Raw genomic sequence first — 72,089 nt, forward strand, 5'->3', positions numbered from 1 at the left:
CAAATCATCACTTTACGCTTCTCTTTCTCAGTGGATAAACTGAATCAAAGCTGCTGTTATCTGCAGTTATACATTTTACAGAGACCAGTAGCCTATTCATTAGATTTTAACTGAACTTTTTTGGCACTTTTATCAGAAGGAAAGCATAATAGAAGTGTATAAAATAATAGTAAAGACTCTAATCTCAGGCATTTAAACTTAGTAAAAGCTTTTATTTCAATTTAATTTCTAAAATATGATTCGATTTGTATTATGAACCATTTTAACGCAGTCTTTTCCAACTATTTAACACAGAAATAGCTAAAATCCACACTATTATCAATTGGCAAATGGTTAGGACTTATATAAAAAATTATTACCACAAACCCCTACCCCCCAAAAAAAATATCTCACTCCAAGCTGAACTCAGAAGTTGGCAGCTCTGCAGACTTTTAAAAGCCTTAAGATCAGCACCAGTGTATGGGGATATCCCGTTTACCACATAGTGGTACAAATCATGCGGGCTGAAGTCGGGCAGACTCGGCGTTTAATCAGGTCCGTGAAAATTGAAGGAGGAAGAAGGTAAGGGTCGGTATCCAGTCCCGCTATCTCTAACTTCTCTAAATAGCGCTTTTTGTGAGGACCTACCAAATGCCCTACCTCGACCGATAACGGCACAACAACTTCCTTAATATAAGAAGCCATGTATTTTAGTGTAATATATATTTAAACTGTTTAAAACTAATCAAAAATCCCACTCGTCTATTACTAATCAACCTAGTGCGTCAGTGATTTTGCCGTCCAGCATGGCGTTGTCACGTGGTCTAGGTCACGTGTTTGCAAAGGGTCTATAATAAATATTATTGTATACTATAGTGTTCTGTAGAATTACACATAATAAATATGTAAACCCTAGTAAATACTGTAGTATACTACATAGTATTTAGCCTACTATAGTGCATCTCAGAAACTCAGTATCAGGAAATGTTACTACGGTTTACTATAGTAAATATTATTGTATACTATAGTGTTTTGTAGATTTACCCATAATAAATACATAAAACATAGTAAATACTGTAGTATACTACATAGTATTTACTATAGTACAGCCTCAAAAAACACTATAGTATTAGGAAAATTTACTAGTGTTTACTATAGTATTAACTATAGTACAGCTTAAAAACTCTATAGCGTCAGGTAATGTCACCATTGTTTACTATAGTAAATATTATTGTATAATGTAGTGTTCTGTAGAATTACCCATAATAAATACATAAACCATAGTAAATACTGTAGTATACTACATAGTATTTAGCCTACTATAGTGCATCTCAGAAACTCAGTATCAGGAAATGTTACTACGGTTTACTATAGTAAATATTATTGTATACTATAGTGTTTTGTAGATTTACCCATAATAAATACATAAAACATAGTAAATACTGTAGTATACTACATAGTATTTACTATAGTACAGCCTCAAAAAACACTATAGTATTAGGAAAATTTACTAGTGTTTACTATAGTATTAACTATAGTACAGCTTAAAAACTCTATAGCGTCAGGTAATGTCACCATTGTTTACTATAGTAAATATTATTGTATAATGTAGTGTTCTGTAGAATTACCCATAATAAATACATAAACCATAGTAAATACTGTAGTATACTACATAGTATTTAGCCTACTATAGTGCATCTCAGAAACTCAGTATCAGGAAATTTTACTACTGTTTACTATAGTAAATATTATTGTACACTATAGTGTTTTGTAGATTTACCCAAAATAAATGTGTAAACTATAGTAAATACTGTAGTATAATACATAGTATTTACTATAGTACAGCACCAAAAAACACTATAGTATTAGGAAAATTTACCATTGTTTACTATAGTATTTATTACCATAGTACAGCTTAAAAACTCTATAGCATCAGGTAATGTCACCATTGTTTACTATAGTAAATATTATTGTATAATGTAGTGTTCTGTAGAATTACCCATAATAAATACATAAACCATAGTAAATACTGTAGTATACTACATAGTATTTAGCCTACTATAGTGCATCTCAGAAACTCAGTATCAGGAAATTTTACTACTGTTTACTATAGTAAATATTATTGTACACTATAGTGTTTTGTAGATTTACCCAAAATAAATGTGTAAACTATAGTAAATACTGTAGTATAATACATAGTATTTACTATAGTACAGCACCAAAAAACACTATAGTATTAGGAAAATTTACCATTGTTTACTATAGTATTTATTACCATAGTATAGCTTAAAAACTCTATAGCATCAGGGAATTTCACCAGTGTTTACTATAGTAAATATTATTGTATATTACAGCACTGTAGTAAATACTGTAGTGTACTACACAGTATTTACTAGTGCATCTCAGAAACTCTATGGTATCTGAGAATTTTACTACCATTTACTATAGTATTTACTATAGTACAGCCTCAAAACACTATAGTATTAGGAAATGTTACCATTGTTTACTATAGTAAATACTTTTCTGTATTGTTACCTATATTAAATACATAAACTGTAGTAAATCCTGTAGTTTACTATAGTACGGCTCAATATCAGTGAATTTTACTACCATTACTACAGTAAATACTAAAGCATAGTGTAGTATTTGTTCATGGGAAATTAACCATGTCTTTATTTTAGTAAAAGTGTAGTAAGTTACCATGTTTTTTGTTAGGATCGATTATCATTTGTATTGCTACAGTTTAACAACAAATTTCATGGTAAGCTATAGCAAATCCATGGTTAAATTTTTAGTTAATTTGCTAGTTAAAATATGGTTAAATTTAGGATTGTAGGATTGGATCATAACAATGGTAAAAATATACTGTAGTAAAGATTAGTATGACTTTAATGAGTTTAGGAATGCCAGTGACAAATGCAATGCTGATATAATACAATACTATTAAATGAGAATAAAATTGAAATTATTGCATATTTTTGCAAGAGCAACATTTTTATTATGTATTAATTCTAATGTGTTGATCTGATAAAAGCATTGCAGCGTAAACATGCCACATCTAAATGTGGGTTAACCAGCCATCTGCCAAACCTGTTATAAATCCTAATCTGACTATAATTATCTGGGTATAATTGCGTTGCCAGCCCACATTATCTATGACAAGCGTAAGTGTGTCCTGGGAATTCATGCATTTGTTATTGTTTACCATAAGTCATTCCTGCTACCTGTTGACAGAATACATAACAAAACATACTGTCTTATTTACACTCTCAATGAAAAATGCTTATTTATTATCATTTTATTTATATCTAATACATGTAGTATAATGTATGCATGAGATTCTAACCCAAAACTACACAAAAAAAAATGATCCTGTAGTAGTATCATTATATGAAAATGCAGATGAAGAGCCCTTCACTTTTTTTAAAGCGTAAGGGGGAGCAGATGGGGCAGGGTGGGATTTTCCACTTTTAAAAAATTTCTTTGTCATGCATTAGAAACATACCATCATACTGTACAAATGCATATTTATATTCAAATGCAACTTTTAATATTAGGCTTTAATTTAAAAAAATATATAAAAATGATGAATCTTACAATTAAAACAATGCATTTAAATTGTGTGGCATTGCTCCAAATCATCTTAAATTAGAATAACTGCTTGCTTTTTCCAAGCCACTGATGCATAAACTCAATTTCATTGTTTATTTTTAGTCAGTCTAGAGGTGATTTTCTGCTCACACCTAGATCCTGTGAGAACTGAATAAACATCCCGGACATGAGGTAACCATGGCGACGGGAACAGCAACCTGCCGCATTTTCCGAGGCGGATTAATGGTCATTGTGGGTGTTGCGGATTCTCCTGACCCGCCGAGCGAGTCGCCCACATATTTCCTTAATCAAAAACTTCATCTCAGTATCTCTCATATTCATTCAAAGTCTGCATCTATTGTCACAGAGTTCACAGATACAAAAGCTTGAGTAGATTTACATTTTTGGGGGGGGGGGGGGATATTGTGCGTGCATCAGGCAGCAGCATGTATAAAAGCTGATGTATATTATATAGGACACAGTACATCAGTATATTCTTCTGTAATAGTCTGAGGGATTTCTGTTTGTTGACTGAGATTCAGAAGACTCTCGAGGCCATGAACACACTGAGTCATTGCAATTCAACTGCAAACTCTTCAGATGAAATGAATTTGCTCAGTTTGGATTTTACAAATTTATCAAAAAAGATATTCTTGCTATTGCTTTGTCATGCACAGCTGTGTCTATGTCTGCATGTGGGTTTAAGGTTTAGTTTGATCACTTAAGACAAAATGTTCTAATATTCTGATTATGTTTAATAAAGATATGCTTGGATTGACTCATTAACCCAACAGTCTTTATATAACCCAAAAGATTTATGTAACAACACATTGAGTTTTTAAATGTTGGAGGCTATTATAATAAATATAACACCTTCTAATAAAAACAATATAATAACAATAAATCTCATAAGAGATAAACAAATTCTGAACATGAATAATAATAATAAAACTTAATAAAAATACAGAGTGCTTTGTATAGGTTCAACATTTTTTTGAATTAAAATTAAACTGGTTTACAGAGACACCACGTGGTAAAAATATGAATTGCAAGATACCATTATTGACTTTTGGGAATTTTATTCAATCCGAAATTGTATTAAAAAGGGCTCTTTGTATTGAAACACTTTATTTTGTATTTATTTATAACATTTTCTGTCTGCTTGGAGACTCTTTGAAAGAAAATAATAGCAACCCTTATTAGGCAGTTCATGAGAACATCTAAAAATGGTCTACTAGAGAAACATCAACCTGTTTAAAGCTGAAGAACACACTACTAACAAAACAGGGTCATACTGCTGCTTATACCACGAGTCTGTTGAATGCTGTATTCTGATTGGTTTAGAAATGTTTCATAGGTGTTGATTATTTTTCTGTAAACCGCACACCTAACTTGTTAAATGTTTAAAAAAATAGGCACCAGAGCAATGTTTGTGGTAACTGTGGTATAAGAGGAATAATTGACTTGAATTATTTGAATAATGCACACTCGCTCTGCTTTGCGTAGTGCCACATTATTTTCAAAATAATTCAACAGATTATTCCTTACATATTACAGTCATAAACAAAGCAAGAAGTTATAAAGCATTTGTGTGAGTGACTGAGTGTATAAACAGGATTTTGAAGACTAACAATGTGGTCAATGCAAACCTGACTACTTCCTCATGATGTGGTGTATAATACAAAAAGCTTTGGGTTAAAGTTTCTCTATATATGTGTGAAGAAATCTAGACTGCATCATGTTTATGGTCACACGCTTTAGAAGAAACATCATGAGGGTACAGCTCTGTAAGTCTTTCTGTTTTATTTCATATATTTGATCATTTTTTTGTAATCTAAATGTGATGATTAAATAGATTTATTATGGAAAATAAGTATTATTATATCTGTTTTTATTTAGATCTTGTCATATGGGCTCAAACTGTAGATGCTTTGATGGATAAACTAACAGATCTGGGACAGAATGTGACTATAAACTGTGATCTAGATGTGAATGAGGTTTATTGGATTTTACTAAAACTACCAGATCATCCAGTTATCATACTGCGCACCACCACACATAAACCTTTTCACCACAATATAAAATATAAACAAAAATATTTTATTCAATCTAAACATCAACTGTTTATAAATAATGTCACTCGTGATGAGTTAGGAGTTTATTACTGTATGAACACAGACACAGACACAACAAACAAAACATTCAGCAATGTCACCAGATTAAACATCACTGGTAAGTCATTCAATCATGGTAATCATATACATTTTACTTATACAACTAAAACATCAACTTAACCGTTCAGTAATTGAACGGTGTTTGTTATAAAATTACAGATCCAATTCCAGAAAGCCAAAATAAAACTGAAGTGATGCATGTTGGGCCGACTCTGACACAATGGAAGATTATTGTCATCGTATTTGCTGTATTTAATGCTGTTATGCTCATCATGGTTATAGGTGAGTGATTTATACTTTATAAAAGCTTGATATAAAATGAACATTTGTCATTATTTATTCACCCTAATGTTATTCCACATCTGCTTTAAATTTTTTAAACGTACACATTATTGAAGAGTTTTTTCACACTGCACTTTAATATTCATTAGTAATATTCTTGACCAAGCTTTTATTATCCAGTGTTTGTGTCCTGAATTAAAAAATGTCATGTCACATGCGGTTACTTATGCCATTGATGCACATTTGGACTTGAATGACAGAATGTTCATTTTCTGGGTAAAATTTACTTTTAAAATTAAATCTGAATTCATAATTTTATTTAAAGGACTTGCAGTCGCTCTTATTCATGAAAGAACTAGAAAAAGCACAAAACAGTGTGAAGATATTAACCCACAGGAGCTCATGGATTTTGAAAAAGACTCAACCCAAATACAGGTAAATGAATTATTATTTATTAGAATAATTGATGAACGGTTGTTGAATGATTTAAAAATAATGCACAACCAAGGTGGTAATGCAGCACTACAGTACGCGAAGCGGGTGTGCATTATATTCAAATAATTTAAAGGACCGGAGTCAATTATTCCTCTTATACCACATTTACCACAAATATTGCTCTGGTGCCTATTTATAAGACATTTGACAAGTTAAGTATGCAGTTTACAGATACATTTGTATTTAAAAACATTTCTCAACCAATCAGAATAAAGCAACACATTTATGTGTGTTTTAAATGCTAATATTAATTTCTCTATTGTTTTTCAGTATGTTTTGGTGGACGTTCCCAAACTACACAGTAGGTTTTAGTCTGTCCATGTTAACGGGACCTACAACTGCCCAAATGATGAACATAACTGATCCTGCTTGATTTATTTGATAAAGTATATTAATTATTTATTGCATAACTTTATCTAGATCTCAGCAGAGTCAGTTTATAACTCAATGACTACAGTTGTGTATAAGATGCAACATACTTTGTAAAATCTCAAATTTTCATTTAACATCCAGTTATAAAATAAACAATGACATTGTCAATCATGAGTGTTGTATTGATGTGCATAAATGCATTTTGATTTAATTTAGATATTAGATTATATTAAAAAAATTCATATTTTTTAAACTCATTAATGCTAAAATAATTTGTTTACATTATATGACAACAATGCATGCATTTACAAATTAAAGACTAACAATGTGGTCAGTGGAAACTTCATGTGTGGTGTGTGAAAAAAACTGTTGTAAGCTTCAAAGTGTTAGTTTCATATCTCAGAAGTGTGAGAACACCTAGACTGCATCGTGTTTAGCTATTAAATATATAAATATAAATAAATATGTAAACGACACTGGTCCAGAAACATTCCTCTTTTAGCTTTTTAACACTGAACAAAATATTAATATTAATTAATATTAGAACAAAATACAACCAACAAAAACTGTAAAACTGAATCAAAATGTAAAATAAGTGTGAACTAAAAAACAACAGGAAGTGCTTCTGAACCAGTGCTGTTTACATCTTGCAAAATGGTCTATAACACCTGCTAATAAAAATGTTATAATGACAATAAATCTCATGAGAGATAAACTAATTCTCAACATAAATAATAACAACAACAATTAAGGTTATGTTTACAGATGAGTGGTTTGTATAGGTTCAACTTTTTTTTTTTTGAATGAGGTTTAAACTGGTTTACAGTGACACCAAGTGGTAGAAATGTTAAGGTCAAGATTGACACTACTATTTTAACCACTATTTACTTTTGGGAATGTTATTCAAATAGAAATTATTTTTAAATACTATGTATTAAAAGGACAAACACTTTATTTTCTATTTGTTTATGGCATTCTCTTAAAGACTCGTATGAAGATGCTCGGTTTGAAAATAAATGTAGATTAAGATAAGCAGTCAAACAAACCAAACATCCTAAATGTAAACATCATAACGGAAACGGGGGGGGGGGGGGTCACCTACAATAAAAAGGTCACCTGCTAAAAAACAAACATGCTTGGGTCTCTGTGATACCAAGAAGCCCTCAATATGGGATCATTCAGTGCATAAAAGTGGATTTAAATCCCACCCCCAAAATTCTACATTTGCTGTGAGCTTCATGAAGTTTTAAACCGTTTTATTCATTGACATGCCATAATACACTGAATAGGATATTCTGGATTTTTGGTGAATAGCCACCATGTTCAAACAAGGCTGGTTTAGACTGGAATATTGGGAAGTAAGATGGTAGGTCCCTTAAGGGGGCCGAAAGGACATCTGGAAGATATATAGAGCACCTTAAAGATGGGAAAAAAAGAAATCATGTCTTCTGAAATTAATATACTTTTTATGCAGGATAATACACAAAAAATAGCAACACTGACTATTTTAATATGGGCATGAAATAAGAAAAAAATTAAGGTACAGTATGAATACTATCCTCTGACCTCTCTATGGAGCATCATTATATGAAAGATCTGTAAGGTGGACAGCACTATAATTCATATTCAAACATCAACTCTGGGATGCATTACTAGCATCTTCAAGTGAAATAAACTATAGACTTACAAGTTTAATGAACGGGAGAGTTAAAGTTATGTCAAAAATATGCTCATATATTACTATGTAACTTGTGTTAAACACATTATTTGATTTACAATGTGTTTTTAATTATCTGTCCATGCAGCACATTTGACACATATCTGTTTTGTGGAACATTTTAACACACTGAATTTTGCAAAAAAAAGGGCATTTTGCATAATAATTTGGAAAAGCATAATTTGCATATTTTTCAAAGTATTAAAGTATCTTTTGACATTTTAAATATATCAAATTATGTATTTAAATAGAATAACATGCACACTGTCATATAACTATTCTATTCAGATTAAAATACAATTTATAAACATTCAGAAAATCAAGATTAAGAACATTTTGCATGCTGGTGACTTGATTGTAGAGAAAATTCTGCACATAAGGTGTCTGCTGACATATTTTATCATCTGTACTGATTTTAACATTAAAAAAGTCTCATATATCTGGCACAGGGGTGGGTGCAATCCACTGCATCCAATGAAAATAGGTAAAGCTGTAACACAAATTAACTTGTGAATTGAAACCGCCTTTCAACCTCATCAGCATTTCTTATCTCAACAACTGCATTAATAAATGTATTCATCAAACCCCTGACAGCAGTCTTCATAATAACACTAAAATAACAGTATGCATACTTAGATAAATTAAAGTATATCTAGTATTTTTATGCAGGACCATGAAGTGACTAAAACACATTAATATCTAGTAGGATTGACAGAGGAACCAGCCAATTAATCTGCAATGGTATAGTCTGCTATACGGTGGTGTTTAGCATCATTTTTATGCAGTATGGAGCTGGACAATCCCTTTCCCCCACTACATAGGGCACTGGCCAACCAGAGAAGGACATTTAGTCAGAGACTGATCACTGCTTACTGAGTGTTTTAGAAGTGAACCTGTGACTATTAGGCTGTATAACTCCTCTTTGTAAGTGCTGGGACAATTCACTTTTGAAGTAAATTACCCTTTTTTATATGGGTATAGTTTTTTTTTTCTTATCTAGTTTTTAAATCATTGATGGGCATATAATTATGTTTTTATTTCTTTTTTCTTTCATTTCTTTCTTTTTTATAATTGTAACACAAAAGCAATTTCCCCCTGGGATTAATAAAGTTCTTTGAATTGAATAGTATTAATCGTATAGCCTGGTTAGCTGCAAAGAGTAAATCTCCATAGTAACTTCATCTAGATTAATTTAGCCTCCCTTCATGCAACCGAGTCAGGGCTAAGCTAAATTCAGCTAGGCTAACTGGAAAATCTCAGCTTAATCCCTTATCTTGCTTTTATGCAATAGCGGTCAGGTCTTGTTTTTGCTCCTTGGTTGCTTTTGTCTTCTGATTTCTCTACTTCATGGTTGTTTTGGTCTTCTGATTTCTCTACTTCATGGTTGTTTTGGTCTTCTGATTTCTCTGCACGAAGGGAAGTTGAGAAATAAAGCATGATTGGCTCGTGATGAAGAAGACAATTTCACATTATAAGTTAACAGCCCATAAATAACTCCTGTTAGCAACCAAATCTTTCAAACATGGTGAGGAGCATCACATTTCCTGCTGATGTCAGACGTATTCAGACCAATCACAATGTACAGATTAGCTGGCCAATCAGGGACATAGAGCTTTACAAATCCGTGCGTTTCAGGAAGAGAGTGCAATCTGGAGCTACAAAAATGTATGGTATGTGGAAAATAATGTGTTTTTAAACCATAAACCACGCCAACACATTGTATTATACAAAATAACATTGTTTTTAGCAATGAAATAGTTGCTCTTTAAATCACTATAAGGCTAGAAAAAATATTCCCTGACCGACTGTAACAGAACGTTTCTCATTGTTTACATTACTAAAAGTGCTGTGCAGTGATATACAGAATTGGAATAAATAAATAAAGCATGCTAATGACCAATCAGAATCAAGGTTTAAAAGTAACCGGTTTATAACCCACTCAGACAAGCAGTGATGATATATTGTATAAAAAGTTAATAAAAATGAATGACATTTTGTGGAATTAAGGTATTCGAACTATATATTAAAATGAATGCATTGATTTTTACACACCTTTGACAAGAAGTTTGACCCTCCGCATCATTACCTCTTTACTGATTAAACAGGAGTACTCTCCTGCATCAGTCTCTTGAAGATTGTTCAGCCGGATGGAGAAGTTTCCTTTCAAATAATTTTCAGGAAAACTTTTAACTCTGTTCTTGTACTGTAACTCTTGATCCTCGTCTGACCCTTTACCTTTAATTATATCATACACAACCATGCTTTCATTATGTCGCCAGTATACAGTTATGTCTTCAGTTGTACCCTGATCTGCCTTTCCAGAACATGGCAGGACAACAGAACCACTGACAACACCCTCGACTGTGACCTCCAGAGACGCTGAAAACAGACAAGTACACATACATGAGAAAACAAACAGATTTTTATGCAATAAGCATAGGAATAAGAAGATTAAACACTTACCTTCATGTATAAACAAGCAAACAAGAAATATCCTGTAAACAATAAATATACCTGTTAGTTTTCACAATACAAATCATCACAGTTTGCTCTCATATTTAATTCAGAGATATATGATTCAAGGTAAAAACAACACTATGTACATCTTTAGGGACCTCTTTTAAAACGAGGATGATAAAGAACAGATACATTTACTTTAAAGGTTTCATTTTTTACAAAGTTGTGCGTTTCAAATTTAATTTCAGTTAACATTTTATTAAAGCATTTTGAGTTACAATTCAGTATTGAAAAAGCCACAGACAAAAAAGCAAATGAAAAACAATGATAAATGCAATTGATAGAATCCAAATAACCATACAATCATGCATAAACAGCATAGCGACTTAAACAGACTTAGACTTAGAGATTTTAGTGCTCATAGCTCTGTTGGACATTATTTTAACTCAGTTTCATGGTCCCAGACAAAATGCATATTTGAGCTGACTGAAAACAACTTGCATATAAGACATTGTTTCCTCTAAAGATGCACGAGTAATGTTTTTTTTCTTAGGCACATTTTCTAAAAACTACTGAAATGTCCTAATTTTACTATGACTTCATCCTGTCTTAACCTATGCTTTATATATTATATGTATATGTGTGTGTGTGTGTGTGTGTGTGTGTGTGTATATATGTATATCGTTATAGGACTAATGCATATGGTAAAATAGAGTAACCATGTTTTTAAACAATCTCATAACTATGGGTGCTTCTAAATATGTTTCCTCGTCTCCTTTTTCCTACGTCCTACGACCCGGAAACTGATCTAGCTCCTCCATCATGTAGGGCAGTGTTCTTCACTCCCAGCCCTTCACGCCCTGCAGAGTTTAGCTCCAACCTTAATCAAACATACCTGCAAGCTAATCAATGGCTGCGTCCGAAAACTCTAAATTGCTGCCTTCTGAGGCAGCTTTCCAAGGCAGGAAGGCATCAAGGCATGTCCGAATTCAATGTTTGGTTTACTTCCTGCCTCCTGAGATACCTATGCGTGGACGTACATTAAGAATGTGATTGGTGAGCCCGGTCGAGTTCGAAAAAATAAATGGCGGCCAAGGACGCGACTGGACCACCAATTTAGTGTAAATAAAGGTAGATTTTCACTTTTTACACCTTTTAATTGCATTTCCAGCGAGAAATTAGTATTGTAGTTTTTAAAATATGTGATTAGTTATCACAAAGGCGCTCTCTGTTTAAATTTCAAACACGCTGCCTTTAAAGTGTGTCCGAAAGTCTTTCTCTGAGCTGCCTTCATGCCTCCGAAGTCATTTCCTCATGAGGCAGCGAGGCAACGAGTCACTGCCTTGAGTTTTCGGACGCAGCGAATGTCTTCATGATCACTAGTGCAGTGGTTCTCAAACTTTATCAGCGTGCGGCCCCCCTTGTGTACGGCACATTCCTTCGCGGCCCCTCCAAAGAAATTTTATGGCAAAAAACTGTTCTAAAACTCAATTTTAATTAAACAAAACATATTGAATTATACAAAGTAGTGCTGTTGGTTAGTATACTTATTTTTTTTTAAGGTTTAATTGCACAGAATTCATGATAAATTAATTTATTTTATAAAATGTCATAAAACTGGGGCCCCCCTGGCACCATCTCGCGGCCCCCCTGGGGGCCTCGGCCCCCAGTTTGAGAACCACTGCACTAGAAAATCACAGGTAGGTGTGTTTGATTAAGGTTGGAACTAAACTCTGCAGGGCACCGGCTCTCTAGGATTGGGAGTGAAGAACACTGATGTAGGGCATCTCAATTCATTAATTTCACCACAAGGATGCAAGGAACGAGGAGTTAGGAGGCTTTCTGGGGAGTCATGAGCGAGGATACACAACATCGTCACGTCATTAAACACTCATAAAGCTAGTAATCATTAAATTATTGTAAATGTAGACTCATTTCAGACAGTATATGTAATATGTAACTAGTATAAACCACCGATCTATATAAATTATCAGTGGTATAGACATATAACGTTATATATATATTAATTTTACAGCACTTTTAAGAATTTTTTTTTAATGTAGTAAGAATATGAACTCTGACTCAAGTATGTATTTAACTTTATTTTATTAAATATTTCGGGTTTTAAATGCACTTAATTATTTGATAACAGATAAACGTTATAAAGGAAAGAGGATATCATTTCACTTCGTCTCCTCAGTCCTCGCGTCTTTCCTCGCTTGCACCCTAGGAGGATGGCGAGGAAAGGAAGCAAGGAACGGAAACGAGGATGCACAAATAAGAATTGAGAAGCACTATGACATTACGTTAGATCTGGAAAGTTCCGCATACTTTAATTTAACGTTACTTCCGCCCGCGACATGTAACGTTAACATTATAAGGTTTTTGCAGAGGTGGAAAGTAACGAATTACATTTACTCACGTTACTGTAATTGAGTAGTTTTTTTGTGTATTTTTACTTTTTTGAGTAGTTTTTAAAATCTGTACTTTTATTTAAGTATGTTTTATTTAAAGTATTGTACTTCGCTACATTTAAATCATATAATAATAATAATAATAATACCTTACATTTATATAGCGCTTTTCTAAGTACTCAAAGCGCTTTACATATGAACGGGGGAATCTCCTCAACCACCACCAATGTGCAGCATCCACCTGGATGATGCGACGGCAGCCATATTGCGCCAGACCGCTCACCACACACCAGCTTATTAGTGGAGAGGAGACCGAGTGATATAGCCAATTAGTATGAGGGATGATTAGTAGGCCAATGGGCAAGTTTGGCCAGGATGCCGGGGCACACCCCTACTCTTTTCGAAGGACATCCTGGGATTTTTAATGACCACAGAGAGTCAGGACCTCGGTTTAACGTCTCATCCGAAGGACGGTGCTTTTTTGACAGTATAGTGTCCCCATCACTATACTGGGGTGTTAGGACCCACACTGACCACAGGGTGAGCACCCCCTACTGGTCTCACTAACACCACTACCAGCAGCAACCTGGTTTTCCCAGGTGGTCTCCCATCCAAGTACTGACCAGGCTCAGCCCTGCTTAGCTTCAGTGGGCAACTGAGTAAAAAATATTTTAAAAAGCAAAGTGATAAAGACGCGAAACGGATGTAAATGGGCGGGGCCCGGGGAACGCGCAAAAAGAAGCAGTGAGACAATGCAGTCACGCCATCTGCGCTTCTGAAAAGCACGGTCACGCCATCTCCGCTTTAAATTGCGTTGCGCCTCTACATGGCGTTTTACGGTAACAAACGTCTGCGACTTCGTGCGGCGCTGTAAAAACATATAGGGGAGTGGATTTTAACATGTGCTCCTTTTGCGAGGATGAGAAACAGAAAAGCATCTCAAGGGATGCATTTTATTGTTCTTGGAAAATTCGAGTAAATTATTTAAAACACTATGTACATATTTCACAAGGATCTTTGGCAATACTTTTAATCGAGTTTAATATTAGCATATGAAAAAAATGAAGAAATTCTAAATGTTTTCTGCAAACTCCACCAAATTCTTATTCATCACCTCCCAGAGTACCATTGTGGTGATTTTCATGTTGTTTAACAGTTTTATTATTTAATAATTGCATCCCAAAACCATGACCTATGCTATATTATAACTGCTATTCAGACAAGTTTTAAAAATTCATAAAAACCTAAAATCAAACTGTTTTCGGCAAACTCCACCACATTCTTGTTTTACATATAGCAGAGTACCACTGTGATGATTTTCAGGTTGTTTAACTGTTTTATTATTTAATAATTGCATCCCAAAACCATGACCTGCTATATTATAACTGCAATTCAGACAAGATTTAAAAAACTTGTCTGAATAGCAGTTATAATATAGCATAGGTCATGGTTTTGGGATGCAATAATTAAATAAGAAAACAGTTAAACAATGTGAAAATCACCACAGTGGTACTCTGGGAATGGTAGAACAAGAACCTGGTGGAGTTTGCAGAAAACAGTTTGATTTTAGGCTTTTTTGATTTTTTTTAATTGGTCTGAATAGCAGTTATAATACAGCATTGGTCATGGTTTGGAATGCAATTATTAAATAACAAAAGAGTCAAACAACCTGAAAATCATCACAGTGGTACTCGGCTAGATGTAGAACAAGAATGTGGTGGAATTTGCAGAAAACGGTTTGATTTTAGGTTTTTATAAATTTTTAAAACTTGTCTGAATAGCAGTTATAATAGATCATGGTTTTGGGATGCAATTATTAAATAATACAACAGTTAAACAATGTGAAAATCACCACAATGGTACTCTGGTTAAAGTATAACAATAATCTGGTGGAGTTTGCAGAAAACAGTTTGATTTTAGGTTTTTATGAATTTTAAAACTTGTCTGAATAGCACTAATAATAAAGCATTTGTCATGGATTGGCATGCAATTATTAAATAATAAAACTGTTAAACAACATGAAAACACCACAATGGTACTCTGGCAGGTGATGAATAAGAATTTGGTGGAGTTTGCAGAAAACATTTAGAATTTCTTCATTTTTTTGTCTGCGTGAGGTTCATATGCTAATATTAAACTCGATTAAAAGTATTGCCAAAGATCCTTGTGAAATATGTACATAGTGTTTTAAATAATTTACTCGAATTTTCCAAGAACAATAAAATGCATCCCTTGAGATGCTTTTCTGTTTCTCATCCTCGCAAAAGGAGCACATGTTAAAATCCAGTCCCCTATATGTTTTTACAGCGCCGCACGAAGTCGCAGACGTTTGTTACCGTAAAACGCCATGTAGAGGCGCAACGCAATTTAAAGCGGAGATGGCGTGACCGTGCTTTTCAGAAGCGCAGATGGCGTGACTGCAGTATGGAGACGGACGAGACAGGCGCGCGCTAATGCAGACCTGCCTCAGTTCAAATCTTATGAAAGAAACCCCTGGTCATATTTAAGCGACCACTTTCCACTGACGCGAAGCAAGTGTTTCATTTCTATGAAAGGTAGGATTCATGCTCTTAAGTACGAAATTGCACGACGCGTTTTTAATACCATGCGCATTATCTTCCGAGGTCTAGCAGCTTCGCGTCAAGTCAAACACAACTTTAAAACGTCCTCGAATGCGCAGGTCATTAGACATTGCAGAGAGAGACAGAGAGAGAGAGAGAGAGAGAGAGAGAGAGAGAGAGAGAGAGAGAGAGAGAGAGAGAGAGAGAGAGAGAGAGAGAGAGAGAGAGAGAGAGAGAGAGAGAGAGAGAAGAATAAATTTCATCAGGTAGTAGGGAAGTAAGAAGACAATAAACGTGTCAAATGTATATAGACATGGCACTCATCTCATTATATGCTCATTTAAACTAGATATATAGTTTAATAAAATAATGTATGTTACCAGCAATACATCAATTACAACCTTATTATAGTGATTGTATTTACAAGCTGCTGACCACCTTCAAAAGTGCATAACTCACATGTAAAAATCATTAAACAATTCCATAAATGTTTTTTTACTTTAAAAAAGCTTTTTATTTTATTAACTTTTTGTTATTGCACTTTAATTGTAAAGATGTTCCTACAATTAAAAACAACTAGTTTGAGATGTATATTCCCTTGTCGTTTTTGAACTATACTAGAATCCTCCACCTCTCCCCGCTGTAAAAAAGTAACTTTTACTCTGAGTAAAGTTAAAATGACTTAATTTTTACTTTTACTTGAGTAGATTTTTAGACAAGTAACTTTACCTTTACTTAAGTAAAATATAATTAAAGTAACTTTACTTTTACTTGAGTACAATATTTTAGTACTTTTTCCACCTCTGGGTTTTTGCCAAATATGGTAGAAAAACACATACCTGACGATCATGACTGCAGAGATGAAATCTTTAATTATATTGGTTTAGTGACGGGTTGATATTTTGTTTGGAAATTACACGCAAAAGTGCGCGTCTAGGCTAGACCGGATTAGTTAGAAGGCTGACTGCCAATAACGTCACCGGGTCGCGACGAAGGCTGTCCCACCCACATATCTATGGTCCCACCCACCCTGTGGCTGCGTCCCTTTCGTTTACTGAATACCCACACTTGCGGGGTGCTTCTCAATTCTTATTTGTGCATCCTCGTTTGTTTCCTTTCCCTGCATCTTAGCTCCACCCTCCTAGGATGCAAATGAGGAAAGACGCAAGGACGGAGGAGACGAAGAATTAAGTGAAATGATATCCTCTTTCCTTAGTCTCTTTATAAGTTTATTATCTGTGATCAATTAATCAAGTGCATTAAAACCCCAAATATTTAATAAAATAAAGTTAAATACATACTTGAGTTATAGTATATAAACGCATGACGTATTTCCTGTATTTTCCCAAGTGTTCTAGTGGAAGATCCCAAGCGTGCAAGTAGAATTATTTAACTGATGGGACAGACTTAGTGTAAAAATGTCAATCCAGGTAGTGGCAGCAATTTGCACCAATATTTGTTTTCATTTAAAATGGACTGGACTGCATTTTTATATAGCGCTTTTAGCAGACCTATGGCCATCCAAAGCGCTTTACAAGTTTGCCTCACATTCACCCATTCACGCACACATTCATACACCTACGGCGATGTCAGCCATGCAAGGCGCCATCCAGCTCGTCGGGAGCAACTGGGGTTAGGTGTCTTGCTCAAGGACACCTCGACACTTGGTCCGGTGGAGCCGGGGATTGAACCACCAACCTTCCGGTTTGTAGACAACCTACATGAACCACTGAGCCACTGTCGCCCCTTACTACTAAAATAATTCTCTAAATAAAATGAACACAAAAATATTTGAAATTATGCCAATGAAATGTGCAACACTTTCCGCTTTACTACCACAATATGTAATATCCATTTATTAACTTACAATTAAAGCTTCTGCATCATCATTGACGCAGTATGAGGTTGTGAATCAGTATAGACCATTTTGCAAGATGTAAACAACACTGATCCAGAAACACTTCCTTATTCAGTTTGTAACAGTTTATTTATTTCACACATATCTTAAAGATGTTAATTTTTTACAGGTGCAAATTTATTCTGCTTCTGAAAGTTGAACAAAAGTGTTGCTATTAGTCTTATTCAGTGGTGGCCGGTGACTTCTTTTTCGAGAGCACACACGATGTGAAGCTCGTCACATCATGTATGTAGCCTGTCATGTGTGTGGTTTGTCATTTCAAAATATGTGTTTGATGCATCAAGTGAACCTATGTGCATCATGCGTCCTTTCAAAATAAGTGCCTGAAGCAGATGCATCTAAAGGGTTTCTAAAAAAAAGACGCTTGAGTTTATTGTAGAGTGAGTGTCTTGCAAGGATTTTGTAAAACGTGAGTGTCTCTTTTATTATAAATCCTTTTGACACTTGTGCAGCAGGCACTTATTTTGACAAAACATGTGATGCACATGGTTCACATTACGCGCCAAATACATATTTTGAAAACATGAGCAACACACGACACTCCGAACACTTATTTTGAATTTGTGCCCCACGGAAGAGCTGTCACCAGCCGCCACTGATCTTATTTAAAAAAAAGTTCAGCAAATGTTAATTTCAGAGTATTTATGTGTTAGAGAAAAACTTTAAAAAGTTAAATGTAAATTACAAGTAATTTATTTTATAGCTTTGCTTCGTGCCACATTACTACATTGGGTGTGCATTATTTTCAAATAATTCAACAGCCTGTCATCAATTGTTACATATTACAGTCATGCCACACTTTAAACAACACAACAAGTTATGAAGCATTTGTGTGAGTGACTGAGTGTATAAACAGGATTTTGAAGACTAGCAATGTGGTCGATGCAAACCCGACTACTTCCTCATGATGTGGTGTGTAATACAAAAAGCTTTGGGTTAAAGTTTCTCTATATCTCATATGTGTGAGGAAATCTAGACTGCATCATGTTTATGGTCACACACTATAGAGGAAACATCATGAGGTTACAGCTCTGTAAGTATTTCTGTTTTATTTCATATATTTGATCATGTTTTGTAATCTAAATGTGATGATTAAATAGATTTATTATGGGAAATAAGTATTATTATATCTGTTTTTTAGTTTAATCTCTTAGATCTTCTCATATGGGCTCAAACTGTAAATGCTTTGATGGATAAAGTAATATATTTAGGACAGAATGTGACTATAAACTGTGATCTAGATGCGAATGAGGTTTATTGGATTTTACTAAAACTACCAGATCCACCAGTTATCATATTGCGCACCACCACACATAAACCTTTTTAACTACAATAAAACATATAAACAAAAATATTTTATTCAATCTAAACATCAACTGTTTATAAATAATGTCACTCTTGATGAGTTAGGAGTTTATTACTGTATGAACACAAACACAACAAGCAAAACATTCAGCAATGTCACCAGATTACACATCAATGGTAAGTGTATAAATCATGGTAATCATATACATTTTAACATAATTACAACTAAAAATTCAACTAAACCGTTCAGTAATTGAACAGTGTTTGTTATTAAATTACACATCCAGGAAACCAAAATAAAACTGAAGTGATGCATGTTGGGCCGACTCTGACAAGATGGCAGATTATTGTCATCATATCTGCTGTATTTAATGCTGTTATGCTCATGGTGGTTATAGGTGAGTGATTTATACTTTATAAGAAAAAAACAGTTTGATCTCAAAGGATATCTTGATATTAAATGAACATTTGTCATTATTTATTCACACTAATGTTATTCAACATCTGCTTTTTTAACCTACACATTACTGAAGATTTTTTTCACACTGCACTTTAATGTATAAAGACCAAATCTGTCAAGCTCTACCAAGAGAATAAAAACATGAAAAACAACAATCATCATTATTCATTAGTAATATTCCTGACCAAGCTTTCATTATCCAGTGTTTGTGTCCTGAATTAAAAATGTCATGTCACATGCGGTTACTTCAGACTAATGCTTTTGATATGACACAATGGACTTGAATGACAGAATGTTAATTTTTTGGGTAGAATTTACTTTTAAAATTAAATCTGAATTTACAATTTTATTTAAATGACTTGTGGTGGCTCTTATTCATGAAAGAACCAGAAAAAGTTCAAAACAGTGTCAAGATATTGACCCACAGGAGCTCATGGATTTTGAAGACTTAACCCAAGTACAGGTATGACATTAAACAAATTATTATTTATTATGTAAGGAATAATTGATGACGGCTGTATAACACAATATAACTCAACACCTAAAGGATTATTTAAATTAAACTCATGTGATGTAAAGGAGTCAGACTGACAGGGTTTATTTTGTGATAATGACTAAAAGACGGTACATTATAATGCTAACTTATGTCTGGCTATAGCAAATAAATAAATGGACATTTATGAAGGTTAAAATTATGTTACAGAATTAAATGCTAATATTGATTTCTCTGTTGTTTTTCAGTATGTTCTGGTGGACATTCCCACACTATACAGTAGGTATTAATCTGTCAATGTCAACGTCACCTATACAACTGCCCAAATGATGAACATAACTGATCCTGCTTCATTTCTTATATGTGATAAAGTATATTCATTATGTATTGCATAACTTTATCTAGATAATCTTTAATCTTAACAATCTCAGTTTATAATGACTACAGTTGTGTATAAGATGCAACATACTTTGTAAAATCTCTTATTTTCATTTAACATCCAGTTATAAAATAAACAATGACATTGTCAAATGTGAGTGTTGTATTGACGTGCATAAATGCATTTTGATTATAATGTTCATAAGTTAACATAATGTATTAACTAACATGAACAAACCATGAGCAATACATTTGTTACAGTATTTATTCATCTTTGTTAATGTTATTTTAATCACTATCACTTTCGGGAATGTTATTCAATCAGAAATTATTATTATTAAATACATTGTATTAAAAAGGACAGCTCTTTGTATTCAAACACTTTATTTTGTATTTGTTTATGGCATTTTCTATCAGCTTGAAGACTCGTATAAAGATGCTCAGTCTGCTGTTATAGTGTATAGGCCTAAATAAATAACCACAAAATCCCAAACATTCAAAAATAAAGTCTCTGTTGTATACAATATATAAAATATTTAGTCAGACAACATTTAAATGCAGGTGGGCATTTCTTTTCTTGAAACACAGGCAACAACATAAACACTACGGGGCGGTTTCCCGAGCAGGGATTAGACTAGTCCTAGATTTAAACACTTTTAAGAGCTCTCCAAACTGAAAACAACTTGCACTTACAGATCTTAAAATACATCAGTGCCCTTTGTTTGACCTCAAAAGGCACACAGGTGATGTTTTTAGTAAGGCATGTTTGTTAAAACTAGTTATATTTTCTAATTAAACTAAGGCCTAGTCCTGGATTAAGCTAATCCTGGTCCGGGAAACCGCCCCTACAAGTTGCATTACAGCTACTAATTTGTGTTGGGTACTTCATTTACACAGCGTTCCCACACCTTAGTTAACTTCAAATTCAAGGACCTTTCAAGGACTTTCTAGCTCCAATACCCTCAAATTTAAGGACTACATGTGGGGACACATTTCAAGTGAGAGCAAGGTTACATCGTGTTACCTTTTAAGATATATTGTTAAAGTTCCCTTTCGAGGGAACTCGCGCTGCGTCACTGCGCTGACACTTTTGGGACGCCTCCAGGGGTAAGTGCATCTGAATGTGTATATCAAATTCAACCAATGATGAGGCTTAACGACAAAGACAGGGTGACACGGGAGCCAGGGAGTATATCGCTATCTGAAATATTGCCAAAGACAGCGTTACAGGGACACAGGAAGTATGGCAAGAGAGACGCAGCGTCTCGTTCCCTTCTCAGGGAACAACAGTTACATACGTAACCCGAGACCTAAACACAACTATGCCAAAAAGCATTTTGGTTTGAATCAACATTCGCATACAGAAGATATAAACATTTAAAGCGAACAGTTTAGCGCGTGTGCTAAAAGACTAGAAATGTTATATTATCCTACAATACACAGGGAACAATATGGATTTTTTTCCAGAAAACTTCTTGCATAAAATAGACTCAAGCACTTTCAATGACCTGTATCTATGTATGTATATTCTCAAAAACTTCCCAGGGCCTTGAATTTTCCCCCTCCAGATTCACAAACTTTCAAGGATTTCAAGGACCCGTGGGAATTATTATATCCTCAAATCTAAAATGGAGCCTCAATGTCAGCCAGATTGTTAAAAAAGCACATCAGCGACTTTACTTTTTGAGACAGCTTAGGAAATTTAAAGTGTCCAAGGCTGGTATGCTATACTTCTATAGGGCTGTAATAGAGAGCACTCTCACCTTCTCCATTACTGTATGGTGGGGAAGTTGTTCGGCTGACGATAAGTCTGCACTGAATAGGGTAGTTAGTGTTGCATCAAGAATAATTGGGCTGGAGCTCCCTAAGATCTGTGACATTTATAACACCCGTTTGATTAAAACTGGTATGAAAATACTTAAAGATTCATCACACCCTGCTAACTCACTTTTTATTCCTTTACCATCAGGTAGAAGGTTAAAAAGTATAAGAACTAGAACCACTCGTTTTGCCAACAGTACTTACCCACAGGCTGTGAGGGCCCTCAACTCACAACAGCACTAACCTTATTTATTCAGACATAGCTTTGTTCTTAAATTTGTTTTATTACTATTTATTGGTACGAATTTAAGTACTTGTTTTCTTTTTTAAATTGTATGTTTTTTATTGTATATGTTATGTTATACTGTCTTGTGTGAGCCAATTCACCAAAATGAATTCCAGGCGATGTAGGTCGCTCTGGCAAAAATAAAGAAACTTGAACTTGAACTTGAACCCTGTTTACAATTGTCATTTTACTGTATGTCTTTTATGTAGATTTTACCAATGTCACACAGTCTTTTAATCTTAATTTGTCTGAAAATAAATAAAAATAAACAGTCAGACAAACCAAACAATTGTAAACATCATAACAGAAACAGCAGTCTTAATAATACGTATAAATATTTGTACTAATACAGAGTATATATAAACAAAATACTGCCTAAACACACCTATTGACCTTCATGAACATATAACACAAATAATATGTAACAGGCAAACAGTGATAAAAATACTGATTACATGGTTTGCAAAATTTTAAAGATCCCTGGTAGACACTCTTCAGTTTTTGGTAGCCCGAATTCATTGCAAGTAGCTTAAATCATTGCAAGTAGCTTAAATAAAAAAGACATTACTTTTAATGTACTTTTAATGTTTAATATTGAGACAATAAAAATCTCAACACAATAGTGATGTTACGTTCGTGAACGAATCGTTCTTTTTGAACGAATCTTTTAGGTGAACAAATCGTTCTCGTTCACGCCATCCATTGACTCATATTTCTCGCTCACTGAAATTTCCCTCCCTTTTTGAGGAGCACGGAGTGACAAAACTACGAGCCAATGGCAATCGAGTATAAGCTGTGGCCGAGCATATGATTGGCTCAACGTACTGAATGAATACACCCTTCACTGACCGCGGCGCTGTTTTGAGTCTGAACGAACAAGAGAGAGAGACAGGGATCGCGTTCTTAAGGGGATCGCACACCGGCCGCGCAGCTCAGCGCCGCGCAGTGCCGCGTCGCGCCTAGGAGAACTCGGAGGTATTGTAAACCGGAAGTGCACATTAAATAGCGCGAGCTTCGTCAGGTAGCGTCTACTTCAAAATGTAAAATATACGTTAGCAGCCAATGTTTATCATTAATGATGTGGGACACATATGATGTTATTTAATGTTAAACTAGTTGAGTGGCGCTGTGTGGCGCGACAGGGATTTGAACAACTTCCTGAGTCACAGCTGGGCGGCGCGGACAGGCGCCACCTGGCAGCGCCGGTGTGCGTACACTCTTAGAAAACAATGTGTTAAATTTTTTTTAGAACGGCGCGGCGCTGCGCGGGCGGTGTGCGATCCCCTTTAAACAAACTGAATGACTGGTACAAGTTACAACCTAATGAATGAGATGAATGAGAGGGATCGTATAGAAAGCTAGAGCAACGTAAACAATCTTGTGAAAGAATCATGTGGTTTTATTTAAGTAAAGTTATAGTAACCATGTTTAGGCGGACTATTTACCTTTAATAAAAATGATAATCAAGGTAATTACTGTTGAAAAATTTGGTATTTCTGTTTAATATAGTTTTATATATCTATATAGTTTAATCCACCCTTTCACTGAACTTAAATCAGTCATCTGCGTCTGAACGAAGTCTTAAACGACATGACCGAAATTATATGATTCGTGAACGAGGATCTGATGACTGACTGAACCAGAGGAGGCATGCACGGGAGTCTTTATTTATTTACCACAAATCCAGATTAGATGTACTATAAATGTACGTGTGTCTTAATATATTCTGTAGCTTGATAAAATTATGCTTAGTATTTCACAATTTGAGCTTTATTAAAAACTAATGAGTTTTTGCAAGTCTTTCATTGTCTTATAACACATAATGACACACATCTTCGCCACCTATTGGCGTATTTATGTAAAATTAAGAAATGGTCACTGAACGAATCAGTGAACGAGTCTGAACGAATCATTTTGGTGAACGAACTGAAAATGAACGAGTCACCTAAATGAACGAAAATTTCCATCACTACAACACAAATAACGCACAAAATAACCAAATTACAATCACCAGTTTCCTCAATTAGTTTTCAGCATGGGCCAAATTGCAATTTGCAAATTCAAAGTCTATAGAGGGGTTGCAAGTTTACAAACATTGCAGGGTGCGCGCGCATCCAGGGGGCAGAAAGCCAGATTGGTGAGCTGATCCGCTACTGCAGCAACCTTAATTATTGAAGCGTTCTTTATTGTTTGTATATAAATAAGACTTTATTTTAGTTGGATCTGTTTTTCCGTCTTTATTTTTGCAGTGTTACTGTGATACATGTATGAATTATAATGTTATAATTTTAATGCTAGTAACGTAATAGTCGCATCTACTGGTATGTTAACATCAGGCACCCAGCACTGACTCTGTTGGTACTATTTTCCACGCAACAACTCCTTGCCATTTTGACTTACAGACACCGCTACTAGCATACAACACAATGCACTTCTCTTCTTTCTGCCTCTCGGTTGCGCGCGCAACCAGTTAGTGACGTCACCGTGCAACCCGTCTATAGGACCCACTGACCACAATGCTTGTTCTGCTATTCTTCTTCTTGTTTTTGATGCTGTTGTTTTTTTTAACAAAACATTTTTTGGATTTCCATGCAAGCCAGCTGTTCTTGCTCATCTTCACACTGGATATCCTCACCATTTAATGGGTCACAAAACTCACAGTTTGGATCATACAATGTTTTCCAGTTACAGATTGGATCATTTTTCGTTTTAATTCCGTCACAGTCTCACACATACTGTAGACTTTTTCGCAATTCTCTTCACTGCACATGCAATCTATATCACTTTTAAGTTTGCTGTGAGAGATTTTATTTTTACATGAGGATAGTAATGACTGACAGGACGACGTTGGAGTAAATTTTGCGCAATAGATCGAGATCGTCAATAGTCCCTTTCACACATACAGTCTTTACTGGTAATTTACTGGTAAATTGCAGTTAACATGTCATGTGTGAACAGAACCTTTCCGGTAAATCAGTGCTCCCAGACAGGTTGTAAGATTAACGGTAATTTGCCGGTAAGCGCTGTGTGTGAACGAAAAATATAGCATTACCGGCATTTAGATGACGTCAGACCGCGCTGACAGATCGGGCCAATCAGAAAGTTTTTTATACAGGTGACGCGGTTTCCCCCAGACTATTTACGGACGTTTCCACACACACGTTGCTTAAAAGTCGAGCACACCTGAAGTTAACATCCACATTTCTTCACCAAAGTTGTTTAAAACAGCTTACCATCTAATTGCCAAATTGCCGACGTCCTTAGCACACCATCTGTGAAGCCTAATGTGCAAACGCGCAGGTTCCGTTTGACGCCGCCTAACGCAATGTTGTTTGGTCACGAGCAACTTCGCGACCGTTTGCCACAGATGTGAAAACAACAAAATACGGACCGTGGATATTAAAGTCATAACCCGCTGTTTACAAATACGACACAAACGGAGCTCGCCGGCCGCGCGCCACAGGTAACTTCCGCTTTCTCTCCGAATTTACCGGTATTTTGATACTGATGTGTGAATGATGTCTTACTGGTAAAAAGACGGAACGTCACTGCATGTGTGAACAGCACATTTTTGTATTTACTGGTAAATTCATTCTGGTAAATTCATGGTAATTTACCAGAATTACTGTGTGAAAGAGGCTAATGACAAATCAGTACTTCTTGATTGCTACACGTAATGATCACGTAAACATTTCAACAATCTGGAAGCGAGAAACACATTTAAACACCAGTTTTAGCTTACTTACTTTTTGCTGCTTTTAAACCGCCTGCTCTCTCTAGACTATGACTTAAGTTTAGACCAATGGCTGGATGTTAAAAAGCCTCTTAAACTAATACATTTATGCTCACTATAAAAGAGAAAAGCTAAACACATGTAACATTTTTTAAAGAAACACCATTATGCTGGAGTGGTGCTATAGAGTTGCTAAGTGCATATATATACACTAGTCAACATTTGAAGTGGATCAAAAACGTTTATCAAAGTTGTCCTAAGACAAGAACGGGTATTGGGTATTGATTTTAAGACAACTTTTAGAAAAGGTTTTGATCCACTTCAATTGTTGACTAGTGTAGTTTTTAAGTGCTTGCTAATGTGCAGTTGTTCGAATCGCTCACACAATATATATATATGTGTATATATATGTTTATATATGTAATATATAAAAGACAAACTGCAATGAAATTTTTTTTGAAACTTGAAACACAATTGAGCTGTATAAATACTACAGGTTATGTCATAACTCACATAAACATCAGAATAGAAATAAGCAGCAAAAACATTACAATCATCTCAGGTCTCGTTTGTGCTCCTTGGTTTTTTTTGTCTTCTAATTTATCTTCTTTATGGTTGTTTTTGTCTTCTGATATCACTGCATGACCTGAAAACAATTACAAAAAAAAAGTTTGTAAGGTGGGGTACACTTTTAAAATAAAGGTTTCACAATGTCACTTCAAGGAATTTTTGGCTGTATGGTTCCATTAAGAACCTTTAACATCCGAAAAAACTTTGTGTTGCAATGAAGGTTTGTGTTTCATGAATACATTTTATAGCATAATATCATACTGTTTATTCCACTACATTTCACATTAAATATATTTTAATACTTATTTACATAAAAAATAAAGTACGTACTTTTAACTCAATTAAAAGTACAATTTATATAAAAGTGAAAATATTCATAAGATAGTACTACATTTTTATGTTTTTTGTATTAAATGTAAAAAAAAAAAGAAATGTAGTGGAGTGAAAACATTAGTATAGGCATCAGAATGTAGTGAAGTAAAAGACAAATACTTTAAATTAAAAATACTTGAGTAGTTTACACATCTGAGAAAAAAGATTATAAAAAGGAAGCTATGGGGGCGTGTACACTAAAGCTTTTATGCCTGCGGCCGGCGTATGTTTTCAATTGTTTCCAATGGGAGCTCTGCATTTTTTCATATAAGCCAGCATAACCTTTTTTTCTTTTGCTGAAAAACGTCGCTCGGTCGGTGCTGAGCGTTGAGAGTTGAAAGAGATTCAACTTTGGGTGAAAAGCTTCACTCGTCAATGTCAGTTCTCGCACGGCCGCGTTTAAAAGTTTTGGTGTGCACAACCCCTAAGAAAGAAAAAGTCATAATTTTCTCATCCTCATGTTGTTCGAATCAAGGATTGTAACCATTTTATAAATGAAATTACACACTCTGAAGAGGAATAAAATAAAACACTTTGGGAAACCATTTAACGTATTTAGACAATGTATTCAATGTATATATAAATTTTTTACACACCTTTGACAATGAGCTTGACTTCCTCTTTTTTGTACTCTTTAGTGATTAAACAGGAGTACTTCCCTGTATCAGTCTCTCGAAGATTGTTCAGCCGGATGGAGAAGTTTCCTTTCAAATAAACTTCAGGAAAACTTTCAGTTCTGTTCTTGTACTCTAACTCTTGATCCTCGTCTGACGTGTTACCTTTAATTATATCATACACAAACCTGTTTCCGTTATGTCGCCAATTTACAGTTATGTCTTGAATTGAACGCTGATCTGCCTTTCCAGAACATGGCAAGACAACAGAACCACCGATAACACCCTTGACTGTGACCTCCAGAGACGCTGAAAACAGAGAAGTACACAATATGATAAAAAACAGATTTTTATGCAATAAGCATAGGAATAAAAAGCTAAACACTTACCTTCATGTATAAACAAGAAAACAAGAAATATCCTGTAAACAATAAATGTACCTGTTAGTTTTCACCATACAAAACATCACAGTTTGCTCTCATATATAATTCGGAAATACATGACTCAAGGTAAAAATGATACTATTTCCATCTATAAGAGACCTCTTTTAAAACGAGGAAGATAGATAACAGGTTGCATTTTGCCAAGGGAAATGCCAAGACAGCCAGGTTGGGGCATGCACTTAATGGGGACATTCCATGAAAATAAAACTTTTTCCATGTTTAAGTGCTATAATCGGGTCCCCAGTGCTTCTACCAACCCAGAAAACATGAAAAATAGCAACCCTGTAACTTTGTTTTGGTAAGGCTCTCTCTGCAAGTATGTGAATATATAGGTCATTCAGATTTTGCTCCCCCATGATGTATTAAGGGGCTCTTCTCTTATTATAATGATACTAGGGCTGTCACTTTTTATTCGATATTCGAATATGCATTCGAACATGACGTGAAATATCCGTATTCGAACTATAAATGAACCATCCGGTATTTAAAATGCCATGTTTAGGGCATTTTTTACAGTAACACCTCGTAATAGGAAGAAGGCTGAGAGTGAGACCGACGACGACAACTGTGCGCAAGAGAGGGAATCAAATTGGACCAACATGAACCTAATGTGCACGTCAAGATAGAATTATAGTTTGTATATAAAATGACATATTATTGTTTATAGTGTTAAATATTATAGCAGAATATAAAGCTTGTGTTAATACGTTCGCATTATGAAATTAGCATGTATGAAGATAATTGCATTATTTTTACAACGCAATGTAAACTTTATATTAAACAACAACAGCATTTGTCATTTGTCAACGGATTTGTTATGATTATGTGCTGACTGTCACGTGTCACAGACGACCAGTGTTGGGTGTAACTAGTTACTAAGTAATTAGTTACTGTAATTTAATTACTTTTCCCTTGAAAAAGTAAAGTAAGGGATTACTCTTATTTTTCTTGTAATCTAATTACAGTTACTTCTGATGTAACTAAATACTATAATACAATAGTGGATTTAACATGGTTTTAGTTTACAATTCTCATTATAAACTGGTTGATTATTAGCATTGATATTAATGAGATGTTGACGGTTTATTAATACTTAATAGCACATATTAATGCCTGATTCTGCAAAACCTTATTCTTCATCCTTAACCCTTCCCATTTCTACCAATACTTAAAATGAACAACTTCTTTATTATTAATAAACAGTAGTTGGAGTATATTGAGGCAAAAGTAGTTAAAAGTTAGTTAATAGAGAGAATTGGACCCTAAAGTGGGACCAGAATAATTTATGTATTTTTATATATTATTTATTCGAGCCATTTCAAGCCTATTCTTGTATCATGTACTAATAGGATTTAGAAAGTAATTAGTAAGTAATTAAATACTTTTTGGAGAGAGTAATTTGTAAAGTAATCTAATTACATAATTGAAGATGTAATTAGTAACTAGTAATTAATTACTTTTTTTGAGTAACTTACCCAACACTGCAGACGACAGAGTCAAGTGAGATCTGCTTAACTCAGCGGTAAGTTTAATTTAATCTCAAATATCAAATGGTTTGTGCTCTCTATCATCAAAAACGGTCAAGCAAACTGCACGCGCACAAACGCGCGGGATAGTCTATGTATGTGTGCTTGTTGTCAATGAGATTTCTTCTCACAAACACGCTCAAGTTCGTGATATGTGTGCTTGTCAATGACGGGCATTAAATCCGCGGAGTTTTCCGCCGAAATCTGCGAGCTCGGATTTCGTTTGGGCTTGGCTATATGCCTTATATGTATATCCTGCTACTGTTTAAGTTGTCACCTGTTCTGAGTCGTTGTTATTCATAAGTTGATAACCTGCTGTTTCAAACATTAAGTAAAAAAATAATGCAGACAGCCCTGTTTATGACTGTCACTGTTAATAAATTGAATCTCCATTACGTTTTTTTTTATGCGAGCGGGGGCACGTAGATATTTGAATATATTCGGATACATTGCATGATATTCGATATCAGTTTGAATTTGATTTTTCTCAAAAGTGACAGCCCTAAATGATACCGCCCCTTCAACTGCGCTATCCAACCATGAACGGCCTCACGAGTGCGAGCGACCGAGAGAAAGAATGACTGACAGCACGACCCTCAAACACAATCAGGAGCCTACAATCTTATAACTTGTAGTTTTAATAATCTTTCTAAAGATTGAATTAACGTTCTAAAGGATTAACCTTACCTTAGTGCAAGAGAGAGAGAGAGAGCGAGTGAGTGAGAGAGAGCGAGCGAACGAACGAGAGAGAGAGCAACGCGACGCGGTTCGCTTTCAATATTGTTTAATATGTTTCTGTGAAGTTTATATGAATGAACATGAGGATTAATGCACTGCACGAGACAGAAAACAACACGTATTCAATATCATACACGATAAGCATAAATATGTTGTTTAATGTTTCTTTGAAGTTTCAAAGGAGTTACAAGACAGAGAGTGAGAGACTGACAAAAACGCGAATGTGTTCAATATGTGTACACAATAAACTTAAACATGTCATTTGATCTGTTTCTCTAAAGTTTAAGCATTAAACGTGTTGTTTTATTACAGATCATTTAAATGTGCTTGTGTGGTTTGGTCAAAAAGTAAACTTCTAAGTGTTTGTGGACGTGTATTTTATTTGTAACATGCTGAAAATCATTGTGCCTGTTTAAAACACTGGCAGCAGCATGAGACCTAAAAGTCTTTATTTTTATTCCACAATGTTCCCCATCTGCTGACAAACATGTATTTAGTATGCATACAACAGATGATTGACTTTTTAAACTTGTTCAAATATAAAATGCTGAACATCGCTTACTAACTTCTTTCGTGAGAATATCTCCCTGATGCTAGGGTTGGGCGGAATGACCAAAAATCTATTCCACGGAATGAGTCATTCTATTTCACGGAAATGTATATTTCACGGTATAAATGTTTTTCAGTTTATATTGTTTTTTATTATAAAAATGTACAGAAATTCACCACTCACTATAGCTTTTAACTAAATGCTCACCGCAGTTTTAAATTATGAGCACTTTAAAGTTAATAATGTTAAAGTGAAAATGCCCAGAAGATAACAACAGATAAGTCTTGATTAGACAGAATCTTGTTTATAATTGAGTTATTAATTTTATAGACCGCTGAAGCTATAGTATGCCTTCATTGTATTTTGTATTTATGCATACATTACATAAAAAATAGGCAATATGTAAAATGAACAGGTAAAAATATATGCAAAAACCTACAGACAGGATGAACACCTATAGTCTATATGAGAGACGAAGCTCTAGATATTATAAATGTGACAGGTGCTATGAAATGATGATCATGAAGTCTGTTTTAAGGTCTTGACGCCCTGTACTTTCTATTAGACCTTAACAGTAGCGCACGTGTCACTGATATAAAAGCGAATATTGTCTTAGCTTGCTTAAAGTTGAGAAAACTTTACAACTATTAGTATTATGTTCGAAAAGAACCCTTTATTTGGCGTCACAGCTCCTTGCGCTTGCCTAGAGAGACCTCTGCACGCGAGAGACTGGCCGGCTGCTGCATGAGCACGGATCGAGGGAGAGAAAGAGCGAGAGTCTCCGTCACACTCAGTCATGCGTGAGGGCAGAGTTAGCCACGGCCACTTATTTGCATTCCACGGAATAGAGACAGAGCGCAGTTATGCAAATTTGAAAACCACGCCCACCGGGGGGAAAGCGATCCAACCGTCTCCATTGACTTTGTATTGCGAGAAGCCGCCTCCTTGTCATTTCTGGCTTATAACAAAAAACTGAATAATGCCTAAAAGCTGCTGTGTGACAATATGTACAGCTAACAAGTCAAAGAACCTAGAAATAAGTTTTTATAAGCTGTCGAGCCGTAAAACCCAGCCTTTGAGAATAAAGTGGATCGCCGACTACGTTTCCCCCTATTGGACGCAGTTCTACTAATAGAAGTACTATGAAAAGTTGCCTGTATCCATTTCTGTGTCTTTAAACGCTCGTTTTTTGGGGTCGACAGCTTATAAAAACTTATTTACAGATTAAACTTAAAAACAGAACAATACCTAAAAGCTGTTGTGTGACAAGGTGTACATCTAACAACCCAAAAAAACCAAATACGTTTTTATAAGCTTTCAACTTCAAAAAAACGAGCGTTTAAAGACACAGAAATGGAAACAGGCAACTTTTCATAGTACTCCTATTAGTAAAACTGCGTCCAATAGGGGGAAACGTAGTCGGCGATCCACTTTATTCTCCTTAAAGCAACACCAAAGAGTTTTTTTTTACCTTAAAATAACGTTTCCAAAAAAGTTTCAGTGGTTCATCCACACAAAACAGGGTGAATGGCACTTTCACATTCGCTTTGCAGCCCTCTATCGGCCAAAACCGCACTAAAGAAGTTTCCAACCGTCGGGTAGTGGTCCTGTAGTTCGAGTGAAAACTACAAAAACTTGCTTTACGGCAAACCTACAATCCAATCAGAGCCAGCTATGCTGCAGTATTTACGACAGTGGTAATGAACAATTACGCTTCTAACCTGTAGGGGGAGCAAAGAGACAGAGTTCTTTAGTGTTGCTTTAAAAGCTGGGTTTTACGGCTCGACAGCTTATTAAAACTTATTTCTGGGTTCTTTGGCTTGTTAGCTGTACATATTGTCACACAGCAGCTTTTAGGCATTATTCAGTTTTTTGTTATAAGCCAGAAATGACAAGGAGGCGGCTTCTCGCAATACAAAGTCAAGGAGACGGTTGGATTGCTTTCCCCCCGGTGGGCGTGGTTTTCAGGTTATGACGCACTGCGCTCTGTCTCTATAGAAAACCTGTTACGTCTGACATTTTATTCCGCGGTAACAGAATATACCGTCATACCACCCAGCCCTACCTGATGCTCTGTCATGTCTACAGCGCAAGCGCTTGAGACTCCGCCCACCTGAGCAGCTCATTTGGATTTAAAGGGATACACACAAAAACTGTGCATTTTTGCTCAGACCCACAAAGTGTCAATTTTAACATGCCACTAGGGATGCAACGATTATAGATTTTAATGGTACGGTTATAGTCTGATAAATAATCACGGTTGTACGGTTATTACGGTTATTATGTACTCATTTATTTTACAACATTAATGTAAAAAATCACATGAATAAATTTTTGAACAATTGCTAAATTCTTTTGTATTTTCAGTTTGTGTATTTTTTCTGTAATTCTTGGACAAATGATAATAATAATAACCTAGCAGGCTTTGACTTAAACCGTATAGGTGCCTTTTGAAACTTGTAGTAGGTCATTTTAATGATCTTTTGAATAAATGTAATTTTATATTTGGACTGAATAAATGTATATTATTTTGATTTGTTTGAAGTATTAGTAAAAATGATAAGAGCCTCTCAAAACAAATAATAAAAAAGGGTCATCCTGGACTGGGTTTTGCGAGTCATTTTGTACTGGCAGCATTAACGTGTTAACTAGTGATGGGCAGTCCGGTTCTTTCCATAGATTCGGCTCTTTCGGCTCAAGCTCCGGCTCTACATTTTAGTGATGGCAGTCCGGCTCTTTTTATAGATTCGGCTCTTCTGGCTCGGCTCCCTTAGAAGAGCCGGCTCTTATGGTCCCACCCCTGCCTGCGTCTGAAGATTCGACTCTGCTCGTTCACTACAAAGAATCAGCTCTTAGAGCGGCTCGTTCGCGAACGACCCATCACTAGTGTTTACTCATGCTATTAATTCATAAATCATTAACGCGTTAAAATAATTAAACGTTATTGAACCCCGCCCGGATTTGATCCGCGAGGAGGAGGTTTTTAATGCTGCACAGACCGATTGGAGTGTAGCTCTTTCACGCACCCGTGCAGGCACGCATGCACACAAACACACACACACACACACAGACAGACAGACACACACACACCAGATGCACGAACAACCAAGAGACGTGTCACGCGCACATATTCTTTTAAACGCGGAGCTTTGTCATACAGTGCGCTAACGAGCATGTTGCATGCCGCACGCGGCTCTTGGTGGTTCGTGGATCTGGTTTGTGTGTGCGTGCGTGAAACAAAAACACGCGGTGTAGCGGAGGCTTTACGGTTACTTAACCGTGACATTTTAAAGCGCGGTTAATAGTGAAACCGGTTAATCGCTGCATCCCTACATGCCACAATAAATTACCTATATGGTATTTTGAGCTAAAACTTCACATATGTACTCTGGGGACATCAAAGATTTATTTAATATCTTCAATAACGTCTTGTGGAATGTCCCCTTAAAAACGAAACAAAACTTTTAAAGGGGACATGTCTCAAGACTTTTTTAAGATGTCAAATAAATCTTTGGGTCCCCAGAGACCATATGTGAAGTTTTAGCTCAAAATATCATATAGATAATTTATTATAACATGTTAAAATTGACACTTTGCAGGTGTGAGAAAAAATTGGTGCAGTTTTTGGGTGTGTCCCTTTAAATGCAAATGAGTTGATAAAATGCAAACACTGATCACCATAAGGGGTGGTTTGTTGAAATTGAAACTCAATTGTGCTGTCAATTATTTTCTCCCTCTCTGGATGGTGTAGATTAAGGGGTGGAATTATTATAACTCTGGGTTCACACCAGCCGTGTTTTATGCGTCAAATTCGCGTCTAGTTTGTCGCTTAAACATTTTGAGTTTACTCGCTTCATTCACGCAGAAAATTGCGTCATGGGAGGGGCTTCTGTGACTCCGCTTCCTTTCTGTAATCACTTTACTACTAGAGCAAGCTCCTGATTGGTAAAGCGTCACTTTTTTCCGCCAAAGTTCAAATTTTTCAACTTGCGCGTTTCTTACGGCACGCTCAATGTGCACAAACAAGATCGCGTCTATCGGGCTAAACACCTCATCCAAGCCGTGAGACCTACAGAAGCGCGTCAACATAGGGATGAGCACGAGTACTCGATTGCTTGAGTACTCGAATGTGTCGATCACAAAATGATCATGATGATCATGTGGGTGTATTTATTTATTTATTGTGGATATGACGGCATTTGGATGGTTGGTTAGCGTTACAAGCGCATGTGGTATTAAAGAGTTGGTCTGGAGATGCGTGTTTGATGTCGTGTCGAGCTACGCAGACCGGAGTATGACATCAGTAACATTACAATGCATGATTTAAAGCAACACTAAAGAGTTTTTGCACTTTGCTCCCCCTACAGGTTGGAAGCAGAATTGTCCATACCACTGTCGTAAATAATTTAGCCTACTGCAGAAAAGCTGGCTCTGATTGGATTGTAGGTCTGCCGTAAAGCAAGTTTTTGTAGTTTTTACTCGAACTACAGAACCACGACCTGACGGTTGGAAACTTCTTTAGTGCGGTTTTGGCCGATAGAGGGCTGCATAGCGAATGTGAAAGTGCTGTTCACCCTGTTTCAAGTGGATGAACAACTGAAACTTTTTTGGAAACATAAATTTAAGGTAAAAAAACCTCTTTGGTTTTGCTTTAAAAACAAACAGATAATTCCGCACACCTGCACCGCAGCAACCCACCGATCTGCTCAAAGCCAGCCACACCTCACATCACTGAGGCACTTTGGTTTAAAAGGATGCCTTGATTTTTGGAAATACAGTCAGTCAGGTGCAAAATGTACAGCGCCGTCAAAAGTTCAATGGGTTATCATCTCATATTTAAACATCAATGTTAAGAGATACCAGAGAGCCATACGAGCATTAACATTACATCTTGACTGAGAACAGGTTAGAGGATGACACGACACAGCTAATCGCTAAAATGATAGCAAAACACTTAAAGCTGCTTAATGTTATGAAGCTTGTGCTTTGACTGGACGTATTTAAAAGCGCGCCGTTAATGATGCACATCCACAAAGGGAGTTAAACTTTCTGTACATAACTTAATTAATAACTTAGTTGAAGTCTTGCATTTTATGCAGATAGATGCACTTTGTACATTTATGTTGTATAAAGGCTTCATATTATGTAGAGTGCGTCATATAGAAAGCGCTTCGGTTTGTGGTTATTAACCCTTTAGTTTCACTTCATCACTTCAGGATTCTGTTAAAACCATTTAATTAATCAATAATCTAGTATGTGTTCATTGTTCTGTCATAGTTTCTTCAAAATTAAGTTTTATTTGAGTGTTTTTAATAAAAATATTTTCATTTTTACCATGACGTATACGCCCCGCCCCTTTGATTGCTCAGCCCCCAGTTAATCGAGTACTCGTTCTTCAGACCTATGGATTAATCGAGATAAAAAAATGACAAACGCACATCCCTAATCTTCACATTGACTTAATATTGAAATCACTTGCGCTTGACGCCTCTACCGGCTGGTGTGAATGCAGCATAATAAGATCCCCTTCTGACATCACATTAGGAGCCAAATTTCAATGACCTATTTTTTTCACGTGCTTACAGAGAATGGTTTACCAAAAAGTTACTACTGGGTTGATCTTTTTCACATTTTCTGGGTTGAAAGAAGCACTGGGGACCCAATCATAGCACTTAAACATAGAAAAAAGACAGATTTTCATGATATTTAGACTACATTACAGTTTGTTTATACATCACCATTAAATATTAATGAGTTTGTTGCGCTCATAGCTCTGTTTAACACATTTCAGCTCAGTTTTACAGGCAAATGAACTGCATGTTTGAGCTGTCTTAACTGAAAACAATTTGTACAATTGTTTCGTTTCAAGATGCACACAAGTAATTGTTTATTCGAAGGCCCAATTATGAAAACTACTTAAATGTCCTAATTTAACTAAGGCTTAATCCTGTCTTAACATAAGTCTTATTGGTGATGCAGGCCTTTATGTTTAAACTAAACTACAGAGGCTTATGTAACCTGTTTCGACGCAAAATCATAACAGAAAATGTGCAAAAACAGATTTCAGCCTGCATGGGCATGTTCAAGCACGTTACCGACCCGCAGGGTAAAGAGTCTTTATAATGTCAACATCGAAGTAAGTTACAGTATTTTATGTGCATGACATGCTCGGGCACGTGTGTAACATATTACGTTACATCTGCGCGCATTCATATCGTTATAATACCGATGCATAGTAAATTATAGTAACCATATGGCTTTTTGGCAGACTTATTATAATTTGTACTAATTTATTATATTTTTACTACAAATGCCATAAATAAACTATGTATAATGTGGTGAAATCATCGTGAATTTGTAGTTACTATGATTTTACAACAATTTAAACAAAGTGTTGATTATGGTTTAACCATGCCTGGAAACCCCGTATATTCTTACTTACTTCCGGCTGGGCGTGTAACGTTATACGGTTTTTAACGAATATGGTGTAACGTTATTCGGCTAAAAATGAAAAACATACCTGACGATCATGATTACGGCGATGAAAACTAATTATATTGGATTAGTGATGAGCGAATCTTTTGTTTGGAAAAAATTTAACGTAGTTTCCCGTCCCGAAATTCTTCTTCTTCTTCTTCATTGGTGTTTTACGGTGTCATGAACGGCAGCTCGCATCCAGTTTGTTGCACTACTGCCACCTTCTGTTCATATTTGTCTTCTCCTAAATTCTCTTATCCAGTCCAGTTTCTTTTCCGCTAAATATTTGTAACATTTCCATCTATTTGCTCTATACTCTGTAGCTGCGCCCTCATTTCTTGCTTTTCTTAATTATATTTCCCACATGATATGAGGATATGTCCCGAAATTCTTCTTCTTCTTCTTCTTCTTTTGTTGACTGGCGGCCTGGTGAACTGAGCACATACCGCCATAGATATGTATAAAGGCTAGATGTGTTACGGCGGAGTCTCTAACGTCATCACCTGGCGGCCATCTTACCACAGGCAGCTCGCTCACTTGTAGCATTGAGTTTAATGGTGCATGTACTTTTAAATGACCATAACTTGCTCAATTTTCTACCAATTTTCAAACGGTTTGGTTTCTTACAAACGTTATTAATGTGGCTATAATTCTGGATGCTTTAACTTTTTTACTATAAGTATGCAGTGTCATAGGTACATCTTTGACGTTTATAACAAACCAAATCCTTTGAAAATCGGTAGAAAATTAAGTTATGGTTATTTCAAAGTACCTGCACCATTAAAACTCATGCTTAATAGCATCCAGCTGCAGCCCTGCAGATTCACCTCCGGCTAGACACCAGTGGCTGGACACCAGTGGATAGACAGCCTACGTCATTTCCATTTTCTCCATCATTTCCGTTTCGCCGCTAATTTCCGTTTTCACTGCTGGATGGACAGCAATTTTATTTCCTATTTTCACTTCTGGATTGACATATATTTATTTTATATTTTCACCTATAGACAGCATATTTATTTTATATTTTTCACCTATGGATATTTACTTTCAGTTTTCACCAGTGGATAGACAGCATTCTTTGCAGGCTTAATTGCACACGTCTTTTCCGTATTGTCATTTTACTTTTATGACTTAAAATATGTAATATAAAGTCTGTGTGTAAATTGAAATATGATCTTTATCATATCTATTTACATAAAACAATTCTCTATAATATGCTTAATATTATAACATTAATAATGCATGCAAACTGCATTCACAAGAACCACCTTGAAAATATATATAGTTCAGATCATATCACAATTTTTTGTGACTTAAATTCAGCCTACAGTATATCAATGGAATGTAACATTTTGTTAATACAACAGACTTGTACATGTTAATTGACCACAGTTTTTTGCCTTGCCCATTTGGATATTCAGTTCTTTTTTTTTGTAAATGTAACCACTTCTGTTTTTAAACATAGATTTACATGATAAGACAATTGACCAAACAATCCAGATCAAATTACTTCATGGTTTTGCAATATTTATTGGAAATTACACAATCTAATTAGTAAAATTAGTCAAATCTGACCATCAGAATGAAGATGCCAAGGTTGTGGGGGAAGTATTTCTAAAGTGAATGACGATACGGAAATGACATCTGCGAGGCTGCAGCTGGATGCCTCTACTGAGTGAGCGAGTTGCCTGTGGTAAAGATGGCCGCCAAATGCGGACGTTCCACTCAATTGGCCAGCAGCGCGAGTGAGACATCTAGCCTTTATACATATCTATGCATACCGCCACCTAGTGATGGTCGCTTTTGAAGCACTGCTTTATGAGGCTTCGAAACTTTTACGAATCTTTTGTTTCGGAGCGTGTTTCAAAACTGGCCAAGTCAAATGATTTTAGCAAACGAGGCTTCATTACGTCATAACTGTTTCGAAATGTTTCGAAAATCCGATGATTCACCACTAGGGGGAGTTGTAAAAAAGTGTAAAATGTTTGTGCAGAACTGCTTTTGCACTATTTTGACCAGCAGGTGTGCGGTGTTTCGAACGCTTCTAAAACCTGAATCAATTTTCGAAGCAATTGGTTCAATTGATTCGAAGCATTTAAAAAGCTTTGTTTCTCCCATCACTACCGCCACCTACTGTTCCATCTATGACATATTTCCTCATTTCATATATAGGGAAAAAAGAACAACAACATCACAGAATTCTGGTATAAGCAGTCGCTGCGTATCCAGCTCCTAAAGACCAGCTTAAAACGTGACCAAAACACAGCTAGACCAGCTTAAAACGTGACCAAAACACAGCTAGACCAGCTAAAAAAGTGACCAAAACACAGTTAGACCAGCTTGCTACATCAGCAAAACCAACTAAAACCAAGCTGAGGGACCAGCTAAAACCAGCCAACCAGTGTATGCTGGTTTTAGATGAATTTTTCAGTAGGGATGTCACTCTTCTTGAGTGTTGTATTAATTAAAGAGCTAAACAATGGCCATTTTTTTTGCAAATACTAAGATCATTGCATTTTAGTCAGAAAAAAATGTAATCTTTAAAACTTTTACTCTTATGAGCCTTAACATCGACATCTAAAAAGGAAAATGGTGTTAAACAGCACTAAAAGTGCTATTGGCTCGCAATCATAGGGGAACCATATTGTGCTATGTTGATCCATAATTGCTGTTATATTCATGCTTAAACACCACTTAGGGTTCTAGAAAGCTGCTATATACTGTAGGTGATCTGTTGCGCTAAAATGGTTCTCCTATGATTTGTGTAGCACCATGTATGAAATGTATGAAATCAGAATGGACTCTATTTACTTAGTTAATGAAATGTATTTTACTAGTCTTGTGCTAAACAATTTATCCATGCAAGCCAATCCGCCCCCTCCCGAAAAAATTGTCTTCATAATCTTTAATCAAAATCTGAAAATACACTTACCCTAAGAAAGGCGGTCTGATGACATATTTGGCAGAACACTCATTCTGATTTTTCTAGATCCAATTTTTCTAATCAAGCCACACCTTCTATTTTCCATTTTTATAGTTAACCAAACAGATCCAGTAACTCTAACATACAAGTAAGCATAAAAACACGACAACAACAAAAAAAATTGTTGTTAACTTAAAAGTATGATTTCATGCTAAAAACTCCCATGACTTTCTTGGAAACACAAATGGAGAAGTGTAACTAAAAGTGCTGGCTCCTCCTTTCCAACTACATTGTCAGAAAATAATTTTCAAAGCATGTAACCCAATTGTCACTGGGACTTTCAAAAAGTACATTGTTGCATATTAGTACCGAGGTCAGGTGCAAATAACAAATATATCTTATTAGTACCTTAAAAACTGCATATTAGTACCTAAAGGTACATATTTCTAAGTAGGATCTTTTTAAAGGGTAGGGGAGAGCGGGGCACAACCTAACGCTTTTTGACTTTGGCTCTATCATTAAAAAAATATTTAAGTTAGATTAATCATTTTTCACACAATCAACACAAACATCTGTTTTACAAATGAATACTTAAAGTTTGTTTGTGCGACCTACAGTTATTGTACAATTACACTTAAAGTGACAGGAGTGTAAACGTTACCCCATAGAGACAGAGCGCAGCGCGTCATAACCTGAAAACCACGCCCACCGGGGGGGGGAAGGAATCCAACTGTCTCCATTGACTTTGTATTGCGAGAAGCCGCCTCCTTGTCATTTCTGACTTATAACAAAACACAGAATAATGCCTAAAAGCTGCTGTGTGACCATATGTACAGCTAACAAGCCAAAGAACACAGAAATAAGTGTTTTATAAGCTGTAGAGCCGGACGCAGTTTTACTAATAGGAGTACTATGAAAAGTTGCCTGTTTCCATTTCTGTGTCTTTAAACGCTCGTTTTTTTGAAGTTGAAAGCTTATAAAAACGTATTTGGTTTTTTTTGGCGTGTTAGATGTACACCTTGTCACACAGCAGCTTTTAGGTATTAATCTGTTTTTAAGTTTAATCTGTAAATAAGTTTTTATAAGCTGTCGACCCCAAAAAACGAGCGTTTAAAGACACAGAAATGGAAACAGGCAACTTTTCATAGTACTCCTATTAGTAGAACTGCGTCCAATAGGGGGAAACGTAGTCGGCAATCCACTTTATTCTCCTTAAAGACTGGGTTTTACGGCTCGACAGCTTATAAAAACTTATTTCTGGGTTCTTTGGCTTTTAGCTGTACATATTATCACACAGCAGCTTTTAGGCATTATTCAGTTTTTTGTTATAAGCCAGAAATGACAAGGAGGCGGCTTCTCGCAATACAAACTCAATGGAGACGGTTGGATCGCTTTCCCCCCCGGTGGGCGTGGTTTTCAAATTTGCATAACTGCGCTCTGTCTCTATAGGTGGGGTTCACTGTAACAAACAGAAGGTTTGTTGTAACACCTGATAGAAATATGCTGGTGAGCCCAGTTTCTGCCCCCTTGCTCCCTTCACTTTGCTTTACAGCCCAGGACATTCACCAATGAGGAGACGAAAGTGGCGTTTGTTCTGTCTCTCCTGACTGGTAAGGCTGCCCTCTGGGGGACGGCGGTGTGGGAAAACTGAGACACCTGTTGTTCTTCGTTCTCCACCCTGTCAGAGGCGATAAAGAGGGTCTTTGATCCCTCCGTCGCTGGGAGAGAAGCCGCGAGACTCCTCTCCAATCTCTGCCAGGAGGAGAAGTCAGTTTCGGACTACGCCATCAAGTTTCGCACCCTGGCGGCAGGGTGCAAATGGAACGAAGAAGCGCAGCGGGACCATTTCCTGCACTGGCTGGCTGACCGCATCCAGCGGGAGATCCACATCATAGACTTACCCACTCCTCTCAACGGTCTGATTGATCTCGCCATCAGGGTTGATGCACGCCTCACCTAAGCCACACGTTGGAGGGCTACAGCACTTGGTTCCTGATAAGTTTAAGGTTGTGGGGGATTGGCCATCCCCAGATTTTTGCAAGGCCCTGCAGAGATTTTTGGGGTTTGCCAATTTTTACCAGCGTTTAATTCTCAATTTCAGCCAACTAGCCGCTCCTCTGACCACCTTGACCTCGACTTTTTGAGCGTTCTGATCGCACATCTACTCCGAGCGAATTTGACCAGAGACCCTATTTGTCTCCACTCTCAGATGGGAGATCGAATCGAAGGTTTTGACAGCCTTAGAAGGGGTAACGCGCTTGCTCCGTTGCCCACCGAACCGCTTATTCGTGCCGGAGGAGTTAAGGTCCAACGTTATTCAGTGGGGTCATTGTTCCAGTGTAGCTTGTCATTCAGGCAGGGTAAGTCGCACTAAATTTCTAGTCAAACAATGATTCTGGTTTACGACATTCACGATTTTGTTTTGACCTGCTCAGTTTGTGCCACAGGTAAGACATCTGATCGCTCTCCTGATGGGTGACTTCAATCGCTGCCAGTCCCTTCGAGACCCTGGTCCCACATCGCGCAAGATTTCATTACCGCCCTTCCACCCTCCCAGGGTAATACAGTGATTTTAACCATATTGGACCGGTTCTCGAAGGTGATTCCTTTCATTTTCTTGCCCAAATAACTATCAGCCAAGGAAACAGCGGTAACTGTCGTAGACCACTTCTTCCATTTACATGGCATCCCGACAGACGTGGTCTTTCCCTATTCGTCTCCAAATTTTGGGGAGAGTTTTGCAAGTTGTTAGGAGCGACTGTTAGTCTATCTTCCGGGTTTCATCCCCAAAGCAATGGTCAAACCGAGCGAGCCAACCAAAATTTGGAAATGGTGTTGCGATGTTTGGTCTCCAAGAATCCTTCGTCCTGGAGCCAAAATCTCTTTATTGTGGAGTACGCACACAATTCATTGCCAGTGTCATCCACGGGCTTATCACTGTTTGAGTGTAGATTAGGTTACTAACCACCTTATTTTCCCAGTCTGGAATCTGAGATTGCTGTCCTCTCCGCTCACGCCTTAGTCCGGAGTTGCCACCTTACCTGGACTAGAGCTTGTGAAGCTGTGCTCCGGGCCGGGTTGCGCACCAAGGGTAAAGCTGACATGTTGTTGACATGTTTAAAATGCTGTTATGTTTTAGGTATTCAATTCAGAAATAAAAAAACCTTAAAACGAAGAATTTTACCTTTATGCCTCCAAAACACTCTTTGTTCAATATTTTAACCAAAACACATCAAAACTTTTCATCAATTCACAAGAGATCTTCTGACAGTAAGAGAAAAAGACCAAAAGCAAAGATTGCTCGGCCCTGTAGAAATATTTAAAGTAGCCGTGTTACAATTAACCCTGAGTAGTTTGTGCCCTGCTCACCGTTACTGCCCCAGTGACAGCTGGGGTAAATACATATGATGATATTATTAAGTTTATAAAATAATCTAAGTTTTGAGTGACATTTATATTAAAAGGTTTTTACAAGGTTCATTGTCAGGCTCTATGCACCGTAAAAAGTGAAAGTTGGATTAACTTAAAAAATCACTTAAATTGGTAACACCTAAAAAATTTACATTTTCTCCTAAAGTAAAAATTGGCTTGAAAAAAATGGTCTTCTCAGGAACACAAAGGGAGAAGTTCACCTAAAAGTGCTTGTTGCACAAAAAGTTTCTACAGAAAAGGTAAAAAGCCTGAATGGTACTTTGGGAAACCACAAAATGATTATCTATGGCAGTAGTGTGTAAAATTGAAAGTAAATTATAGCAAAACCGATTTATTATAATACCTAAGGCAATGCATGAGGACATCCAAAAAATTGGCAACTCAAGTTTTTTAATCCATTGATTCAGTTTTGACATCTACTAGAGAAACATCAACCTGTTTTAAGCTCAAGAACACATTGCTAACAAGATATACCGCTGCCTATTAGTAATGACACACTTTAAACAACACAAGAAGTTATAAAGCATTTGTGTGAGTAACTGAGTGTATAAACAGGATTTTGAAGACTAACAATGTGGTCAGTGCAAACCTGACTACTTCCTCATGATGTGGTGTATAATACACTCAGCTCTGAGCTTCAAAACTCTGGGTTAAAGTTTCTCTATATATCTGTGAGGAAATCTAGACTGCATCATGTTTATGGTCACACGCTTTAGAGGGAACATCATGAGGTTACAGTTCTGTAAGTTATTTCTGTTTTTATTTTTCATATCTTTATTTATGTTTTGTCATACATGATGCATAAATAGATCTGTGATGTTTGAAGGTTAATAATCGTTATTAATGTCTGTTTTCAATTTTGTTTTCATGTCTTAGATCTTCTCATATGGGCTCAAACTTTAGATGCTTTGATGGATAAACTAACAGAATTGGGACAGAATGTGACTATAAACTGTGATCTAGATGTGAAAGAGGTTAACTGGTTTTTACTAAAACTACCAGATCCATCAGTTATGATATTGCGCTCCATGAAACATGAACCTTTTTACTACAATGAAACATTTGCAAAAAAATATTTTATTCAATCAAAACATCAACTGTTTATAAATAATGTCACTCATGAGGAGATAGGAGTTTATTACTGTATGAACACAGACACAAAAAGCAAACTATTCAGTGCCACCAGATTACACATCACTGGTAAGTGATTAAAGTTATAATTTGTTATTTGCTATGTGCTGTTTAGATACAAACATGCTAGAACATAAATACTTATAACTACAAACGTTAAATAAAGCCTTCAGTGTTTGCACAGTGCTAAATATACAGTACTATAGTCAACATTTGAAGTGAAGTCTTACCAACACCCAATACCCGTTCTTGTCTTTGGACAACTTTGATGAACTTTTTTGATCCACTTCAAATGTTGAATAATGTATGTTTGAAATTACAGAGTCAACTTCAGAAAAACAAAATAATACTAAGACGAATTGTACTGAGCAGTCATCTGAACAATGGCTAATTATATCCATCATATCTGCTTCGTTAAATGCTGTTTTGCTCGTTGTGGTTATAGGTGAGTGATTTCTTTTCTCTACTTTAGATGTGAGATAGATACACTACAGTCTTAAAAGAAAAGTTCAACCACAATTTAGCATTTGGCATTATGTACACATCCTGCTGTCATTCCACATTTGCTAAATGTTTTACAATGTCCTTTATATGCTGCACAAGGACTAGGGTTAACCCTAACCCTAACCCTAAGGACTATCCACCTTGTGTGATACATTTCTAAAATCCTTTGAATTAACAAAACACCGTTAATAACTTAAAATAGTAGCTTTGAATTGACTTGCGAAACCAGGTTGTTTTTTTAGTGCATCCACTACTTACGTCTATAATAAAAATAGCATGTTACTACCACGCTGCAAGTTTTAAAAATTAATTTATTCTGTCTGCAATCCAGCTTTTGAATATTACAAAGTAAACCTGAACTGAAACATCCTACTTTCATAAAAAAATCCAGATTATTTACTCACCCCCATGTCATCCAAGATGTGTTTGTCTTTCTTTGTTCAGTCGACAGGAAATTACATTTTTTTAAGGAAAACATTCCAGGATTTTTCAATGGACATCAATGGTTTCAATGCAACTTCAAGGTCTCTAAAAAATCCCAACTGAGGCATAAGGGTCTTATCTAGTGATAATACCAACTTCTCGTCTTGCACCAGCCGTGTGATGCATACAGCGCAATCTTATGTATTGCAAAATCATGTGGAATGGTCACGCATTTGCGGACCATTTTAAACAATAAACTGACACAAAGACATTAATAAGTATAATTTCAAACACAACAATCTGAATGCTCATCTTTCTCCACACTTGTAAACACTGAAGCAATAGTTTCCACATATGTCATGGCGCGTCACACGGCTCGTGCAAGATGAGAACTTTTTATTCTTGCCAAAAATTACAACTGTTTTGGTAGATAAGATCCTAATGTCTCGGTTGGGATCTTTCAGAGCTATTTAAAGCTGCATCGAAACAGCAATTTTAAACTGCATTGAAACCGTAAACTGTTGAGGTCCAACAAAGTCTATTAAAGTAAGAAAAATCCTGGATTGTTTCCTTTTAAAAAACAAAAAATGTTCTCCACTAAACTATTTATTCACTATGCTAATTGTTAGGTGGTTTATATAGACATATGTATATATGTGTTTTTTGAGTTTTTATTGAATGTTATTTTATGTGATGCAGCTCTTGTAGGGTGGAACATAAGTTTGCCTTGCCTTAAACAGTTGGCCTACATGACAACAAATGTTTTGGGTGTTATGCCATTTTGCAATCTAGATTTGAATAGTCAGTATTTTCATTTGAATGTTGTTACTCTCTATTTAAGTTCAATCTGTATTCACCTTGTTATTCCAAGGACTAACGAAAGTGTTTGTGTGTGGAAGTAAGACAACCAGCAAAACCCCAAAAACTCAGGATAACCTGCCACAACCTGAAGATTCGGGGCAGGTAAACAGCTAATAAAATCACAACATGAGTTTTGAAACAATTTTAAAGTTATTCACTGTTCAAAATCATAGAAATTCACAGAATTGCATCTATTGGCTTTTAAATACTTAAAGCAACATTACACACTTTTTTGAAAGTGGGTTAGTGCTAAACAAATTTGATCTCCTTTGGGTTTAAATGCATATATTGTTTTATGTAATGTTAAAAATATTTCCTTATCTTTAAATTTAATGATGTAGAAGATTTGAAGTTGTGTGACATTTATTGTGTGACAGTTTTACATTTAAATGTGTCTTGTCTTTTTAAGTTTGTTAATGCCTGACAAAGGTCAGTGGACAAAAACTCTGTATGTGTTAATTCAAAACTGTAAATGTGTTAAATGTTTAGTTGTTCACAACTTAACAATGTGAAATGAGTAGTACTGTGCGCGTGTGTTAGCGAGAAGTTTAGCAAAAGACAACCAATCAAAAACTGCCTCAGTACTGACCTAATTTCATGTGCTTGATGTGGTTACAAACCCTTCAAATACATATAGTGTCTGCGTCTGAGAGAAATGTGTGTCTGCAAATATGCATTAACTGGAGTTAGGTTATTTTAGTACACTCTTGAAAAATAAAGGTGTTAAGTTTCTTCTCAGCGATAGAAGAACCATTTTTGGTTCATCAATATTAAATCGAAATAATGTTTGAGATGAATTCTGAAGATGTTAAAGGTCCTTTATAAAACCGTTCAGCCAATAACGGTTCTTCTGTTGCATCGTGAAGCGTCTTTATTTTATAAGAGTTTAGCAAGAGTGAAAACAACCTTATCTGATTTAAGACGCAACATTACCACAGATGCACTTGTTTGTCCAGTGTTACTGATCTTATAAATCTGCAAATAAAAACCCAGATAAGGTTCACAAATGATAAATCATAAAATCTGACTTCACTAGATTTACAATGACCATGAGGCAACGTGTCTAAACATGAACATCAGATGCTAATAATGTATTCTTTCATTGTTGTTGTTTCAGTACGCTGAGGTGACTTTTACCACACGGTGCAAGCCCATCCAAATCAACAGCACTTATGCACTTGTACAGCTGCCTACATCTTGTAACAACAAATAACTTTATTTAGTTTCCTATTGCGTTATGATTTACTTTGTTGTGCTCTGTATGTAAATGTAATAATGTGTTATTATTAGATATGACATCTCTGTGGGAGCGGATGTTTTAGAAATAACAACGGAAGTTGTGCTTAACATGTTCTTTTAATAAAGAGTCACATGGGACACGTAAATAAATGATGACTACATTTTCCTACACTTTTAGATAAAAATGGCTCATAGCTGTCACTATAGGAGGACCGTTTCAAAAAATGCATCTTTGCATCTAAAGAGTTTATTTTAGTACATCAAAAGTGCCAAATGTATAAATATCTGTACCTAAATGGTACATATTTGAAAGCTAGACTGTACTAAATGACATATAAAATATGAAAAACTAAATGTATATAAGCTGAATCTCTTATAGATTTTCAGTAAAGCAACACATGCACAGCTTCACTTTACGTGGCTAACACCTTGTAACCCATGTGTTGCATGTTTTTCTATAAGCTCAGAGACATGTTTCACAATACAAACCTCAAAGTCTGGCCTACTTTTTAAATCATTTAGTATATATATTGTTTTAAAATAAAGGTGCTTCACTATAGAAAAATAATTGTCATCTGAATTGTTTCATAAAGACCCCTTAACATCCAAATTACAAAGTATATATTTTTTTGTAGTCCATAAAAGTTCTTTGGATGATAGTTTTGGACTAGATTAGTCTTTAAGGAGCCCGGAAGAGTGCATGTCACATCTTACCCCATCTCCCACATCTCTGACCTCATTTATACAACACACATTTCCTATCAGGCCTTTACTTCCTCATGAAGTTACAGCATGCTTACCATTACCAACATAAATTGGTCAGCAATAGAAAGCATGCTGACCTGCAGTAGCTAGCTATGGTTCACCAGCTATGCAGCGGGTGTTAAAAGCTCAAGAGTACTATAAAATGTCTGGGTTATTTTTTAGCCATGTTTGGTAAATATTTGACAGAACACACCGCTGGTTTAAAATTGACCCAATGCTGCATTGGTATAATCCAACTGCTGTTATTATAACTCATGGTGTCAAAACAACAACCCAACACTGGGTCATTTTTAACCCACCATGTGACTCTAAGGTGCAATAACCTCACCTTCACTATATTACTGCATTACTATAAATACTACCTTACCCGCAAATTAATATGATGAAGTTTGTTTTGCATGAGAGCAGAGACTTTCTTACACTGTGTTCCAAACAACTTTGGTGACTTTGGTAAAAATTTTCTCCTTGCTGAGCATTAAGATGATATAGACACACATCCTCTTTCAGGCAGATTTGCAACATTTCCAGTCAATTAAAACATGTTCATTATTTCCCAGAAGTTAATGGTTTAACTATTTTCTTAAAGGCACATTCCACTTTTTTTGAAAATATGCTCATTTTCCAGCTCCCCTAGAGTTAAACATTTGCTTTTTACCGTTTTGGAATTCATTCAGCTGATCTCCGGGTCTGGAGCTAGCACTTTTAGCATAGCTTAGCATAATCCATTGAATCTGATTAGACCATTAGCATCACACCTAAAAAATAATTAAAGAGTGTCGATGTTTTCCAATGATATTACGCAGCACTTGAAAATAGTCCCCTTGGTTACTTTCAATAGCAGGGGACTATTTTCGGCAGTGCATAATATCATTGTGCCTGCTGCAGCCATGTTACGGCAGCAAAGTCCTTGATTATTACGCCAGAATGAGAGTATAGTTCCTAGCCTTATTGGCCTTTTGATATTTTTCCTATTTAAAACTTGACTCTTATGTAGTAACATCGTGTACTAAGAAAATTAAAAGTTGAGATTTTCTAGGCAGATAAGGCTAGGAACTATACTCTCATTCTGGTGTAATAATCAAGGACTTTGCTGCCGTAACATGACTGCAGCAGGCGCAATGATATTACGCAGCAGCTGAAAATAGTCCTCTGCTATTGAAAGTTACCAAGGGGACTATTTTCAGGCACTGTGTAATATCATTGTGCCTGCTGCAGTCATGTTACGGCAGCAAAGTCCTTGATTATTACGCCAGAATGAGAGTATAGTTCCTAGCCTTTTCGGCCTTTTGATATTTTTTCTATTAAAAACTTGACTCTTATGTAGTAACATCGTGTACTAAGACGGACAGAAAATTAAAAGTTGTGATTTTCTAGGCAGATATGGCTAGGAACTACACTCTCATTCTGCCGTAATAATCAAGGACTTTGCTGCCGTAACATGGCTGCAGCAGGCGCAATGATATTACGCAGCACCTGAAAATTGGGGACTATTTTCAGGTGCTGCGTAATATCATTGGAAAACATTGAAACTCTTTGGTTATTTTTTAGCGTGATGCTAATGGTCTAATCAGATTCAATGGATTATGCTAAGCTATGCTAAATGTGCTAGCGCCAGACACAGAGATCAGCTGAATGGATTCTAAAATAGTAAAAATCAAGTGTTTTACTTTAGGGGAGCTGGAAACTGAGCATATTTAAAAAAAGTGGAGGGTTCCTAGAAAGCCACTTTCTATTTTGTGTAGCTCAACAATCTATTTTGTGTTTGCTGCACATCAGCACTCTTTGGGTTTTATCCACTGTGATGACTGATTATGGGGACATGGGGTTTGTGTTTCTTAATATTTATTTTCTAGTGAAACAGGAAGTTATGACTGGACAACATCATGTTTCTGGTCAGTGTTAATATACTTTAGAGATATTTTAGTCATAAACATTTCTAGGGGTGCCATTAATTGTCCGCTCGATTCGGGATTATTTGCGCTTGAACAATTATATATTTATTTAGATTTTTTAAATGTAATTCCCATCGTTTGGGCCCCAAGTACCTATTTGATAATCCGGCCCTGACTAAGAGGATCTAATGAGCACTGGTCACTGCAGCAGTTTTATAAGATGTGTATGGCCTTTACTTAAGCAAGGGGGCGACATATGGCTAATATGAAAATATTAACATCATACAAATAGGCCACAGCTATATTAAATGCCATTTTTTGATAACGACATAATCCTAAACAAAAAATATATCTTCTATATAAAATGGCACTGTTTAGTAAAAAAAATTAATACAGATAGGAATATATATTGTTTTATAGTGAAACAAACCAAAAAATTAAATTTGATGGATTGCAAGTTTAAGTAGGATTTTACTCACATTATGAAACTTACATTAAAACAGTGGAAACTATATACCATGGCATTGGTAAAAACGGTGGGTTGAGTGAATTATCAGGTTGAGGACTAAAATACTAAAATGTGGTCAGTGAAAACTCGGGTTACTTCCTCCTCTTAGTTCTAAGAGATTTCAGTTTATTACTCACCAGCAGTGTTGGGGGTAACGCATTACAAGTAACTTGAGTTACGTAATAATATTACTTTTCTGAAGTAACGAGTAAAGTAACGCATTACTTTTTAAATGTACACATTAATATTTGAGTTACTTTTTCAAAAAAGTAACTCAAGTTACTTTTTTAGTTTAATTAATTTGATTAAAAATATGTACTGAATTAAATTTAACGTATGCACTCTCTGTGCCTGTGTGGAAACAGTTTGAGTCAGAAACTGAGATGGCAGGCCAGAGCTAAACATTTTTGTGATGAAATATGCAATTTCTGAATGCAGAACTTTTCAGTCATAAAAACACCTGCAAGGCCTGAAAGAGATCAAGCTTTAGCCAAGAAAAAGTAACGCAAACGTAACTAAAAGTAACGTAAGCATTACTTTCCATGAAAAGTAACTAAGTAATGCAATTAGTTACTTTTTTTGGGAGTAACTTAATATTGTAATGCATTACTTTTAAAAGTAACTTTCCCCAACACTGCTCACCAGTGTGAAGAAATCTCCAGGCAATAGACGTCATGTTCAACTGTTTTCTCAAATGCTTTAACTTGAAGATTATGCAACTTCTGCTATGTAAGTTCATTCTAGTTTATAAATATGAATTCACTTTCCATATAGTAATTAGTCATTTATGATTGTCTATGATTTCGTCTCTTAGATCTTGTCATATGGGCTCAAACTGTAGATGCTTTGACGGATCAACTAACAAAATTGGGACAGAATGTGACTATAAACTGTGATCTGGATGTGAAAGAGGTTAACTGGTTTTTACTAAAACTACCAGATCCACCAGTTAAGATATTACGCTCCATGAATACGGGACCTTTTCACTACAATATAACATTGAAACAAAAATATTTTATTCAATCAAAACTTCAACTATTTATAAAAAATGTCACTTTTGATGAGTTAGGAGTTTATTACTGTATGAACACACACACAACAACCAAACTTATTAGTGCCACCAGATTACACATCACTGGTAAGTGATTCAATCATGGTAATCATATATTTTAACATAATTACAACTAAAACATTAACTAAACCGTTCAGTGATTAATACTGTTTGTTATAAAATTACAGATCAAATTCCAGGATGCCAAAATAAAACTGAAGTGACGCATTTTGGGCCGACTCTGACAGAATGGAAGATTATTGCCATCATATCTGCTGTATTTAATGCTGTTATGCTCATCGTGGTTATAGGTGAGTGATTTATACTTTGTAAGAAAAAAACAGTATGATTTCAAAGGATAGCTTGACATAAAATGAACATTACCACATTAACCAAGCTTTCATTATCCGGTGTTTGTGTCCTAAATTAAAAAATGGCACGTCAAACGCGGTTACTTCACACTAATGCTACTGATGCACATTTGGACTTGGACTGGGTAAAATTTGCTTTTCAAATTAAATCTGAATTTTCCTTTTTTATTTAAAGGACTTGCAGTCACACTTATTCATGAAAGAAACAGAAAAAGCACAAAACAATTTGAAGATATTGACCCACATGTGCTCATGGATTTTGAACAAGACTCAACACAAATACAGGTAAGTGAGATAAAACTGATTATTATTTCATATCACAATATAAAAAACATAAAGGATCATTTACATTCAATTCATCAACATGTGAAGTGGAGGGGTGACCTACATTATAATGCTTATATGGCAAATAAATAAATTAACATTTAAGTTTAATTTATGTTACAGAATAAGTTGAAAATATCACATTGTAAAAGATTAGTTGTCTATTTATTTATTTTTAGTTCATTAGTAATATTTGACTTAATTTGAAGAAAACTGCAACACATTTATATGCGTTTTAAATGCTAATATTAATTTCTTTATGGTTTTTCAGTATGTTCTGGTGGACGTTCCCACACGGTTTTAGTTTAACCATGTCAACGACACCTAGACAACTGCCCAAATGATGAACTCCTTAACATGACAGATCCTGCTTCATTGATAATGTATATTCATTATGTATTGCATAACTTTATTTATGTAAATAATCTTTCATCTTTAGACTCAGTTTATAACCCAAAGACTGTTTTAAAACAAATCAAAAATGTATAAAGCATTTGTGTAAGTGATTGAGTTTACGAATTAAAGACAATGTGGTCAGTGCAAACCTTAGTGCTTCCTCATGATGTGTAAAAAACTGTATGTTTCAAAGCTCTTGGTTAAAGTGTCATATCTCAGAAGTGTGAGAAAATGTATATCATGTTTATGATCAAACACTTTAGCTTGAAGATTCAGGCCTGTAGAGACTTTCAATTATCATTGGAATGTGGCTATAAATTGTGATCTAAATGATTTTATTAGCAGACAAGTTATTACGCACTCATACCAGAATTAAAGATTTATGTATAAAATAATTTATGCACAGACAAAAAATGTGTGGATCAGGATAGATGATGGGGAAATAGGGAAAGGGACATATATAATAACAAAGGAGAAAAATTTAAACTATCAAATATAATATATAAATATCATATATATTGTTGTTTTTCTAATAATCGCCTACTTGCATCCAAATGCCTACTTGTATCCAACTGCCTACTTCTATCCAACCACCTACTTCTATCCAAATGCCTACTTCTATCCAACCGCCTACTTCTATCCAACCGCCTACTTCTATCCAACCGCCTACTTCTATCCAACTGCCTACTTCTATCCAACCGCCTACTTCTATCCAACCGCCTACTTCTATCCAAATGCCTACTTCTATCCAACCGCCTACTTCTATCCAACCGCCTACTTCTATCCAACCGCCTACTTCTATCCAACCGCCTACTTCTATCCAACCGCCTACTTCTATCCAACCGCCTACTTCTATCCAACCGCCTACTTCTATCCAACTGCCTACTTCTATCCAACCGCCTACTTCTATCCAACCGCCTACTTCTATCCAAATGCCTACTTCTATCCAACCGCCTACTTCTATCCAACCACCTACTTCTATCCAACCGCCTACTTCTATCCAAATGCCTACTTCTATCCAACCGCCTACTTCTATCCAACCACCTACTTCTATCCAACCGCCTACTTCTATCCAAATGCCTACTTCTATCCAACCGCCTACTTCTATCCAACCGCCTACTTCTATCCAAATGCCTACTTCTATCCAACTGCCTACTTCTATCCACCCGCCTACTTGTATCCAACCGCCTGCTTGTATCCCACCGCCTACTTGTATGCCACCGCCTACTTGTATGCCACCGCCTACTTGTATGCCACCGCCTACTTGTATGCCACCGCCTACTTGTATCACGCAGCCTACTTGTATCTCACAGCCTACTTGTATCCAACCGCTTACTTGTATCCAACCGCCTACTTGTATCCAACCGCTTACTTCTATCCAACCGCCTACTTCTATCCAACCGCCTACTTCTATCCAACCGCCTACTTCTATCCAACCGCCTACTTCTATCCAACCGCCTACTTGTATCCAATCCCCTACTTGTATCCAACCGCCTACTTCTATCCAACCGCCTACTTCTATCCAACCGCCTACTTGTATCCAAAGTCGAGAAAATGATAAGCATCTGTAGAAACAACGATGCATTAATATACAATGCCTAACCTGCTATGCAAAGGATCTGGTGCACAACAGTACTGGTTTGGGAGAAGTTTAAAAAGTTGATGATACATGGTGTGTTGGATCATCGGCCCTGTATTAGAGCACTAGTCTCCTCACGGAAAAACGGATGGGCTTGTGCAACCCGCCATCCACATTCCAGTGCCTTATGCGATTGGTACTACTCCATGGGATTCAAAATTGTGACGCATATCTTGATGACATCATTGTGCCGACAACAAGCGGACTGACTTTAAGAAGTGATAGATCTTTTTTTACTTGTATCCAACCGCCTACTTGTATCCAACCGCCTACTTGTATCCCACAGCGTACTTGTATGCCACCGCCTACTTGTATGCCACTGACTCTGAGCCACTTCCTGATTTTTATATGAAAAGGAGATTTTATTATGAATTTGAAGATATCAAATTCTCTTTTAACTTCATTCCGAGACGTGGTGTGTTTGTGGGAGAGGGAGACAGGACTCCTGGTGGCACATACCATAATGTGTTATGTTCTTATGTTGTCGGCACCATTTGTAACAATATATGTGTGTGTGTGGTTGCCAACCGCAAATAAACAGTAAAGAAGAAGACAGCTGGGGTACATATTTTGACCAATATTTTCTGAAAGTGTAAATGAGCCATGTTTTCCATTGCAAAGTGTCTTCACACTAGATTTTCTGCCAACCTTCTGGTTTTGTGATCTACAGAAGAAAGTCACACGTGGATTTGGTAAATGCGTACAGAATTGTCAGTTTTGAAATAAAAATGGGACAAGGTTCTTTGTCAGACACTATATGCACTGTAAAAGTTGGATCAACTACTTGATCAATTATTTCAATTGGTAACACCTAAAATTGTATTTTTATATAAAAATATTAAAAACGAAATAAGCTGAATCTCTTTTGTACTATAGATTTTCAGTAAAGCAACACATGCACAGCTTCACTTATACGTGGCTAACACTTTGTAACCCAGGTGTTGCATGTTTTTCTAAGCTCAGTGGCATGCTTAACAATACAAACCTCAAAGTCTGGCCTACTTTTTTAATCATTTAGTATACATACTCTTTTAAAAAAGGTGCTTCACGATGACATAGAACAGTTATTTTCAGCTAAATTGTTTCATAAAGACCCCTAACATCCAACGTGTTTTTGTTTCAAAATAGTTTTTTTGTAGTGCATAAAACTCCTTTAGATGATAGTTTTGGACTAGATTAGTCTTTTAGGAAATGCACCTCTTCCCATCTCCCACATCTCATCTCGGCTGATCTCCACAACATTTCCCATCAACCTAATGGAGGCTTTACTTTCTCATGAAGTTACAACATGCTTACCCCTAACATCACCAATTTATATTGGTCAGCAACAGAAAACATCATGATGCAGTAGCATGCTATGGTTTACCAGCTATAGAGAACAGGAAAGACCTGCAACAGGTGTTAAGAGCTGAAGAGCATTCATTGCACTATAAAAATGGATGGGTTGGACAGAACATACAGTTGGGTTAAATGACATCATTTTTAAACAAGCATGGGTTAATTTTTTTAAGACTAAGGTGCAATAAAGTTAAAAAATGTATTTATTATTTTGAATAATTATATTTTTTATTATAAAAAGTTTAAAGAGGACATTTCACAATACTTTTTTAAAGGTGCAGTGTGTAATTTTTAGAAGGATCTCTTGACAGAAATGCAAAATAATATACAAAACTATATGATAAGGGGTGTATAAAGACCTTTCATAATGAACCGTTATGTGTTTATTACCTTAGAACGAGACCTTTTTATCTACATACACGAGGGTCCCCTTACATGGAAGTCGCCATTTTATGCTGCCATTTTTCTACAAAAGCCCTTAACGGACAATTTTTTACTAAGTGGTCTCCGACGATGACATGTTTGTCCGGTGGCGGCTACAGTACCTTCTCTATGTGTTTCAAAAGCGAGGGGTGAGCAGTGGACTAAGCCATTGGTTGCAATTCGCAACCTCACCACTAGATGCCGCTAAAATTTACACACTGCACCTTTAAGAGGTCAAATAAATCTTTGGTGTCCCCAGAGTACATATGTGAAGTTTTAGCTCAAAATACCATATAGATAATTTTTTATAACGTGTTAAATTTTCTACTTTGTAGGTGTGAGAAAAATGTGCCGTTTTTTGAATGTGTCCTTAAAAATGCAAATGAGCTGATTTCTGCACTAAATGGCAGTGCCGTGGTTGGATAGTGTAGATTAAGAGGCGGTTTTATCCCCTTCTGACTTCACAAGGGGAGCAAAATTTCAATGAGCTTTTTTCACATGCTTGCAGAAAATGGTTTACCAAAATTAACTTACTATGTTGATTTTTTTCACATTTTCTATGTTGATTATTGCACGTAAACACGTAAAAAGTCAAATTTTCATGATATATCCCCTTTAAATTACATATTTATTCAAGTTTTTTAAACTTAATGTAAGTGCAACAAGGATTTTATTTACAGTGAATGATACATTTGTTGTTACATCCTTGCCTGTCATCCCTAACCGGACTTCAATTCCCATAATCCTCTTCACTCCCTCACCTGTCATCTATTATGTTTATCATCATCATTTTCTATTTATACCCCGTTGTTTCCCTTAGGCTTGGTCAGTTATTGCCAATGTCTATTGTTGTCATATGTTAGTGTGTTTATTCATGCTTATTTTTAGTGATGGCAAAATGAGGTTTCCTGAAGCCCTGACACAAGATTCGAATCAACTGAACCAATTGCTTCGCAAATTGATTCAGTTTTTCGAAGCGTTCGAAACACCACACACTGGCGACATCTGCTGTTCAAAATAGCGTAAAAGCAGCAAGATCTGTTCAAACATTTCACACTTTTTACAAAATAATAGCAAGATTGTTCTAAAAATATGTTTTTAAGAAAAATTAATTATTTAATTTAATTAAGACATAATTGAAAGTGTATTCTGTGTTTTAAGTTTTATTTATGGCAAACAATTCATTAAAACGAACTCTCTTTTTAATTATGCACATTTTTGTGTACAAAAAGTAGAAAAAATTGTAGTGTTATTCGTCAGAAGGATGGATGTTTTGTGAATTTGCATGACAAAACTGACCATATTAGACACTGGTCATTTGTGATCAACTCACACTAGTGGTTTTTTTAAACAGTTATGACGTAATGAAAGGCTTGTTCGACTTCATGCGGCGCCGCAAGAATCTACTTTGACGTTTTCAGGCTGTCGGTTCTTGCATCGCCGCATGAAGTCGAACAAACCTGAAGCATCGTTTGCTAATATCACGTGACTAGCCAGTTTGAAACACGCTCAGAATGATTCAAAATCAAAAAAGATTCGTTAAAGTTTCGCAACACCTGAACACGCCCACTTCCCAAAGGACCCAGTCCCTGGCTAGGTGAACACTACATACAAACACACACACAAACATGGCACCAACCATCAAAGAGCTCAGTGTTCATTACGATCCGATAAATGAAAGCAATACATTTGCTAGTGGTGACATTGTGGAGGGGCGAGCTGTTTTGGAAGTGACCAAAGAAATAAAGGTGGACAGTTTGTTCGTGAAGTTTACGGGGGACGCACACGTACACTGGACCGAAGGCTCAGGCGATGATGAAACAACCTACAGCGACCATGAAAGATACTTCAAAATAAAGCAGTATTTCATTCAAGACAGCTCTAAAAGAGGTAAAATTATATAAACGTCACTTATAAAATCTGTAGCGTGTGTGCAATCCTAAGTTGTAACTTTTATACGTAAACAAACATGACTAACAGCAGTGTTAACCAGTGGTGACTATACGTCCGTGAATACATGATGTCAGTCCAGTGATAAGCATTGCTGAAATTCATCTGACAAAAATGTGCGCAAAGAAAAAAGTAAACAGAGGCATTCGTAAGAACCGGAAATGGATAGTGTTTTCAACTAAACCACTCGAGGATTATTTGGGATTCGAAAGCTAAACATATTGGGTGGTCATCAAAATATACGGAGCCTAATATCCAAAAGCGATCCAATAAATCATTTAATTTAGACTTTCTCTGTTTAATGGAAACCTGGCTCCATGAAAACTCCCCATCTGCTGTTCTCATAGTTCCGGGTTATGATGATATTTACCAAAGGTACAGAATTGACGCAAACGTGGGTGGAGTTATGGTTATGTAAGAAACTCAGTCCACTGTTACGAGATTCAATTGCAAAATCAAAAAGATCTTGACATTCTAGCCTTGAATGTGATCATCTCGCCTCAAAACATTTGTTTTTATAAAACTTTTAAACAGTATTAGGTCAACTCGATTTTAAAGGAACACGCCCACATTTTGGGAATTAAGCTTATTCACCGTATCCCCCAGAGTTAGATGAGTCCATACATACCTTTCTGTCTGACGCAGCCCCGATAGCTTAGCACAAAGACTGGAAGTAAATGGCTCCAGCTAGCATACTGCCCCTATCAGTGACAAAATAACGGGAACATTTTCCTATTTATGTTTTGTGATTTGTATAGTCAGATGATATTTTGTCACTTATTGGCAGCAGTATGCTAACTGGAGCCATTCACTTCCAGTCTTTGTGCTAAGCTAAGCTAGCGGGGGCTGCGAAAGACAGAGTTACATGAATATTTTAAGAAATTTTAAGAATATAACTTGTCAGTAACAACCCCGGGTAACAGACAGTATCGGAATTGGATCGTCCCGTTAGTCCGAAATCAGATCCAGCCAAAAAAGCCCGATACGATGCAAAATATCAAATTGGTGCATCCCTAAGCGACTTACAGTGCATTAAAACTTGTATACATTTTGTTGAATCTCTGTGTTCGAACTCGTGCATTTTGGGCTGCTGTTTTGTTTTTACCACTGCTTTTTGTTTCTAATTTCTATAGGTCAAGTAGAAAAGAATACGACTCTTATAAGTGGAGAGATTTGTAAGTAGGGGTCTTTTCTATTGATAGATGCATGTCCACAGTAATGTACATTACACGAAACTCAGTGATATATAAAATGATTCTAGAATTAACTGTATAAAATACAGCCATTATAATCTGTTAAAATAGCCCCTCGCATTTGTATTTGATATTATAACATTTATACTTTTTTACATTTATAGAGTAAAAGTAAACTCAACCCTGTATTATTATTCACAGATGGGCAAACTGTGAAGCCAGGGTGCCATGTTTTTCCGTTCAGATTTCAGCTGCCACAAAAGTGAGTGATATCACAGAATTTGTTCACATGCAAAGTGAAATGATGCAATAGTCAGTTGGTGTCATTCCCATTCTTGTTTCAGTCATGATGTGCTGTTAAATTATTCGAAAATAATGCACAGCTGTGCTGTTTTACCACGAGTGTGCAGTATTTTCAATTTAAGACACTGATATCGAAAAAACAATATGTAATAACTCGCGTCATCGTTTACTCTGGGGTTACACACCAAAGAAAATGTAAAAACGTGAATTTGACCATTGGTGCTTTTTAATTTCAGGAATATGCCTCCATCTTTTAAAGCGTGTCATGGATGGGTAAAGTACAGTTTGGAAGTAAAGCTAAACAGGCCTTGGAAGATGGCTTCTACTAAATCAACAGAATTGACCTTCGTGTTAAGAAATGATGGCACCAATGATCATTTACTGGTATGAATTCATAATATTTGTGTTAAAATAGCAGTTCTCAACAAGAGGGCCACAGAGTGAATGGAAGTGTGCATATTTACATTTATTGATTATTTATTTTTCAGATATTCTCTGTGTCATTTCACTTTATTTATTATGACTCAACTTGTATACTTAAATGTTCTGATTTCTTTCTATGAATTCAATATGTGGCTTAATGGCTACATCTGGTGGAAATGTTGTATAATAACTGTACTATAGTTAAAGGGTTTAATGCGCTCTTATAAATATGTTGTTGTTTTGTTTTATACAGCAACCACAAGTTGGCACTAAAGACAAGAAGTTGAAATTCTTTGCCTCGGGAAAAACCTCAATTACAGCAACAACTGAGAAATCGGGCTATATGCAAGGTAACGTTATAAAACAAACCAAATGTATCTCTCAAGTGCAATGTCAGCATTTTCATGATTTATATTGACACGGTCTCAAGTTACTTATTTGGAATATCTGCTGCAGGTGAGCAAATTAAAGTTTTTGTCGACATTGACAACTCTTCATCTCGTGATGTCAAGCTAAAATACAGCCTCAAGCAACATCAGACCTTCATTGCTGGGAAAAGTACTAATAGAGGATATAAAGACATAGTCAAAGAGACCAAGGACTGCATTCCATCTGGAGAAAAGAAAAAAGTCACAATAGACCTAAAGCTCCCACCTGACATGGATGTCACTATAGAAAACTGTAGAATAATTAAAGTGGAGTATGAACTCAAGGTGCTATTTCTTTTTCCTTACTGTAATATTTTTAAATATGTTCTAATTTACATAAAGTAGTTATACGTTAGTTTTTACATGCATACAATTGTTTGCATTTTCGTGGTTCACATTTTTATTCTCTTTCAGATTTATCTGGATGTGCGCTTTGCCTCAGATCCAGAAATCAAATTCCCTCTGGTTATTCTTCCATTCGTCCAGCAGCTTGCTCCGTGGCAAGGCCCACCTGGAGGATTCCAGCCTAACCTCTTTCTACCTCCTGCTCCTGGTGGGCTACCACCTGCACCAGCCGGGCTACCACCTGCACCAGCCGCAGGGCTGTACCCCTGTCTTTTCAACCCAGAAAATGCAAATCCACCTCACCCAGTTTTTGATCTCAATCAAGGATCTTCTCTTAAAGGTGAAGCGGAGGATTTTCTCAAATATTAGAAAAGAACCGCCTTCTTCACTTTTTAAAAAAATGCAATTGCGCAACACTCCTGATTGACAACTAGGAGAACCAATAGTCTTGATGATCCACCCGGAAAAAGAAAATCCTCAGCAATACCTTTAATGTGCCTTATTAGTATCATTTACCAGCCAACCTATGAAGAGCACTTACAGGTGCTGGTCATATTATTATTATCAAGTATGACTTTATGGATTTATCTGTGTGCGTTCAATTTATTATGGTGCCTTAAAACCTTATCACATTTCATAATTTTACAATAAGGTGCAGCTTTTAAAATGCCATTATTTTTTTTTGTCTTTGTTAAAGTTACCTGCAGTACATTTCCTTATACTTATCAGCACAGTGGGTTGTGCAGTTACACACAATATTTTTTTACACAAAGATCACAAGGTCAAAGCCTGAAAACCTCATAATTCTTATGTTAAATTGCACTGATCCTGTTAAAAGAATAACTACAACAGTACTCAACTACTAAAAAGTTTCCGTTTTACAGATAATATTTCAGTTTTTTAATACTATACTATAATCTGCATTAGTAAATATGTCTGTTTTTAGAACTTTCCAGCTGTGTAAGTACTACATTTGCATTTTTTTAATATCCGTCCATGACTGTTTTCTGCTGGTGTAACTGGTGTAAAAATAATTTTACTAAATGCTTTATACTTAAAAATATTTTTGTTTTGTTGGTTACTTCTAATACTGTGTATAACGTATGGATATCAACAAACCCTATGAAATGCTCGTGATAATTGGCATTAGGATAAAAAACGTATTTCCTGTGCAATGATCATGATAACTGGCATTATGATTAAAATAAAATATTTATTTTATATCAGCTTGATTGTGTCTTATTTATCTTACAGCAATGTAATTAAAAACCACAAATTATGTGTTCATTAATTTACAGTTCATTAAATTCATTACTCCCCCAGAATAAACTATCATAAACATTAACAATTAAAGGTGGGGTGCATGATCTCTGAAAGCCAATGTTGATATTGAAATGACCTTAACAAACACGCCTCTGATAACATATTAGTTTGAATGACGTTGATGGCAAACTTGGACTTGCATGACAATGACTAGTTAATGTATAGCTAATGTACAACATACTTTATAAAATCTTATAAAATCCATCCAGTTATAGAATAAATAATGACTCTTGTCAATTCAAGGTTCATGCTGTAGAGACTTTCAAAGATCATCTAATATGTGACTGTAAATGTAATGCAAATGCTTTACCAAAACTATCAGACAAGCTTCATACCAAAACATTTCTACTATATAAGATTTATACATAAAATGATGTATGCACAAATATGTGTATTAAAAAACTAAACCAAATGCAAATTTTGTCAATTGCCCTATAATAAAGCATTTTAACCAGTGTTAATGAATAATTTAAATATTTTATTTTACAATTTAAGCAGGTCACATCAGAAACATACAGTTTAAGCAGAAATAGATGACTTTAAAATGGCAATAAAAAGTTACTCAGTGATATTTTTTTTAGATATAAATTATTTTCACACCGCTGATAAACTTGGTCACGTGTAACCTTTTACTTCAGCCTTGTTTGACTTCATCCGAAATCCTGATGACATCAAAATACCGCGAGACCGATTCGAGAAATCATTCTGAGGAATCTGCTCTCGCGGTACTGTGATGTCATTGCTTGTCGGTTCTTGCGGCGCCGCATAAAGTCGAACAAGCCTTTTGTTTGGGCTTTATATGATTTGAATCATATCTTACTGACTATAAACAGTATATTTCACTTGTTTTTAGTGTTTAAATGTCTCCAAAAAAAGCTAAAAGTGTGATAGTTGCCCAAATGGATGGTTTTATAGATCACAGAGCGCCGCTTGCAGGACAACACACAGTTTGTCAACCAAATTTTGCCGCCCAATGATTTGTGAAGCAGACGGTGAAAAGCATTGTGGGTAATTTTGAAAGATGGCGGACGACGTGGAGCAGGTTTGTTAGTTTGTTTTAGATATAAGTGTAATAGTTTAAGCCTTTTTAAGCTAATCTAAATTAGATTTTTTTTATCGGCAATAGCTAATTACTATAGTGTTTAGTTAAGTTAAGTACGGTTGTGATTCTGTGCAGCTTTTAAACAGGAGATGCGATCATGAACGTATGAATGTGATTTGTATTATATTATTTATATGTATGCATAAAAACTTATATTTGCAGCCACCGGCAACAAACACAGTTGAAGAGCCTCTGGATCTGATCCGTCTGAGTTTAGATGAGAGGATTTATGTGAAGATGAGAAATGACAGAGAGCTGCGCGGCAGACTGCACGTGAGATCATATACACCACTCCGTCATTACCAGGGCTTGACATTAACTTTTTGAGCAACTTGTCCTTCGGACAAGTAAATTTGTGTTGCACTTGTCCATGCACAGAAGTCACTTGTCCGGGTAAAGATTTATAATATAATGTATTTTGTGTTCTGCTAATCAGTGGCGGAGCAAGGGATTTTTCATAGGGGTGGCCAGGTATGGGCCAGCAGTTACTCTGATGGCACATAAAATCTCTATCATCCAACCTTAAAATACTTTTAAGTGTGTTAATCAGAATAATGTATAACATACAACTTCTACAATACTTTAATTTTAATTATAATGAATTGAGATTAACATACAATTTATAGTCATAATTCAACCTCATGTTTTTTTTAAACTATTTAATCAAATAAAACTTTTGAAATTTACTTTGAAACCAGGATTTATCTCCCATTGCTGAAAATACCATAGAGACCAGAAAATCGTGTGAATTTAGGCCACTGAAATGTATTTTACTAAGATTAATTTGGCTGCTTTTTGCTACTCTTTCTGAAGAATGATGCTATATTTGCTGCCTTTCTCTTCATTTTTCCCACATTTCAATGATTGTAGAAAAGTGTCACCTTTAATAAATGGACTAATCCGGTCACCCCTGTTATTAAGTGTGAAATGGACTGTTCCAAAACTTTCCGCTAGAGAGTCTGCGCAGTGTCGGAGAATAGAGCAGGTGAATGATAACGGGAAAGGAGATCGGCTTAATAGTGTAAATAGTTATAGTTTAAATAAGCAGGATTGATTCAAATCAAAGGAGGTTTTGTGGACTGTGCGTGTGTGTGCATTATACTAACCACACATCTACGCACATTTAATAAAGTCAACGATTTGAATACTTTGAGTGAGACATACTTGTTCTAACCGGACAAACTGTAGCCTTCAACCAAACCCGGACTAGCAAATTAAGCAAAATAATAGATGATTTTTCAATGATTGTCTGACATTAAAACACTAAAGCAAAACATTAAAACATTACCATGTTTTAAAAAACGTATTAGAATAAATGTATCTAGATTATCTGTTATATATATAAAATCAATCTTAAACCTAGCTGTAATGTTCGTGTGGGATTTTTAATGTACAGTGACGAACTCTGTCAGATTAAAATCAGCTGTCGCGCAGAACACACACACATGCGCGCTGAAAGAGAGATTCTCAATATAAAACAGATTCTTAAACAAGATTTTAAGCTCATTATGTGTTTTACCGAACGTTAGAAGAGAAAAAATACGGACTTAATCTGCTTTTTGACACACAGTGAAGTCATTTATTCACGCCGGAGCCTGAAGAAACATCACTCTCCGCGACTCCCGCCCCTCTGTGTTCGGCGATCAGGTTTAATGCGCGCACAGCTTGTTTAGTAACAATAACAGTACATGTAAACGTGTGTGTCGGCGTGCCGCGCTCTCTGTTCAATATTCCGCTCAGTGTTTGCGCTGCGCGTTCTGCTCTGTAGTTAACAGCACATAACGTGAAGTAACATTGATTGAAATTTAACTTGTCCAGTCGGACAACTAATTTTCTCTTACACTTGTCCTACAAAAAATCCACTTGTCCCGGACAAGCGGACAAGCCTTAATGTCGAGCCCTGATTACATCTTTTAATATCTAATATTATATATTTTCCATATAAACCTTTAACTTATAAAACTGATCTTTACATTGACATGACACCACAGCCATCCACTTTACTTAACAAGATGCTGTTATTGCTATAACAACTTTAGGTTTAATGCAAGAATCTATGTTGTTTTTGTCTATAGTAACTTACCATATAAGTGTAATACTGTGTGTGTGTGAAAGATTCACGTGCAGTTTAACATGTTTTTGTGTGTGTAGACTGTAGAGATGTATTGACAGGGGTTAAATTGGGATTTGTTATGTGGGGGGGCTCTGCGGGGAGGGTACTTTAAGGGGTAACATGTTTAATACTGATGACAGCAAAGCCACTGGTGTGTTTTAATGACATTCTGGACCTCTGATAGGATTTGATAAGTTTCAACTTTAAATCTGTGCCAGAGATGGACCACAAATATTTTATAAAGAGTGTCTGAATTTTAAATTATGCAAATCTATGAGTTTGACACCCTATATCCATGAACAATTGATCAAACTTTAAATGAAGTAAAAGGAATCAACCTCCTTGAATAATTCTATATGCATAAGATAGGCTACCCAAAAAGATTAAATTAACAAGAAAAGGTACAACACACAGTACTGTATTATCAACATGTCTAATAAATTAGCAATAGAGATTACCTATGCTGGTCAGCAGCTAAAACAATAGTATGGTTTGATTTGTGTAATCAAAATACATAAATGTATTAAACTATACAGTGAGTTATATCCAGTGTTATCCAGTTAACATACTGTAAATAGATGAGTGACATACATACTTTAGTCCTTAACACGTTTCTAGTCTTATATTAATATTTATATTAAATTTCCTCGACGTGGGCCCCTCTCTCTCTCTCTCTCTCTCTCTCTTCTCTCTCTCTCTCTCTCTCTCTCTCTCGCTCGCTATCTCGCTGGCTCTTTCTCTCGCGCTCTCTCTCTCTCTCTCTCTCTCTCTCTCTCTCTCTCTCTCTCTCTCTCTCTCGCGCTCTCTCTCTCACGCTCTCTCTCTCTCGCTCTCTCTCTCTCTCTCTCTCTCTCTCTCTTGTCTCTACAATGTCAAATGATCCTGTGTGAAAGCGCGTTCTTGAAGTTCCTGAGTTTTTTCGCTCGAGTTGCATAACTTGCGCGAAGACGCGTTTAAAAGGAAAAGCGCGTGTTTCCGCGGCAATTGCGCCGCCCAATTCGCGTCATTTGCATCGCCCTGTGCGAGGACGCGTCTGATTGCGTCCTTGCATTGACTTTGTATGTAATCTACTCGCGCAAATCGTTGAACTTGCGTTGGTGAGTATGCCCCATAATGAATGGAAACACATTATTCCCTTCGCGTCAGTGCACACGCACCAGCGCAGCGGGGACACTGGCACGAGCAGAACGAGACCTTCAGCCTATGTGCCGGAGCTTAGCCCCGGACGGCCCCGGCCCAATTTAAACCCTGTGTATTGATATTAGGTAGAAAGAAGTGTTAAAATCAACAACAAAAAATACATAAAACAAATCACTTTAACAATAACATTATTTAAACTAACGTAAATAATGTTGAAATTAAAATGAAACAATGCTTATTATTTTAATCATTTAAATCAGCAATATTATATGAACAAGAATTTTGTTTAGTGCTCTTATGAATGTTTTCAAAATGACTTTGTTAAAGGTTAACTCCTAAATTGAATGAGATTGTTGAGATTAGCTTTACTGTTTTACGATTGGGGTGTTAACATATTTGCCATATTATATTTAAAGCCAATTGTTCTACATCTTTGTACCAGAGTTATTTATCAGTTTTTTGACTGCTTTTGTCATACTGAATGTAGTAGGCTATCCTGTAAGCAATAACCATATTTGATAACAGTCAGTTTACAGTAGTGCTGCCTCACGATTAGTCACGACTAATCGTTTGCAGAATAAAAGTTTTTGTTTACATAATATATGTGTGTTTACTGTGTATAATAATTATGTATATATAAATACAAACACATACATGTATAATTTTAAGAAAAATATAAATTTATATATTAAATCTTTTTATTTATATATAATTTAAATTATATATAAATGTAAACATGTATATACACATGCAAATGTTTCTTATTTACATACATGCGTATGTCTGTGTGCATTTATACATAATTATTATACACAGTACACCCACATATATTATGTAAACAAAAACTTTTATTCTGCAAATGATTAGTCGCGACTAATCGTGAGGCAGCACTAGTTTACAGTAGGTTCTCCTCACCCATTCTTGCCCAATATTTGTACGAAAAACAAACAAAAATAATAGGCCATAAAGAATAAATTAAATTCAAAGCTTGTTTTTCAGAAATACATCATAGATATCGCTAATGCTGCGTTTACACCAGCCACGGTAGAGGTGGCAAAAACGCGCTATTCACGTGTAGTTGTACTCTTGAACATTTGAGTTTACTCGCTTCATTTGCGTATGAATTTCTAGTCGTTCGAGACATTCACGCGGAAATTTGCGTCATGGGAGGTGCTTCTGTGACTCGGCTGAGACTCGGCTTGCTTCCTGTAATCACTTCACTACTACAGCAAGGTCCTGATTGGTTAATGCGGCGCGGAACTCGCGCTTTTCCCGCGGCAACGCTCAATTCGTGCGTCATTCACGCCGTGCCGCAGCAGAATTGCATTGACTTAACATGTACATCTCCCGCGCTTGCCGCCTTTACCACGGCTGGTGTGAACGCAGCATAACGCTAATCTACACCTAATCATTGCTTTATAAATATCCCAAAGTGTCACAATAATTACTAAAACACTACGTCTAAAGTGTTTTTTTAACAATGGGATCTGGCAACACCGACTCAAGCCGCGAGGGCGCAGAATTTGCAATCTTTGTCATTTTGACTAAACTACACAGTATATTTTCCAAACTTAATGAAATGCACAATATATTTATATATACAAAAGATTGCTGGAAAACAGACCAATCTCAACATAACAAAAACTGTGATGTTACATTTGTGATGTACGCCTCCAACATGAATTACACATTAAATTAAGTTGTTAAAATGCTAAAACAAAGTTGTTACTGCTGAGTTAGCCCTATATGCTAGTTCAGTGGTTCTCAAACTGGGGTCCGGGGCCCCCAGGGGGGCCGCGAGATGGTGACAGGGGGGCCCCAGTTTTATGACATTTTATAAAATAAATGTATTTATCGTGAATTCTGTGAAATTAAACCTAAAAAAAATAAGGCAGCACTATTTTGTATAATTTAATGTTTTGTTTAATTAAAATGTGAAGTTTTAGAACTGTTTTTTGTCATAAATTTTCTTTGGGGGGGCCGCGAAGAAATGCACCATACACAAAGGGGGCCGCATGCTGAAAAGTTTGAGAACCACTGTGCTAGTTAATGCTATATGCTAGCGGTTAGACTGAAGTTTTACTATTGACGTTACAGTTACGTATTACAGGTCCATTCTGAAAAAAAAACTGATACAGACTTAAACATAAGGTCTGTTTACACACACACACACACACACACACACACAGAGCTACTGAAGGAGAAACAGCCAATCAGAGCAGAGCTCAAAATTACTATTCATGACCCATTTCATTCTAAAGACAAATCCTTGGGTTGTTAATGGACATGTAAAACTGACTCTGGATCATTTTTGCACTTAATAAAGCCACAAACCTTCTGTGTAGATATCAGAGAACAATTTAACAGATTATTTACATGCATTTTTTGGCACATTTAAATGTAAAAACTACACTGACTTTAATATTTAGCAGACATCGTGTGATCTGGATCATGCAAAACTAGTTTGGTTTTGTATTCTCACATAAGGATAACATTATAATGCAGGCTTGATATGTTATTGTTTAGTTGTAAAAAAAAACACCCACCACACACAAATAATTGACATATTGCACTTAAAAAGCAAGCATTTATATGTAGACCATCTACATGTATGCAATTATAATTGTTTATTCATATACACACACATTACTTTTTCTCGTTTCATGTTGCTAAATGCGGACTGCAATTGAGATTCAGTTCTTCTTACAATGTTGTGTTTTGACTAACTGCAGGCCTACGATCAGCACTTAAACATGATCCTGGGTGATGTGGAGGAGACGGTCACCACTGTGGAAATCGATGAAGAGACGTATGAGGAAATTTACAAGGTAACTGCTGTGAGAGCGATCAGATTTTGATTATTTTTTATTCATCAGATGCATTACAACATGCATTACATCTCTCTCTCTCTCTTTGATTTTGCAGTCAACGAAGAGAAATATCCCCATGTTGTTTGTTCGAGGGGATGGAGTCGTGTTAGTCGCCCCTCCGCTGAGAGTCGGATAACTTCATTTGTTTGTTCATTTTTTGGGATTTTTTTTTTTTTTTCAAGTGGATGGACTTTTAAGTGAATGACATTTTCACTTGAGCCACAGATTTCTGTTTGAATTTGACCTTTTATGTTTTGGAAACTCTGAAGCTGTTTGCACCCTTTATTTTGGATTGTATCAAAATACTAAAACGTTTCATGTTTTTCAAGTGTAATAAAAAAAGTGGTGATCTGTCAGGCAAACGTTTTCCATAAAGCATCTGTTGTGTTGGTCTAATATTTTTCACAATATGCACAACGTTTTCTTAACACGAGACATTTAATATTTTTGTTTAAACTAAAAAGACAACATTTCTTTCCTTTTAGTTGTCTTAAGGAAAAACATTTCTGTAGTTTCTGTATTTTTATAGTTATAGTTATTTTTATAGTTTTTTATAGTTCTGTATGCTACACTGATGTGTGACCAGCAGAGGGAGTCGCATCCAATCAAAACACTTTTCATGGTGCTCCGCTTGTGTTTCGTTCCCCTGTGTTTTAGTTCCACAGGGACGGTGGCTATTAAAATCAATGTTATGATTACTTTTTAATGTTAAGCATCATCCATCTTTCCTGACAGCGCTGCACAATTTAGATAATATGATAAAAATACTCATTTATGGCCCAACTGAGAACACTACTTTTTTATTAAAATTGAACCCTTGTTTGGAAAAAGACCCCAAATATCACTTTCTCATGACAGGGGTCTTTCTCATTATACTTAAGAGGAGGATTATTTGAGTTTTTCCCACAGTCTATAAATAATCCTGTGCTGGCCAATGATAACCAAATCGAGCTGTTTTTGGGACAGGTCCAGAGAGGACACGGTTCAGACCATCTGAAAATATGTTTTCAATCAAAAAATTGCATTTTTAGCGTAAACAATGACAAATAAGGTTGGGGGAAGGATAAATCTTTTTATAACTAATTTAAACTATAACCTTTCATTGCAGAATAAAATTAATAAAAGCATTGTGTTGATATAAACATTTCTTTAATGCACTGCAAGTTGCTTTAGGTTCTTAATTATAATGTAAAATATAATAAACAAAGAAATTGTGCAATATTATATAATCACAATGCCATGCACATGCAGGGATCCTCTTTGTGATGTCATTTCCTGTTTTGTTTACAAACTGCAGGATTAGTTGGTTATACCTCACAGACTTATTTGCTGCAAAAGTTGAAAAAAAAAGTAAAAATCCTAAAATCAAAAGTAATTTGGGTGATTTACAGTTTTGAAAATGAAATAAATGAGTGAAATGCTGCTATTCTCATAATAAAACTCATTGCATACAGAATTATGAACATGCACCCCACTTGAGTTCAACAATAGCATGAACATATTTCAATCTGTTTTCCAGTGTATGGAATGTTCTGTTTCCACTAAATATGTATTTTTGGATAAAAAGTTAACCATGCCCTCAAGATGGTTTACATATTTGTTCTTATTTCTACCAAATACTGTGCTGAAATATGCACTGAAAAACAGGATCACATTTTGAGGATGCATTTTTATGTGGAATTTGTGGTTTGTTTTATACCCACTGTAATTCACTCACCCTGACCACCTATTTTGTTGTACAATGCTTAAACCTGCTGTAGTATGTAGGGAAGAAAGTGTGCATATTTTTCTGTATTTTCTCCATTTTTATTGGTGCAATATTTAAAATTGCATACATATTCTTTAGCTTTGCATTGATTATATAATGCAGACTGCTCCTTCAACAATAAAGACATGTCAGGGAATCCTTATGCATGCATGCATGCAAAATCATATTTTATATGATAAGATGAA

General features: G+C 35.8%; 4 protein-coding genes and 1 long non-coding RNA gene across 6 annotated transcripts; 4 read left to right on the plus strand and 1 right to left on the minus strand.

Moving 5' to 3' along the window:
- Window positions 1–22,441: 22,441 nt before the first annotated feature.
- LOC129453574 (ICOS ligand-like) lies at window positions 22,442–38,023 on the minus strand. The gene is made up of 4 exons (XM_073865647.1): window positions 37,770–38,023; window positions 28,382–28,413; window positions 27,975–28,301; window positions 22,442–27,082 (listed from the first exon to the last, which is right to left on the minus strand). The coding sequence occupies exons 1-4, from the start codon at window positions 37,778–37,780 to the stop codon at window positions 26,946–26,948; spliced, it is 507 nt and encodes a 168-aa protein (XP_073721748.1). The 5' UTR covers window positions 37,781–38,023; the 3' UTR covers window positions 22,442–26,945.
- A 6,666-nt stretch (window positions 38,024–44,689) lies between these two features.
- Window positions 44,690–49,620, plus strand: LOC141348975 (uncharacterized). Its single transcript, XM_073865679.1, has 5 exons — window positions 44,690–44,823; window positions 44,958–45,281; window positions 45,535–45,657; window positions 47,011–47,102; window positions 48,118–49,620. Exons 1-5 carry the CDS (start codon window positions 44,775–44,777, stop codon window positions 48,211–48,213), a joined length of 684 nt encoding a protein of 227 aa, XP_073721780.1. The 5' UTR covers window positions 44,690–44,774; the 3' UTR covers window positions 48,214–49,620.
- A 2,427-nt stretch (window positions 49,621–52,047) lies between these two features.
- Window positions 52,048–53,688, plus strand: LOC141363128 (uncharacterized). 2 transcript variants are annotated; one of them, XR_012368635.1, is made up of 3 exons: window positions 52,048–52,542; window positions 52,644–53,111; window positions 53,422–53,688. It is a non-coding gene; the product is annotated as an uncharacterized lncRNA (long non-coding RNA). The 2 variants fall into 2 exon arrangements; XR_012368636.1 differs by having other exon boundaries at window positions 52,060–52,133; window positions 52,219–53,111.
- Window positions 53,689–58,514: 4,826 nt separating this feature from the next.
- On the plus strand, window positions 58,515–62,809 carry LOC129453571 (arrestin domain-containing protein 3). Its single transcript, XM_055217884.2, has 7 exons — window positions 58,515–58,836; window positions 60,030–60,071; window positions 60,291–60,351; window positions 60,629–60,776; window positions 61,069–61,165; window positions 61,272–61,528; window positions 61,658–62,809. Exons 1-7 carry the CDS (start codon window positions 58,575–58,577, stop codon window positions 61,955–61,957), a joined length of 1,167 nt encoding a protein of 388 aa, XP_055073859.2. The 5' UTR covers window positions 58,515–58,574; the 3' UTR covers window positions 61,958–62,809.
- A 1,016-nt stretch (window positions 62,810–63,825) lies between these two features.
- LOC129453575 (U6 snRNA-associated Sm-like protein LSm3) lies at window positions 63,826–70,511 on the plus strand. Its single transcript, XM_055217888.2, has 4 exons — window positions 63,826–63,953; window positions 64,176–64,286; window positions 69,999–70,094; window positions 70,192–70,511. Exons 1-4 carry the CDS (start codon window positions 63,933–63,935, stop codon window positions 70,270–70,272), a joined length of 309 nt encoding a protein of 102 aa, XP_055073863.1. The 5' UTR covers window positions 63,826–63,932; the 3' UTR covers window positions 70,273–70,511.
- The last annotated feature ends 1,578 nt before the right edge of the window (window positions 70,512–72,089 follow it).

The sequence above is a fragment of the Misgurnus anguillicaudatus genome, unplaced genomic scaffold (genome assembly GCF_027580225.2).
Source record: "Misgurnus anguillicaudatus unplaced genomic scaffold, ASM2758022v2 HiC_scaffold_32, whole genome shotgun sequence".
NCBI classification, from domain to species: domain Eukaryota; kingdom Metazoa; phylum Chordata; class Actinopteri; order Cypriniformes; family Cobitidae; genus Misgurnus; species Misgurnus anguillicaudatus.

Bases quoted from the DNA above. Each gene is read 5' to 3' on its own strand.
- LOC129453571 (XM_055217884.2), top strand. From the start codon at position 58,575: ATGGCACCAACCATCAAAGAGCTCAGTGTTCATTACGATCCGATAAAT. The intron at 60,352-60,628 runs GTGAGTGATATC...TTTTAATTTCAG, and splicing joins AGATTTCAGCTGCCACAAAA to GAATATGCCTCCATCTTTTA. The intron at 61,166-61,271 runs GTAACGTTATAA...TATCTGCTGCAG, and splicing joins GAAATCGGGCTATATGCAAG to GTGAGCAAATTAAAGTTTTT.
- LOC141348975 (XM_073865679.1), top strand. From the start codon at position 44,775: ATGTTTATGGTCACACGCTTTAGAGGGAACATCATGAGGTTACAGTTC. The intron at 45,282-45,534 runs GTAAGTGATTAA...TTGAAATTACAG, and splicing joins CACCAGATTACACATCACTG to AGTCAACTTCAGAAAAACAA. The intron at 47,103-48,117 runs GTAAACAGCTAA...TTGTTGTTTCAG, and splicing joins AACCTGAAGATTCGGGGCAG to TACGCTGAGGTGACTTTTAC.
- LOC129453575 (XM_055217888.2), top strand. From the start codon at position 63,933: ATGGCGGACGACGTGGAGCAG. The intron at 63,954-64,175 runs GTTTGTTAGTTT...TTATATTTGCAG, and splicing joins TGGCGGACGACGTGGAGCAG to CCACCGGCAACAAACACAGT. The intron at 64,287-69,998 runs GTGAGATCATAT...GACTAACTGCAG, and splicing joins AGCTGCGCGGCAGACTGCAC to GCCTACGATCAGCACTTAAA.
- LOC129453574 (XM_073865647.1), bottom strand. The intron at 28,302-28,381 runs GTAAGTGTTTAG...CTCTGTTTTCAG, and splicing joins TTTCTTGTTTATACATGAAG to CGTCTCTGGAGGTCACAGTC. The intron at 27,083-27,974 runs GTGTGTAAAAAA...AATTGTTTTCAG, and splicing joins AGTCAAGCTCATTGTCAAAG to GTCATGCAGTGATATCAGAA.